This window comes from Mus caroli, unplaced genomic scaffold, assembly GCF_978045245.1.
Source record: "Mus caroli unplaced genomic scaffold, Mus_caroli_1 scaffold_12, whole genome shotgun sequence".
Classification (NCBI taxonomy): Eukaryota; Metazoa; Chordata; class Mammalia; order Rodentia; family Muridae; genus Mus; species Mus caroli.
Genome location: NW_028227267.1, coordinates 26,869,112 through 26,930,059, shown reverse-complemented (window position 1 = coordinate 26,930,059; position 60,948 = coordinate 26,869,112). Strand labels below are relative to the sequence as shown.

At 49.1% G+C, this 60,948-nt stretch overlaps 3 protein-coding genes across 3 annotated transcripts; all 3 read right to left on the bottom strand.

Annotated features, from left to right (window-relative positions):
* Positions 1–4,746: 4,746 nt before the first annotated feature.
* Positions 4,747–13,219, bottom strand: Rbp3 (retinol binding protein 3). The gene is made up of 4 exons (XM_021182453.2): positions 10,172–13,219; positions 8,642–8,832; positions 6,630–6,772; positions 4,747–5,166 (listed from the first exon to the last, which is right to left on the bottom strand). Exons 1-4 carry the CDS (start codon positions 13,217–13,219, stop codon positions 4,844–4,846), a joined length of 3,705 nt encoding a protein of 1,234 aa, XP_021038112.1. The 3' UTR covers positions 4,747–4,843.
* A 4,176-nt stretch (positions 13,220–17,395) lies between these two features.
* On the bottom strand, positions 17,396–25,825 carry Gdf2 (growth differentiation factor 2). The gene is made up of 2 exons (XM_021181962.3): positions 25,321–25,825; positions 17,396–22,099 (listed from the first exon to the last, which is right to left on the bottom strand). Exons 1-2 carry the CDS (start codon positions 25,661–25,663, stop codon positions 21,156–21,158), a joined length of 1,287 nt encoding a protein of 428 aa, XP_021037621.1. The 5' UTR covers positions 25,664–25,825; the 3' UTR covers positions 17,396–21,155.
* Positions 25,826–29,989: 4,164 nt separating this feature from the next.
* On the bottom strand, positions 29,990–43,119 carry Gdf10 (growth differentiation factor 10). Its single transcript, XM_021182526.3, has 3 exons — positions 42,369–43,119; positions 33,764–34,695; positions 29,990–32,185 (listed from the first exon to the last, which is right to left on the bottom strand). The coding sequence occupies exons 1-3, from the start codon at positions 42,673–42,675 to the stop codon at positions 31,994–31,996; spliced, it is 1,431 nt and encodes a 476-aa protein (XP_021038185.1). The 5' UTR covers positions 42,676–43,119; the 3' UTR covers positions 29,990–31,993.
* Positions 43,120–60,948: the final 17,829 nt, after the last annotated feature.

Below are 60,948 nucleotides of genomic sequence, written 5' to 3'. Positions count from 1 at the left end.
ACATACAGAAGATGCTTAGAATTGATGTTGACACAAGTTGCTTTGTAGCCAGATTTATAAGTTCAAAGATGTTTAAGAGCCGGTGACTTAGGACTTGTTAGTGACACAGTCCCTCAGAATAAGCATGCTGGGTTCCCAGGTGTCCTCTGGAAGTCCCACCCCCTCTCCTGTCTTCCTTCTTCATGCCGCTTGCTCCTCCCGGAGAGAATCCACTTTAAACCATGGCTTCCCAACTTAGGTCTTTCATTAAATAAAAAAAATAGTCTGGATATTTTTGTTTTTCAAAATTCATGGGAAAATTCTAAGGTGGGCTGTTATGAGATTGGGACTAACGCTTTATGGATTCTAGAGGGCCAGCTCCCCACTTTCTCTCTGATGACACAGCTAAAAAGAGCAATCTCTGAACTAGAAAATGGCCCTCACGAGAGACATTACATCTGCACACACATGACCCCTTTATGATCCAGAACAATAAATTCCTGTTGTTTATAAGCCACTCAGTCTATGGTATTGTGTTATAGCAGCCTGAACAGGCCAGGCAGCCACCTACACACAACTCAATTATGGCTTCTAAAGGTGTAGAAATAGTTCAGTGGTTAACAGTGCTTGCTGGTCGTCCAGAACACCCAAGCCGGGTTACCAGCACACAGGTCAGGCGGCTACAACCACCTGTAATTCCATCTCCAGCTCCGGGGAGTCTGCTGCCCTCTTGTAGCCTCAGGGGCCTGCACACATGTGGCACAGTCACTCCCACTCACATAAATAAAACCAATTCTTGGGAAAATGAAGGCATCTAAGAAGTCCTCAGGGGCCGGGGGCTATGGCTCAGTAGTAGAGTGTTTGCCAGGCATGCGTGAGAACCAAGGTTCAATCTCCAGAATGATGCAAAAGAAAAAAAAAAAAAAGAATTTGAAAATGAGGCGGAAAGACAACATTCTGAGTTCAGATCAACTTACTGGATGAGGCCTTTGCCAACAACTCCTACCCGAGGACTCTTAGTGCTTAATTCAGACCGTCGTTGAAGTTTTCTATTTAGTGTTGTCCTTATCTTGGAAACAATTAATATCCATCTCAGTGCCAGGTCCTAGTTCTGAACTTGTTACAGATTCCTGGGTCTTTAGGTCAAGGGTCCGAAGTGTAAATGACTGTGTGACTAGACAAACAAATGCAGGTGAAGGAGCCAGGGCACAGACACAGTGGTGGCACACCTTGGCGTCGGGTCTTATCATGAACCTGGGCCCATCACCTGGGGAAAGCTGCCTCAGAGCCAGTCTGGAATGTGGACTGTAAGAAAGGCCAGGAGTCAGTGTAATTGTCAACTAACTCGGCGGTTGTTTAAACACAGGCAGGCAGATAGGTGCCTTCCTGTGGTGGCGCGGAGGAGGAGGAGGGTTTCCTGGAGCAGGACTGGGGGGTTGGTATGACTGGCTTCCGTTTACTGCTTTCTGGCAATGTGAGGGGCGCGCTCAACATGGCATAGACTTGCGGAACCGTGTTAGTGTGGAAGGCGAAGAAACCATCACCCGGTGCCTCTGGCTCTCACAGGTTTCCAGCATTGGGCAGAAGCCAGGCCTGACCCTTATAACCTCACTCATGGCCTTTATCCCCATGGGTCCTGGAAGAGAACTGCTACTCAGGATGAAAGTATGAGAAGCCCAACTCCAGCCGCGGCCTCCTTTCATCCCATTGGGAAGAGATGGCGCCCCCTAGAGGCACCTGTAAGTTATTTATCCAGACAGATTTCACACATCTGCATCGTTTTTCACAAGTTTTGTTTTTTAGGATTTTTTTTTTCTTGTTTGTTTTCATTTTTTTACAAGTCATGGGCTAAGTCTAAAGGCCATATAGTATATGAGATATGAATCTAATAGACCACTCCCCTATTTAAGGAAGTTATTCTGTAACATGATATGACTTAAGATGCCTCTTAGGAGAGAATGTTTGGAAATCAGTTTTGTATGAGGGATAGGAAGGAAAAGGATTTAAATTTAGCTTTACCTCTTTGATCCATCTGTGTTTCCCAGGGCCTCTGTGTGTGTGTGTGTGTGTGTGTGTGTGTGTGTGTGTGTGTGTATTGCTTCCTTTTGTCTTTTATTCTAGTCTTGTCCGTGAGAAGCTCACATGCAGGAAGGCTGGCTTGTTTTGCTATGAAGAGAATATTAATTTCTTTCAAGTTCAGTTTCCCTCCCCAGGCCCAGGTCCATACTAGTCACTGTGCAGTAGAAACACTGGGGTTTTCAGGCAGACAGCTTTGGGTTCAGGTTTCACCTCTCCCCTCACCAGTGGCTCCAGGCTGCCCTATTCTCTTAAAGAAAACAGTATGGCTGATGGCAGCAGGAAGGGGTTTCTGGGAGGAGCCTGGATTGTGCCCAGTCTCAGAAGACCAGCCTGAGGGACCTGACTGGATACTTGGGAGAAAAAAAAAATAAGTGGCTTAGCCAGGACCAGGGCTGAAGTCATACCTGGAGCTCTCTCTCCCGAGGATGCTGCTGTCAATCTGCCACGGCTCACCCTGCATCTGGCAGGATGTTGATGCTTAGACTGCCTGGTCACTTGTTCCAGACTGAGTCTTTACTTAGGGTTTCTCTGACCAACTAAAGTAGAATGTCTCCTCACTACCCGGGAGCTGAGCTTCTAAGACATCAGTTTTGAAGTAGAAAAATAATAACTCATGTTGGCTGGACTTCTGATTAACTGTGATTTTTCATGGATGTAACATCTGCCTCCCCTAATGAGCACTTGGGGAAACTGAGGCCCTGAGAGTGAAGTATATTGCCTGGAATCACACTGGTAAGAAGAGGCTGGACTGGTCTTCTCACTCAGGCAGGCTGACTCTAGAGCTAGAGGCATTGCTTCATAGGAACGAACGCTCTCCCATAGACAGCTCAGTTGGAAGTGAGCACAGATGCTAGGTGGCCTAAAGAAGACCAAGCTGGTTGTGGCCTCAGGCAGGTTTCCAAGCTTCCTGCATCTCAGTGGCCTCCGGGGTGAAGGATGGATGGTGACAGTGGCTTATGTGAGAACACAGAACCTTGAATGTCCTCCCTGCTGAACACCCATGGGATCTCTGCCTTCTTCTGTCCCCAAAGGTCTCGGTCCAAGGCCTTAACCTCAGTTCTCCGTCCACAAATGCCAGAAGTGTCAGACAAGGGAGAAAGGGAAGAACAGAAGAACCACTGATGCTATGATTACACACACAGTTTTGTACTTTAGGACAGTAACTGCTACATCTGAAAATAGTGTGATATGCTTATTATGAGGACCTAGAAAAAGAGCAAAGTATTAAAAAAGAAAGATAGGAATGCCACTTAAAAGTCTATTAGTAAGGATTTAATTTATGTTACATCACACACACACACACACACACACGAGAAAGAAGAAGGAGAGGAGGGGGAAGAGGGAGGTGGGAAGAGCAGGGATTCCTGGAATTTAAGTTCTTAAGCCCTGTAGAGCAGTCACACATTTATCTTATAAAGAGAAATAAGAACCATATTATTCAGGTTACCACCAAATCCCCAACCTGTGTGCTTACTTGAATATAGCAAGACAGGCCCTGCAATGGTATCTTCTCCTGGTCTGCATAGAGTCTAGATAGGGTCAGTTGAAGGGTGCCCCATGGACTCCCTGGAGTCTTGGTGGGTATTCGCGAGAGTCTTTGATGTGGGGCTGTGTTATCTTTGGAGAGCTTTGCCACTTTATTAGGCCCTGAGCAGCAACAACTTAGCCTTTCCAGATGTCAAGGCTAGACAATACAGGTGCATGGTCCTTCTTTAAAAAACATAACATCTTTAAATTAGTTTTATAAGGTAGTGGGAACAAGTTGTATGAATTCTAGGGCACCAGCCAGGGGTCCTGTTCTCACTTTCCTCTCTGGACCCTAGAGATCTTTCCCTCAGATAAGGTGTCTGAGGACTGTGGGTGGAGGGCAATGTAGACTTGTGTCCTATTACTCTGCCATTCACATGTAGCGCCTGCACATTCGAGCTGTGTAGCACATGACAAGGCTTGGCAAGGGAAGCGATGACAACAGGGCTGTGGGGGAGGATGAGATACACACGGAAGGGTTCCTAACCTCAGAAGCCATGAGCTGAAGGTCCCCACTGAGTACCAGAAACACACAGATGTTCAGTAACCCCAGGCTACACACTGAATTTGGAAGACCACGCAGAGGCAGGCTACAGGCCACCATTGTCATCCTGGAATATTCACAAGGGGACTGTGGATATAGAAAGTCAGATACATTAAACAGAGGGACTCTGATGGGAGGTTCATTAGGGAGATTTTTACTCTAGCATAGACTTGTTCAGGTATTACATGCATTTTGACCTAGTAATGCTGTCTACTAAGGGTGAACTTACAGAAAACGCTGTCCCGAGTTAAAGAGGAGCTGTGACATTGGAAAGTGCTACAAGCATTAAGCATTTCTTTCTTTTGCTTTCTGAAAAGGTGACTACTAGAAAAAGCAAACTGTCACGTGTGCCTTACTTTACATCTGTGGTTCAATTCCCTCTCCTGACAGAATTGCTCTTGGAGACAGTATGGGGACAGGAGCCAGGCAGCTAGGAGGTGTGAGTAGAAGAGAGATGGACTTCAGTCTCCCTAGAATAACCACTATGGGGGATGCTTTTGAGATGGCTGAGCTCCCACTTTTTGGAGAGAGACATTTTGGAGTAGTGGGGACCAGCAGATGAGCCCCAGAGGATGTCTGAGCTCAGCAACCCCTCCCTACTGGGGGCTGCCTGGGGTCTCAGACAGGATCCTGTGCTGGAGCCCCAGTAGTGGCCCAGAGAGCCTGCCACCACAGCTCTGGCCGTGGGGATCCTCAGAGCCTTTAGACTCTGCCTTACCCCCTCAGAGCCTGCTGGAGTATCTCCTTGGCTCTGGTAAGGGCCAATTCTGAAGAGACAACTACATTAGGTGCCACGCCCACCCCTTCCCAGGAACTTCCATCTTCGGCGCCCACAGAGCGAGCTGTGGGGATGGTGATGTAGAGGTGGGTGTCATCCACGTGGTAGGTCTGCGGTGGTTGGCAACCTCCACTTGTCACTTCACCGATGACCAGGGCCCGGCCCAGCCTCTTCATGATGTAAGTAAATTCCTCGGCGGCACCGGCTGTCACACCACTGGTCAGGATGGCTACACTCTTCTTGGAGCCATATCGTTCACCTGGAGGACAGAGGCCATTCAGCACGGGGTCAAATCAGCCCCCGCCACCTACACTGACGGATGCCACGAGGAGGGCCCCAGGTTTAGTCTTGTGCATCTGTGTCAATACGTGGGGCACCAGCTTCCGTCTACCTCCGTGAAACAGGGACAGCCATTCATATGCCCGAGCACCGCCATGTGCTGTATGTGGTCATATGGAGGAAGGCCTGGCTTTTCCTGAGGACAGGGCAGGCAACCTTGTCCTGAACAAAGGAACCTCCCACTCTGACCTGTGAGTCTTTGCTTTGGGCTCCCAGAAGGACATTTATTACTTTATGAATTCATTGTCATTTGAAATTTTTGAGTAACTACATTAATAAGTATAAAAGAAAACAGATGAAATTAACTTTAATCATGCTTTGATTAAATCATATGTCAAAGAAACACTTAATAAAATGAGATTATTACACTGAAGCAAGAGGCCCATCTCCCTGCTTTCCCCTCCCACCCTTCCCTTCCTGCCTTTCATTTCCACAGTAGGCTTTCTGGAGCTGGTGTGGAGTTTACAGTGATAACGTAACTCAGTAAGAACCACTCACATTTAAGGTCTTGGTGATGGAAGGCAGCTGGTGGATCCCATATTGGAGGCCAATCAAAGTTATAGAATCTCTAAATCTGAGACTATTGTAACCTGGTTTTAAATAGCTATTTGAATTTGGAATTCATCTGATTTTTTTCCCTTTTACAACCTTCCATGTTATTGAATAAATCCTGGAAGCCACAGTAGTGAAATGCTTATATAATGAGTAAATGTATAAATGAAAGTGGCTAGATGCCTCTCTGGTCAGAGGCACCCTGTTGGCCTCTCCAATGGCCTCCCTTGCATGGGAACACAAGGTCCACCAGAGTCCTTGGTTCTCTGTGCTGGGCAGAGGGAGGGAGGTGATTCAACAAGAAATAAGGCTCCGAGAGTCAGGAGTCTACGGGGCTGAGGTTGCCTCTGCTGCTTTGGGTGTCCTCCAGCCCAGGCAAGTACAGGAGGGCCTGTTGGCATCTGGACATTTCTTCAGGCAATTGTGATGACCTGGGGCCAAGAGTTCAAACAAGATGAGCTCTAAGAGCACCTATTTGATTAGCAAGGTGAGGGGGGCATCCTGGATCTATATTTGTTGGATAGGCTGCTAGCTATACTGTTAAGATGGGAGGGGGCATGCAGCTATTAGGCAAAGCCACCTTTAAATCTTGGATCTTTCCCTGATTGGCTGAGTGACCTCAGACAAGACTGTCAAGCCATCCGACTGCCACTTTTCTTCTCTAGACATGTCCTTTCATATACTGAAGGTTGTTCCAGGACTGTGTCCAGTGGACCAAAACAGGAACCTTATTCTGTCATTGTTATTTTTATATACACTCAAGCTGTTTTTCTCTGATTTACTCAAAAGTTTTTTTTGGAAAGAGAACAGGGAGAAGAAGGCTTCAGGTACCTGTGAGTTGAGTGTGTGTCCAAAGTTCGCTGACCGAGTCATTGGGCCGGTTGTAGATCTTGTCCAGCAGAATGGGAGGTGCCTCGTCAAAGAAGTAAGAGCACAAGGCTGAGATGGAGGAGGTGGGGCCACCAAGGTTGAACCTAAGGGAAGCAGAGCCAATGTCTCTGAGGGCGTCTGAGCTCACAGGGAGGCACTCAGTGAGCCCCCTTCCCTGAACTTGGCTCTTTGTCCTGTGAAGAAGGGTTCTAATTTCAGGGTACCTCAGTGCTGCGCACCCTTCAAGACTCCACAGGAGACATGATCCAGAGGATCCCGTAGAGTCCTAGTCTCCTGAGACTAAATGTGTCAGCAGTCTAATGCTTCCAGAAAATACTGGCCGGGTGTGGTGGCTCCTTTAATCTCAGCACTGGAGAGGCAGAGGATGATGGGTTTCTGAGAGTTCAAGGCCAGCCTGGTCTACAGAGTCATCTGGGGACTACGAAGTGAGACTCTGTCTCAAAACAGCAGCAACCACAGCATCAAAAGAAAGAATTAAAAAATGAAAAGAGGAGAAAATAAAATAACCTGCGTCCTGTGTCCTGATCTTATATACTAATGTATTAAAGGCTCCAACGAATCCCGCAACTGGGAATTTATTGGTATTGCTTTCCCACGTAGCAGCCATGGACTGCTCCTCTGTGCTCATTCTGCCTATGCATAGAATACAGACCCCATCAAGTGCAGTAACACAAGTTACCAGTGACACTTGGTGTGATAGCAAACTCAAGATGGTGGAGGTACACGGGGAGGGAGAAGCCTACACACAAGCTTGTATTGCCCTTGCCTCTCCATCTAGTGCTGGCAAGTATCAAGAGATTCTTATAGCTGATTGATGTCCATGACCTCAGCATCTGACCCCCAACCCCAGGGACAGAGGAATCTAAACCAAGTGTGCCTCTAGTTGGGGCTTCCCTTTTAAAAATGTGAATGATACATTCAATCAAAAGGATGCGTGGGCGGGTGGTGTCTCTTGTGTTTGTTAAGGTGTCTAAGGAACAAAATGATCACCTAAGGTTTTGGGCAACTATAAAACCTGGCATGGGAAATAATCTCCCAGAGAGGGATACCCACCTCACCATGATTTGGCGCCACCTAGTGACTGTTAAGAGTCGTGCAAGAGCTGCAATTACAGCCGGCCTGGGTGCTTAGATGCTGCAAGAGCCTTCCTCTTGCAGCAGAGATGTGGAAAAGGTTCCCAATGGAAAGATACAGCCTGACCTTTCTCATACTCGTGGATGGTGCTCGGGACACACCCACCGATAGACCTGGGATCGGAGGGAGGCCTGAGTCTGGCCACTGCCTGAGGACTCTTCTGCGTGGGGGAGCAGAGGTGGTGAAGGGGGGGTCTATGATGGAGACTCACCACAAATACAGTGTTTATTTGTTTGTTTTAAGCAGAGGGAGGAAAATGGGCAAAGATATCCAATAACCATTTTGTTATGTAAAGCTTTCTCATTTTGATAGCATCTCTTCATTTCTAGATTATCCCTGGGGCCCTGGCTTTGTGATGCCCAGAGAATGGCTGTCTTGAGAGGGTGATTTTGCAGAAGTACAACCACACTGGAGGGCTGACCACCAGGATTATAGACTGTCCAATCTCTCTTGGAGCTACTGACATAGGGCTGGCCTGGAGCCAAGGATCAGCGGGCTTATCTTTTCTGTCCCCGCCCCCCACTCCCATTTGATTTCTTTTGTTTTGTCAGGCAACTGATGTAGGATAACTCTTCTCCTCAAATACACATTGGGGTCACCAGGGGTGGGGCTTAAAAAGCTATCAGTGCTGAGGTCCCACTGGCCAATAAGATTTGAACCTCTGGGCTAGCTGGCCAGATCCCTGGCAGGTAGGTTGTCTGGTTCCTTTAAGTTCCTTGGTTGTTTCCTGGGATCTTTCCTTCTGTTTTGGTCTATAGCTCTGACTGTCCTCAGCCAGTGCCGTGCCTCAATCTGGGATCGCTGTCCAGCCCACTGACCTCATGTCGATGATCAGGGCATCAGTGTGTACAATCTTCTTCCAGATGTGTTCTACCAGCAGCTCGGAGACCTGGGTAAGCAGCTCGCAGTCCCCGAACATGTCGAATCTCAAGTAGCCAATGTTGTCCTCAAGTACATTTGTGTGGAAGGAAAACTTGATCAGGTCTTCAAAGACTTCTGGGGAGGGAATCTGCAAGAGTGGGAAGCCTGGCCTCAGTATCAGGACAGCAGCAGATGGCCGTGCCCAGGAGCGGGCGGTACCATAGGCTACTAAGGAAATGGGAAGGAGTGAGTGGTGTCTGGGAGGGTAGCATGTGGGTGATAGGGCTGGGGTGGGAACCATGTGTTGTGTCTGAGTCAGCTGATCAGAGACATCCTTGCAGCAAATGCTCAGGTCTGCCAACCCCTCATTTGGTGTCTGGAGATGAAAAGCCCAGGTACGGTGCCTTTCTGATGCTTCCAACACCTCCAGACACTTCTCAGTGTCCCTGGACCCATCTTCTCTTCTGCTGGGATAGGGAGGGGACTGGCCCTGGGATAAGCACTTTGAAGCTACCCTGTATAGAAGACACTGTTATTCTCCTCTTTCCAGAACAATCTGGAAGCACAGACAAAGAGGCTAACTTCTCTGAGGCCCTCACAGACAGGAACAGACAAAAGCCAGACCATGAATCCATTTTAAACTCAGTCCCACTCTTTTACTCCACGGCCCTTGCTATTCTGGAAAAATTAGACACGACAGAGTTGCAAATTGGGGTCCTAGAAGCCCAGTACAACTCCCCTCATAGGACTCTACTTCTTCTCTCCCTAGTGCAGCTAAGGTAGACTGGGCCTCCATGAATCCTGTCCACTTTGCCCGATCCCTTTCCTTCCCACACCCTCTCAGCAGCCGCACAGCTTAATGTACCTGTCAGTGCTCCCTGGCACACTGGTGCTGGCTTTCAAGTATTCTGACTGCAGCCACCTTGCTCCAAATTTCCTATCAAGCCAAGCCTTGGATTAGATACTCATGACCTCAGCTCAGCCAGAATCATGCTGTGCATTGTTTGAAATGGAGATATCGAGCTGGCTTCAAACAGAGGTCTTTGGGCTGGGCCTTAGCACTCAGCCACCCCAGGACCTGTGTCCTGTCTCCGGACTTTGCTTCTAAGGACACAGTAGATCCAAGTCATGTAAGCTTCATATTTTCAGGGAAGGAAAATCTCATTTTAGAGCCTCAGAAAACTTGATGACTCCCTTCCCCAGTTTTGGCAGTGGGAACTCATGGGAAATTTTGGCTTCTATCTGGCTGAGATGCAAGACCTTCCACTTCAATTTTCACATTAGATTTGTTGAGTCGTCTATAGAGCTGTCCAGAGACAGTGGAGACAGAGAGTTGAGAGACAGTGAGGCGAAAGTGAAGAAAGGACAGGATATGTGAAAACATAAACCCAGAAGTAAGCCTTGCATGGTACACATATCCACACCTGCCAACATCTGGATGAGTCACTCGCAGGATTGAACCAGGCTAAGTCTCTGTTGTACCTTACCTGCATGGGCACGATTCCAGGAATTCGGTCTTTGGCATCCTCTGGAATGTGTGCTGTCTTCAGGTGTGGGTCCCCAGAGAGTATTTGCAGGTCTGCCCCCAGCATCTCAGCCAAGGCCCCTTCTGAGGTCACCCTTGCATATCGGCTCTGCAGACCACTTAGCTTGGCAGCCATCTTGGCCCCCAATTCAGGGGATGCATAGTTATCAGCCACTAGTTTCCCAGCTGTCTGCAGAACGGTGGGCACCTTAGCACGCAGGGCCACTATGTCCTGGGCTGTGGAAAGGGCCTCGCTCATGGGCACAGTGATGTCAGGTTCCACACCAGCCAAGTCCCAGGCCTCACCGGTGGTGGCACTCAGGGCCATCTGAGTAGGCATGGAGGCATATAAGGGGCTGTTGCCCACCTGGTAGATGCCCACGGAGAGTGCCCCTCCAGCTGTGGGCTCTCCTATAATGGTGGCCCGCTGTAGGTCCTGCATAGTGTGAGCAAAGGCCTCGGCTGCAGAGCCACTAGTGTGGCTCATGAGGATGTATAGGTCCTTATGGGATCCATAGCGTTGCCCAGCAACCAGGGGCAGGGTCCATATTTCTGTGACCCTAGATGTCGCCCTGTCAAAAACAGAGTAGAGGTGCTGGCGGGGCTTCGCCTCAAAAAAATAGGAGCAGAGTAGAGGAACGGCAGAAGAGTAGCTGCCAGGGTTGTAGCGCAGGTCAACAATCAGCGCGGCTGTGTCCACCAGCCTCTGCCACACCAGCTGTACTAGCTGAGGCCCAATGGCCTTTACTGTCTCTAGCTCAGCCATGGCGTCAAAACGCAAGTAGCCGAGCTGGCCGGGTAGCACATCCGTTTTGAACAGAGCCTCTATGAGATAGGAGAGTTCCTCTGGGGAGGGAACGGCAGGGGGCGGTAGAGGGACCTCCTCTGCCACCAGCTCCCCAGGGCTATGGAACACCAGCAGGCGGTGGTCCTCAGATACTTCCTGAAGGTCAGCAGTGAGCTGTGAGGCCAGTGACTCCAAGTCCACAGCTGTGCGGTAGGCTCCTTGGGCCAGCTTAGATTGCAGGAGAGCTCTGGCCCGCTGTGCGATCTCTGGCCGGGCATAGTGAGCCTCCAGCAGGCGACCGGTGCCCTCTACCAAGGCGCCCAGACTGCGATGGAAGTCCAGCACCTCCTGAGCTCTCTCTAAGGCCTCCTCAGCCAGCACGATGGCATCAGGCACCACCCCACCCCCCAGCCAGGCCTCACCGTGGTTGTCAATAAAAGTGAGTACCGGTACTGTGAGCGCCAGGCCACCCTGGGGCGAGTCCAGCAGCGGCACCGTGCAGGTGTGGAGCAGGCTACCCGCGGTGATTTCGCCGACCAGTGTGGCCCAGCCCAGGGACTGCATGAGGAAGGCAAACTCTTCGGCAGCTGTGGCGGTTCTGTGGCTAGTAAGCAGGTACACTCCACGCTGGTTACCATAGCGTTGGCCTAGCAGCTCCCGATGGCTGAAGTGCTCCTGGGTGATGTTGGTGCGGCGATCATAGGTGGTAAAGAGCCGTACAGGTCCGGCCTCAGGTCCCTGGAAGTAGGACAGCACCAGAGGCATCGCCGAGGAAGGACCCCCAGGGTTATGACGCAGGTCCATGATGAGGTGCTCTGTGTCCTGCAAAGGCTCCCATACCTGCTTTAGCACGTAAGGGCCCAGCGTCTCCAGCACAGCGGCGTCTGCAAATCTATCAAAGCGCAGGTAGCCCACATTGCCCGGCAGCACGGACACCTGAAACACAGAGTCCACCAGGGCCCTCCGGGCATCTTCTTCCGTGGGCACCTCAGGGGTGGCTGCTGGGGACTCATTAGGCCCAGTCTCAGGTCTTGAGGAGGAGTCTCTGGGTCCGGTGGCCCTCACCAGGAGCCTGGGATCCTCCGACACAGCCTGCAAGCCAGCATTGAGCTTTGTTACCAGGTCCTCTTCAGAGACCACAGCTGAGTAGTCCATGCTGGCCAGGTGGTGAAGCAGGCCCGGCACTCGGTCCACTAATGTGTAATAGTCCTGGAGGGCTTCCTGAAGTCGGAGGACAACCCCTGGCAGGGCACGACGCAGGGTGAGGATGGCCAGGGCCTTTTCTAGGGCTTGCTCTGCAGGGGTCCCCACACAGGGCAGCACGCCACTGCCTTCCCATGTCTGGCCACCTCCACCTAGAGGTCCCAGGGACCTGGACACAGGCACTGTGAGGAAGAAGTTGGACTGGCCTATTCTCAGCTTCTGGAGGTCCAGAGCCCCACCCTCCGTCCGCTCGCCCACCACGATGGCGCGGCGCATCTGCTTCAGGATGTACGCAATGTCCTCCGCGACTCCCCCAGTGTGTCCGCTGGTGAGGACCACCACATCCTTGTCAGCACTGTATCTCTCCCCGAGGACCTCGGGCAAGGTCCAGATCTCTGTGGTGGTGTTGGAGGGCCGGTCGTAGACGGTGTCCACGTGCATGACCGTGTTCCCAGGGTGCAAGTAAGAGATGACATAAGGGATCCCAGAGACGTGGCCGCCAGTGCAGTGCCGGAGATCTAGCACCAAGGAGGAGGTGCCCATGAGCTGCCTCCACACATGGCTCACTAAGAACTCCCCCAGCTCGCTCAGTACCTCCTGGCCAGGGAGGTCGTCCACGCGTAGATAGCCCACGTTGCCCTCAAGAACCTCATGGCGGATGTTCCTCTGTATCTGGGCCAGCAGTTCTTCTCGGGTGAGGTTGGTGAGCGCTGGTGCTTGCTGGGGAACCTCGAGGGTACTGGGCTCGTAAGAGATGAAGAGTCGTGGGTCACTCAAGGAACTCTGGACTCCAGCTGTCAGCACTTGGGCCAGCGTCTGAGGGTCTGAGATGCCCAGAATCTCGTGACTCTTCATAGCCTGCTCAATGGCTGCTTGCATTCCCATCAGGTTCTCAGGGAAGCAGTAGTTATCCAGGAGGATCTTGGCCATATCCAGTACCAGGCTTGGCTGGAAGAGGTGTGTGGGACCAGCCGGAACCCATAGCAGTGTGGACAAAACCAGGACCCATTCTCTCATCATCGGGATCCCAGAGCCCTGGCTCCTGGGTAAGAGCTCCCTTGATGGTGTGTACAAGGCTGTGGTCCTGCAGCTGCCTCTCTCCCTTGCCCTTCTTAGCAGGCAGACAGAAGGTCTGGGGCTCAACGTGGGAGTTAGATGTGAGGCTTCCAGCTCTGCTAAGCCTTTAATCCTGTCTAATTCAAGCACATGAGCTAGACTCTGAAGAGGAGGCCAGGGTGGTTTGACCCGGAAGGAACATTGCATCTCATCTTGCTGAGCCATGTCTGTGTAGAATAACACAAACAATTGCATTTAGTTTGAGTTCCTGACACATGCTAGGCCCTGTGATATGCTTTCTACACGCACAGTTTTTACTAAGGTCTTGCAAATGAGAATTGTTAATCTACAAATAAATATTTTTTCCCACTGTGGGTCACCCATGACTCTGGAATTAGGCAGACGTTGTTGGAGGTCTGGTTCTGCTACTGTTTATTCATAGGTTGGGGAAAGCATCTGACTTGTTCTATAGACTAAGTTATTGGGTAGATTAAACATGAATGCTTTCACAAAGCATTGCAGTGTCTGGAAGTTACCGATGAAGACTCTATAATGAGTATCATATCTATTTTATCACCAGGGAATTTAGTAGATAGTTCAACCCACCGTTTCAAATGGGGACAGGTGACGGATAGTGAGAAAAGGCTGCATAGGCCACCACCATCTCAGATACTGTGAAGGCTTAGTCTAGGGCCATTGTCAGCCTCAGAAATTGAAACTTGTTCCTATACCCTTATTATGCCTCTAGGTATAATATAGATGCCAGTACCTCACGACTTTCAAGATGAATGAGAGGTCCGGACACCAGTACAGAGTGTGACAGCCGAGAGGGACATGAGATCAATAATTTCAGACCAGATAAGGTTAAGTGACCTGGTGAGCCTCATCCTTTTTGTGAATGGAGCACCCCCCCCATTAGTTAGGGGCTCAGCTTCAGCCCAGGGCTCACCGTGAGAAGTGAGTGGCTCTCTGTGATCCTAAGTCACACAAGAATACCAGTCATTCTCATACCTGCAGGGTCACACCTGGGAGCCAGTCCCAGGGGGCATTTTCTGTATTCTACCCTCTTCTCATGAAAGTGATGTGGACTTCTGCTCATGTCTGACTGGCTCTGGGTATCAAAGAACACTCACCATGGAGCCTGCACTTAGAACGCCTGCTTTGTCCAGGGAGCCTCTTAGTGGACACCTCTCTCTCATTTAGCAGGTATTCTTTAGTTAGCCTGTAGGGGGCGTTGTATAGCTGTGGAATAGCAGCCGGTGTGGCCACTTCCTGTTCCCTGGCTTCTTGAGTTCTAATAGAACAGATGGCTGGGCCCGGTGGACTGCAGGTAGAGTCCCACGGTGACGCAGCAGGCAGCCAGAGAAGGTGGTCTTCGGGTGGGGGTGAGAGAGCTTACTCTGTGAGCTGGAAACCTACAAGTCAGTTTCTGGAAACCATTATCTGACCATGTTTACCAAGTGGTTTATGAAGGCCAAAGAGGTCAATTAGCTAAAACAAACATATTTTTAGCTCATTAGGATTTGTTTAATACCCAAGTGACATATGGTCTCATCACCCCACTGTTTGCAGCCAATGGAAATGAGGCAGACTTACTGTCAGAATCAGCCTGGGGTGGCACACCACAGACCAGAGGCCTCTCTGGGGTGACTGAGCCTTTTTCAACCTCCACCTGGAAGAATTCAACTCCAGGCACACAGTCAGAGTTTCTCTGTGAGCACGTAGCTGTCACTGCTGAAGCCAGGCCAAGCTCTGGACAGGGAGAGGGTGAAGACTACCAGGAAAAATGCTGGTTTTGTATTCGTTTTTGTTTTGCCTGTTTTGGTTTTTTGGCAACACGTGCCACAAAGGTACCCTCTCCCTCTCCCTATGAGAATTAAAGAATTAAAGAATATGAGATAAAAGGTTCTCATGTATACAAATGCATAGAGCTGTCCAGTGTGGGCTGCAAAACTACCTACAACCCTTACCACTGCCTAGGGAACAAGATGCCTTGATTAGGTGACATGTGATCTGGATTATGTTATAAGCAGAGGTACATGCGTTAATACACTTGTCTGTACGCCCGCCATCCCATCTGTCCGTACTTTGATGTTGTGTCCTTCCTGTCAGTTCTGCATGACCGTGTCATAGTGCCTGTCATAGACAAGTTAAAGGAGGAAAGTCTTGTACTAGTTCACAGCTTCAGAGCATCCAGCCGGCTCCATTGCTCTTAGGCCTGGGCTAGAATATGCTAGAGCAAAGCTGCTGGTCCCATAGTGGAGTGAGGGAGGGGAGGGGGAGAGAGAGAGGGAGCAGGATGAGAGAGGGAGAGGAGAGGGGGAGGGGAAGGAATGAGAGGGAGAGGGAGAGGGAGAGGGAGAGGGAGAGGGAGAGGGAGAGGGAGAGGGAGAGGGAGAGGGAGAGGGAGAGGGAGAGGGAGAGGGAGAGGGAGAGGGAGAGGGAGAGGGAGAGGGAGAGGGAGAGGGAGAGGGAGAGGGAGAGAGAACTCACTTTTCAAAGTCACTCCCCAAACCCTTCCTTTGAAGACGAAGAGTCACTTGGAAGTGTAAGATAAGAAGCCTCCTTCCAAGGTTTTTGGTCAGCATTCTGTGAAGCCCTTCCCAGGTCTACTCTTCAGTGCTGCTTTAGGGGCCTCAGATTTTACTTCTTCTTTGGTGGCACGTGAGCCTGCTGTTTCTTGGGCTGGCTCAACTTTGGCATTTTTTTAAAAAATTAATTAATTAATTAAATTAATTAATTTACATCAAATGTTGCCCCCTATCCCAGTCCCCCCTCACAGAGACCCTCCCCCTCCCTTTCTCCTCTGAGAGGGTGGAGCTCCCCCTGGCACGTGGAGACTGAGCTGCTGTCTGCTATATATGTGCTGAGGTCTTTGGTCCAGCCTGTGTATGCTCTTCGGTTGGTGAGTCAGTCTCTGAGAGTCCCCAAGGGTCCAGGTTAGTTGACTCTGTTGGTTGTCCTGTGGAGTTCCTGTCCCCTTCAGAACCTTCAGTCCTTTCCCCCCAGCTCTTCTGTAAGAGACCTCCATTCAATGTTTGGCTGTGGGTGTTTGTGTTGGACCGTGAAAGGCAGTCTGTGTTCTGGTCAAGGGAGGCTTACTCTAGAAACCCAGTAGAAAAATCTACAAGGGACTGAACTGTAAGCTACGCTCCCAGACACAAGCACCTGACACCACATCAACTCCTCAACTCCATAATCCTTTGACTATCAGTCACGTAGACTGTCACCCAAGCTCCTGATATTCTGGCTACAGCCAGGTAAGCTCCGCCCCACAGTTACTTGGCAACAGCAGGAATCCCAGCCCACTAAAAATGGGGCTGCTTGGCCCCTCCTCTCTCTCTCTTAAGCTCTTGCTCTCTCCTTGTCTCTTACCTCTCTTTCTCCTTTTTCCACTTTCCCTTCCCCCCTCTCTCCACGTGGCCATGGCTGCCCTCTACTTCCCTTCCCTTTTTTCTCTCTGCCGTTCTACAATAAATGCCTTCAAATCATGAACCATCTCTACTCATTGAGATACATCACGTTAGAGCAATGGAGCAGGTCTCCCTCTAAGGAGCCCCATGTCTAACCTTCTGCCAGAAGGTCTTTCTGCTCTCCAGCCACAGTTGCCAGCCAACCCAAGCCACCTAAGTTAGCCAGACTCTCTCATCCACACAGTAACCTACTAGAGCTCTCTCCCTACCTTCCCCTCGACCCCCAGGCCAGAGTCCATCTGAGGGCCCGTTCTCAGCTCTTCTGAGACATACAGCAGTCTGGGATGTCTGAGAGTGAGAACCAGTCCTCCAGGGCCACCGTGAGGCCCAAGAATCCCCAAACCTGCTCTACCTCGGTACCCAGTGGTCTGTGGTACCCAAGAGACAGAGTCGAGACTATGCCTTCCCCACCCCCTGGAGTAGGGTTGTGTGGCCTGTGAGGACTGATGCCTGTCCCCAGAGCAAGCAGGCTAGCTAGATTGGGAAACTCCTGAGCTCTGAATTTAAATGAGAGACCCTGCATCAAGATGGAGACTGACAGTCACCTGACATGCACGAGCATTCCTCCCCACATGCATGCACACACATGCGAATACTGATGCACACATGTGCATATCATATAAACAAAAAAATAGGAAGTTAGTGAATGTCCCAAATAATACATGGCTTTTTTGAAATCAGTATTTATTGTCCTTGCTTTATATACACTTTGGCCAGGAAAGTGACATAGACTAGAGAGGCCCCCAACCCACTCAGACCTGCACACCATTCCACATATCAGCTATAGCAAAGCAGTTTCTACAGCCCCCATCTACCACCCTTATGAAGATGTTCCTGTGTTAGGGATCATTAGTATTAAAGGAACCGTTAGGTCAGAACAAACTCTTGCAGGAGACTGACAGGGCTCCTAGTCAGGAAGTTTTGTTTTGTTTTGTTTTGTTTTGTTTTGTTTTGATGAGCTGGGATGTGCACTGGTGAACAGTAGTGGTGAGCAAAGAGCTGTCTGAGTGGTGATCACTTATGGACCACAGATTGCTATGAACAGAGAAAGGGCATCTAAACAGGGTGCTGTCGTCTGACAAACCACCAGGATGTCTGGCTCAGGTATGGCCACCGTCTCCTCCTCGATATCCTGTGGAAGGTGAGACAGACAGTGTGAGGCAGACGGTGGCACGCATCTTGCCTCTTTCCCATGGAGTTGCCTTGTGAATACAACTGGCTGGCCTTTGAGAGATGATACACCGACTGGAGAAACCCTGAAGGCAGGAACAACAGGGTCATCAGGTCCTAGGGCAGCCATTCTGCATTAGAACATGAATTCTGTCTCCTTAGATTTGTAAGGCCTGAGACCACTTCCTGAGATCAGTCCCTATGTTAAAGTGTCCAGCACATTTTATTCAGCTTTCTTCAGTTTTTTTCCCCTTGCTCCTTGCACAGAGAATAGGTCATAAAAGAGGCAGAGGGCAGCTTCTCACTGAACAGCTTAGGACAGGACTCTCCTTCCATGGCTTCAGCATCTTCATGCACATTGCAGAGATCACTTTGCCACAACTGGAAGGTACTTTAGGAGCTGTGTCCAACGTAGCATTGGAGGTGGGTCCATCAGCCGTGAAAGTGGACCGAGGATGGACATACCACATTTCAATGCATAGTCGTGGGTGAGCAAGTTTCAACAAATGCTATGTGAAAATAACCCAGTGCCATGGAAGTCAGAGACCCCCCTTGTGTGTTTTATCCTTGTGCACTGCACAACACCAGTTTGTTCTGAGCCACAGGGCATGTTGGCCCTCCAGAAGTGGCAAAGCAAGTGTCTTGTGGGCATATCTCCGGAAGGCTCATAGTCATGAATGGCACAAGTCAGGAGGATGTCAGCTTTCCCTGCTGGGCCTAGCAACTGTGTAACGGGTGTCTCATGCCCAGGGATGGAGATGCTGACGAGCTGTTGTGCTTCTGGAAGGGGAAGTCCTCTGTGGCAGCTGATGAGACAGGACCTACAGTGCAAGCACATGCATAGGGGCACCTGCCCGGTGTCCATTTTTATTATGACACTGAAGTTGAAATTCATTGTTTTCTGTAAGGAACTCTAACCCCAGCCTTGTCCTCTATGGAGTCCTAGGGTGGGAGATGAACCCCTGAGCCAGGACTGATGGTCTCCAGAGCCAGAAGATCCAGGAGGCTAGAGTGGGTGATGCTAGAGTTTGAGGCCCCCCTCACAGGTCATGGAAGTTGTTGTGCAGCTAGAAATTGGGAGTGGGGCGAGCAGAACCTTGGCCTGGGGATGGAGAACAGGGGTGAGTTTGTGGGCAGGGTTTGGCTGGAGACATGGGTTTCTGAGCATGACAGTGGTGGACAGACACTGGCAGAGACACCCTAAGGTTATCTGTCCCCTCTAGAGAGACATTCTGCTCTGGAGTATGTATGTGGGGAGGGGAGAATGAAGTGAGGCAGCTATCTTCCAGCAAACTTCTGTCCCCATAGTTGCTCATGGCAGCACATGCAAAGCACTTGCATGTACATGTGTGTGTGCGTGCGTGCGTGAGCATGTGTATGAGTACAAACACACACACACACAAACACACAAACATATACACAGACACACAGACACACACACAGACACACACACACACACTCGTGTGTGTCTGTGTGTGTGTGTTCACTGACCCCAATGTGCAGATGCCACACACCTTCACCTTCTGGAAGCTTCATGTCCTTCCCCTCTGCCTACCCCAGGGCAGTTAATGGCACATCTCCTAGGGGCTAATTAAAGCAGATTGGCAGGTCTGAGGCACTGGAGGGCCTTCAGCTCTGACGTTACATTCAGGAAAGGCACATTCCAGGCATTAGACTTTATTTCTAAGTAAAACTTTCCCTCACACACAGACATGTCACTGGGACCTGAAGAAGACGTCACCACCCACCACCATCTGTGGTCAGCACTGCCATGCTATGCTGGCTAGCATGTTTTAGGGATTTATCTTTTCTCCAGCTCTACCGACTAAACACCAGTGCTCCATTGTGTTTTGGGTTAAAGTTGGTCATTGTTCCATGGAAACATTTAATGCAGGTCTTTTTAAAAATTATGTTGGAGCATCAATCAGTGAGAGTTGTCCAGATGTTTTGAAGTCCTTCAGGCTCTGAATGCCAGAGGGCATCAGGCTCTTCCTCACCCCATTCAGTCCTATGAGCCACAGGAGAGTCAGCTTGAGGCACAGGAACAACAATGCTGTTCTCCCTGAGGACACACTTCCAAGGAAGAACAAGGAAGCTGGCAGCTGGTGGGGACGATGAGGAAGCAGAGCTCTCTTAGATGCCAGGAGCTCTCTCACAGGTAAGGCTGGACTTCTAATCACTGGAGTGCAGGTCACCAGGGAAGGAAAATAGTTAAATTTCATAGTTAACCAGAAGCACATTAGATCCCAACAAATTTAGACCCCAGCCTTGTCCTCTGTGGAGTCCGTAGGCAGGAGATGCTTCTGCCTGTGGATTTGGCCAGACAGAGTAGATAATTTCAGAGGCCCAAGCCGTAGGCAGTCTCTCCCAGATGGTCACAGAATTATAATAAAGGATTGCAAGTGGCCTTGCATGACTCCTGAAACTCCCAAGGGTCACAGTGCGCGTCAGAGGGCTGAGGTCCTGAACTGTCTCCCTTCTGTGGTTGTTTGGGGATATTTCTCCAGGGGAGGGGTTTTATCATAAGTCACATGGCCACAGAGTGAGCATGGGCAGGGAGCAAGCAGATCGTGTTGGAGCACAGCAAGCAGCCTATTCATCGTGGTGGGTGTGGACCTGGCTCAGCCCTACCTGGCCTCGAGCTGGGCCTTCAATATATAGTGACTCCATCAATACACACTGATCTGCTAAACCACATGCGACACTTGGGAAGGTCTCAGAATTTGGGGACCAACAGACCTGGGGTAGAATCATCTGCTGAGTCATAGTCATTGGCTTGCTGAGTTTTGGTCTCTACAACTGACAGTCAGAGGTCACGACGTGCATCTCAGTGGAGTGTGGCAGTGACAGGAAGCAGCAGCTGGAGTTCACTCCTTCCTTCACACCTTACGTTGTCAGAATGAGTCTCAGCTTCCTTGACCCTGTGAGTTCCGTGAAACTCTCTGCACATCACCTGTATCTTCTGCTAGTTTCTGCCTGGTTTCCTGCTGTTCCCAGATCATCTACCCACAGCTTCCTTTTTGACATCTTTCTACCCACCAACCCTTCCAGGGTCTCCTGCTCTGCCCACAGGCCCACATACCCCAGTCAGTGTCACTTCAGCAGAGGGACCCACCAGACACAAGAAGGGCAACTACACTCCTTTTCTTCTCAAGGATGGTTTCTGATCAATTTAGGCATACCATGCGCAGGAGGATGCAGGACCGTACCAGGACCTCTTGCATGTCCTGTATCCCCACCCTGGGTGGCTGCAGGGACTACCTGCACCCACACTCAGCCACACTCATCCCCTCATAGTGGTACTTGAGGGTTGGCACCCCCATGTCATCCTTGTAGAGGATGGAGATGGGACTCAGTTTGGTGGGAACGCAGCAGGCTTTGCCCACCTTCGTGGGGAACTTGAGATGCACCAGGGTCTGCACGATGGCATGTTTGGTGGGTGTCACATCATCAGCCAGTGGGAAGAAGCAACCCCCTTTACACTCATAGGCGTCATATTCCTTGGGCGCAATGATCCAGCTGTCCCAGCCGATGTCCTCAAAGTTCACCCTGAGAGAAGTCTTCTGGCAGTGGCTGCTGGCTCCGGTGCTCCTCTTCCTTCTAGCTAAAAGTGGTCCCACAGCTGTGTATCCATCTAGACCCTCCTCCTCTTGGCTCTCACCTGCCCCCTGGTAAGCATTTTTGGATGTCTTCACAAGCACGGTCTCCTGCTCGTGGCCAATCATCTCCTTCAGCTCCAGTCTGGTCTCCTTGGTCCCATTGCTGCGGTCATTGGAGAAGACAACAAAGAAGGGCAGGTTTTTGGAACCTGGAGGGACACTGATGTCCAGTGTGTCACAGCTCTCCCTGTGGCTCTGCACTGTCACCTCGAGCTTATTTTTGTTAGTCGTGGAGTCTGCCCTGACCCACCGCTTCACGGCACTCGAGACTTCTAAGGTCTCCCATCCTTCATCCCGAATGTCCTGGGATACCAAGAAGGTCTTGGTCCCTGTGGCCTGGTCCCAAGTCTCACTGTCCTCCAGAACATCATAAACGACCATGCTTCCTTCCAGCCCATGAGTGGAGTCCACATCATTTTGGCAGGAGACATAGAGTCGGAGCTCAGCCCTGGTGATCTGCTCGTGCCTAGGGATGGAGATGTTGAAGATCAGGATGTGCTTCTGGAAGGGGGAGTCCTCCGTGGCAGCTGTCGATATAGCATCTGAAATGCAAACACATGCAGAGGGCCATCTGCCTGCTGTCCATTTTTTATGATACCGAAGCCAAACTTCATGATTGGCTACAAGGGACGTCTAAAATGATAGATTTTGTCACTATTGCTTCACTCTGTGTCATTTAGAACCTTAATAGAAGGTTCTCTGAGGATTGTTCCAGGAAAAGCAGAGGCAGATACCTTCAGCCCGTATTAACAGTACCTACTGGCTGAATTGAGCATCTACTATATGCTCAGCCTTAGACCATGAGTCTGGGAGCATCTTGTTATTATTCCAACTTTACACATGTGGAGATCTACTGATCCACAGCATTGGATGCATAGCATTGGAGCTGTCAGAGTGCACACAGTTAATTGGCATCCACACTTAAGGCAAGCCAGAAAATACACTGTCAGCTTTCCAGTAAAGATGCTACAGTGCTGGTGGGGGAACAGTGACGTCAAATATTTAATCAAACATCAAAATAAAAATATTTAGATAAAGCAAAACATTGCAGCATTGGAGTATTTAAGTAATTGCAATGGTGTTAATAACTTCTATCAAAAGTGAAAGTGCATTTTTTTTTCTTTTAGAGGGAAAAGTATCTTCATGCCAACAGTTAGGCAAAAAATGGGGGTTTTCTCTTAGACGCATAAGTGTCTGCTTCCCACTTCTCCTGGGCTGCGACTTGACCACAGACATTGCCATTTGTGGGTCCGTGCCAGCACTCAATCACTGCATTATCCTTGGGAGACATGTTCTGATACACCCACGGGATGCCTGGAAGTACAGATAGCTCTAAGTCCTGCACATAGTGTTCCTTCTGCATGCATGCACGCCCATGCTGATGTGCATTGTGTGAAACAGGCTTGGTGAGGTCTTAACTAAGAGTATACCAGAAGTTTAGAAAACTGTACCTGTGGTAAACGTCACTTCCAAGTTAGGAGTTGTTTGTTTCTGGATCACAGTAGAACCTCAGAAACAGGCCTCTGTTCTCTCAGTTTGTGGGAGTAGGGGATGGGGCTCCTTATGTGGGAGGATGAGCAGAGACCCAAGCTACTTTGAAACCTAGCAACTGGTCTGAAGGATGGTCTTGACTGCCCCTCCCTGGAAACTTTGGAGTTTCTCGGTGCCTCAGTTTCCTCTCTTGTATAATGGGGTCCATCTTACCATTTTATCAAGGTGGCCCATGAGACTTACAGGCCGGCCATGAGCCAAGGGCTGATGTTCAAGTAATACTTCTATACCCCTCCCATCCTGTGCAAGCCCAGTGCACGTGACAAAGCATGTAGCCCTTTACTCTGGCTCTCTGTGTTCTCACTGCTCATCATGATGTGCCGATGAAACTTCCGAGTAATCTGGTGAGTGCTGTGGCACATCAGACAGTGAGAACTGTGCATTGCACTCATGGCCAAGAGCACCCTCACTGAGGCTACCTCTGCAGTGGCTGTGGGACTGCTGCCAGACACCAGAAATCACAGGCTGACCGGGATTAGACGAATGCTTCCTAGGTCATGTGTGAGTGTTGTTGGTGTTGCTGCTGCTGAGTGCGTGGAGTAATCGTGCCAATGATGTAGGGGGCTTGGTATCTCTGGCTGGGCTTCACATTCTGGCCAGTGGAATATGATGACGTAGGCCCCAAATAAAAAAACAAAAACAAAAACAAAATCCAGCCTTTCCCCTAGGCAGAGAGCCTAGAGAATCCTGGGGCCTGGTGATCTGCAAATTCTATATTTAAAAAATGAAGCCATATGTGTGTGAGTCTGTGTATAATTTAATTATATATAATATAATATATATATAAATGAAGCCATATATATATACATATATATATACATATATATATACATATATATATACATATATATATATATATACACATATATATATGCTTCAGCCTCCTTTGCGCCACTTCCTGCCTCCTCTAATTCCCTCTCCCTCCTCTCTCCTCCTCTTTCCTCTCCTCCCCTTTTCTTTCCTCTTAACTTCCTCTTCCCTTCCTATGGTCCTCTCTCCTTTCCTGTCTCCTTCTGACTTAGAAATATAAGACTTATTACATAATAAGGCATATATATGTATATATATGTATGTATATATATATGTATGTATATATGTATATAAGTTTCCTTGAAACTTCTGTTGGGCAGTCAGAAAACTCAGCAGCACTGAGCATGTAAGGTGGTCACAAGTGTCCTTAGACACACACGCTCTGCAGGCTGGACATATCTGGCCAGGCTTGCCTGTGACCCTAAACTGGAACCCTTGGGCATTTGCAAATCTCTGAATCAGAAAGAGAGAGGCCCTGGGCTCCTGGTCCTTCAGAGCAAGATGCCAAACCAGAAGAAGGGGAGCTGGTTCTATGCAGCTGGTTCTATGCAGGACGTAGGGCCAGCAACGTGACCTTGCAAAGGGTGCCTGACCCGGGTTCCTCAGCCCTAGCAATCCCAGCTTTCTCTTCAGTAACTCATTCTATGCGGATTCTGGTGTTCTGTGAGTTGTCAGTTACAGACTTCACCTCCGTGTTTATCATCTAATCTTCCTAAATCAAGGACACTTGACACCGAAAACATATTGGACAGACACACTGCCCACTACCTCTTCTAGTCGTACTCTATTGACATTTAAAATCTAGTTCTAAAATACACTGTATAAGAGAAAACCTGGTTTCCTTTTAAAGCTGAAAAATATACAAGTTTATTGCAGGCTAAATGAATGATCTATTTCTAGTCAGAAGAAGGCAGGGAAGGAGAAAGGAAGATAGGAAGGGAAGAGGAAGTCAAGTGGAAAGAAAAGGGAGGAGAGGGAAGAAGAGGAGAGAGAGAGGAGGGAGGGGGGAGTAGGGGAGGCAGGAAGGAGAGCAAAGGAGGCTGAAGCAGAAACAGGAAAATGAGGCAGAGAGGGAGTGAACAGAGGGAAGCAGAAACCTGGTATACTGGGTACCTACGGGGTTAACTGTGGATGTGGCCTGAGGAGGAGCCAGGCTGTGCACCAGATCCTTTAGTGTTGATGGACAGGGCCCATGATTTGCACTGCCCTGTAGGGAAGCCATTAGCCACGCAAATGATGAACAGGGAATTCGTATTTTCTCCCTGTTTCATTGAGAGTCACTTCCACAGAAACCTGAAGGTCTGCCGTGGTCAGTGACCGTCCCACACAGCAGAGCCACTTCACTGTGGGGGGCAGGGTGCAGTACGTCCCACCCCACGGAACCCTGGAGGAAGCAGTATACCTTCCACGCTGAAGCTCCGCACGATGTTGGAGGCAGGCGTAGATGATTTGTCCGTTGTGTATCTGTTGTACAAGTCGATCATGTACTGGGGTGGCTCCGCTCTGGTTTTGTCCTGGGAGGGAATGCCACTGAGATTGAGACTGCGCAGGAAATCCACCTTCATGTTCTCCAGGAACATCTTCAGGTCAAAGACACCCTCCTCTCCAGCTCCAGACAACCCCAGGGAGCTGTGGGCATTTTCCCCAGGGAATGCTTGTTCCCAGTTCTGCAGCGGCTTCTGCTGTGTGAGACAGACCAGCAGGAACAGCGGGAGCAGGGCCACCCGGAAGGCCCCAGGGGACATCTTGGGCCCTGAAGGGGGCCTGTGGGGCTGCTGTGGTCTACCACTTGGTGCAATGAGGAGCCCGGGAGGAACAGGCCCACATTGTCCTGTTGCCTGCTTAGCCAAGAGCTTGGCTGTCTCACGTTCTCCCCAACAATCTGACAGTCCTCCACTCTTCTTATCTGGGTGTGGATGCTATGCTTGGACCTCTTATCTCAGGCAGCTCTCTTTAATGAAGACTGTATAAACATCTGACCAGCACTAGGGGCTGGTGGAAAGGATGCTGACTACTGTAAAGGATCGGCATTTCTCCGGAGGGTCATCCACCCTAATTAGAATTTTTGTTCGTTTCCTTGCTGGCTTCGTTCAGAAGACTCTCCAGGCAGGGGCACACAGACCGTATCCTGGTGGACCACAGAAACAAGGAATTCAGAAAATGAGGCTGGGAAGTTCCCCAGATATAGAAAGCTCACCAAGTACCCAGAAGACGACACAAACTGTGGGGGTCAGGGAGGTGGGGTGAAGGGGGAGATTGCATCAGGGTTAGACGAAGTCTGGTCTTTATGGTATCAGAACCCGGAAGCGTATCTAGGCACTGCCCTCTGAGGAAAGAGCTCCTGAGTACTGAGAATGGAGTGTGCATGGGTCCAGAACATTCAGTGGACTGGTGACGTCCCAGCCAACACAGATGGTACCTCCTGTCCCCACTGTTCTTCCAAGCTGTGGCCTCAGCCCTTTTGAGTCTCCTTTAAGAAGATGTGTTTGCATACATGTAGGCCACTGCCAGCTCCTGACAGTGGGTAGCTATGTTCAACCACCCTCCAGTGCTGATTCTGACCGTGCTGGGGTGGGGGTGGGGTAAAGGGAAGCTCTGTGTTCAGGCTAGCTGCTTATTAGTACCACAAACATATGTATCTGGTGCTCTGAGCTCCAGCCTTGACCCTCGTCTGTGTGGTGCTGGTATATGCAAGTGCACAAGTGTAAGTTTGTGTGTGTGTGTGTGTGTGTGTGTGTATGGGTATTCAGAGGACGACTTGGTTCATGTTGATGGGAAGGTCACCTAGATCATGATTCTCAGCCAGGAGACCCACAGAGAAGTTGGAGCTCACAGGAGCCGTTGGGCAGTTCTGAGACTGACTCTATGTCCAGAGATGGCTTCTCTCCTATGAAGGCTGCTTGAGCTAGCCCAAAGACAGTGTTTAAAAGCTGTATCTCCGTGCTTAGCCTCTGTCTGTCTCGTCACAAGTAGCATTAATCAAAGTGAAGAGAGAAGACAGTTAAAAACACTTGGGATGTGCGGCAGCTTAATCCAAGGAAGATGGGATATGATAGTCTGATGTCAGGGCTCTTGGGGAGAGGAAATAGAGGGCCAAGACATTGTAGGATGGGCCACAGCAGGCTTCCAGAGTGGGAGAGTGAAACCAGGAACTGCCAGGGAGAACTTGTATCCACCCTTTTAGAGACACAATGAGGGGAGAAGGGAAGGGTATGGTGAGGAGCTGCTGAAAGCAGAAGTGTGCTGGGCACCTATTCCTGTCTGAAACAGGACTGGGAAAGATGAATGCAATGCATGCTAAGCCCAGGAGATGGCGCTGAAGCTGCAGAGCCGCGGGCCAGGAGGAGCTGCAGAATGAGGTCTGTAGCCTCATGATGTGCCATAACCTCTAGGATAAACACCCTCCACACTCAAAGAGTCTGAGCATAAGGGCCAAAGCACAGTGTGTTCACTGGTGTCTTATGAAGGCCACAGGAAACTTCAGGTTTGATGCTGAGCGCCGTATGAGTCAAGGCCCACGTGGTCAGCACTACCCATGAATTTCCATCCTGGACCCCCTTCTATGTGTGCAGTAGAGTTGTCACCATGACAGTGAACACATTCACTGAAAAACAAGGTCTAGGGTTCCAGACCTCTACCTAGATATGCATGGGTCCCCGAGGTCATGCAGTTGAACCTGTGTTGGTCTGGAGATAACAGTGTGGTAGTTTGCCATTGGGCTATGTTCTTGAACGTATACAGCCTCTAGAAGGAAGGCACCTTAGAGAGTGGTTCATCAGGCCCAGATCCAGGCTTTGAGACGCTTCAGATTGAGCTCTGCTTTTACAGAGCGCAAGAGCAGAATCTTGATGACACCAAGTGCCTGGTCTGAGGCATTCTAATAAGTGTGTGTATTTATCATTCATAAAATACCGTGAGAGCCACCAGATGCCTAATGTTGCTTCAGTAGTCCAAATGGAGATGGTACTGCTGTGATGGAGACACAGATTTCTGGGTAGAGGTGGGAGGGCCTGAGGACGGGTCTTCAGAGGAGGGAGGAGGCCAACGGTGGACTTGGCTGGAGGAGAACACCGCAGGTGCCACCTGCATTTGAGTACCTGATGTTGGTGCATGGAGGAGGGTAAGAGGTGGTGTGGTTGGGAGACCAGGAGGAAGCCAGCTGGCAAGCTCAGTCAGTGAGCTGTATTCCACAGCTCTGAAATGAGAGCCCAACTTAGTTTATTCTACTTCGCCAACATCTGGGGACACAAGCTTTCACAGATAATGGTGTTTCTTCAGTTTCTGTTCTACTCCCCAAGCTGTGGATGCTCCTTTGAGCTGGCTCCCCTTCCCTGCCTCTTGTACCTGTCAGTCAAGCCTAATCTAGTCCTAGGCTCCCTCCTCTAATCTGACTGCATGAGTTGGGAATGGAAAGGGGTTGAGTAGCTCTATTTACTTATTCAAATATTTAACATTGGTTATGTGTCAAAGGACACACTAAACTATACAGCTGCCTCTCCCCATGTCTACGGATTCCACATCCTTAGATGCTATCACCCTGGGGTTAAAAACAATTGAAAAAGAAAACAAACAACCCTGCATTTGTATTGTGTTTGCAGGAGGTTTTCCTTCCCCTAAACAATACAGTATAACAACTTGGTGTGATTTTATTTTATTTTAAAATGTATTTTGACTTTCAATGGACACATAGAAAATTTGCACATATCTGTAAGATGCAATGTAGCATTTTCATTCATATATACAATATAATGATTTGATCAGAGGAGCAGGCATTTTTTTTCATTTCTGCATTTCTTTGTTGTTGTTTTATGCTTTTTAAAACTTACTTTTATTTATGTGTGTGTGTGTGTGTGTGTGTGATGTAAGCGCTGGTGCCCAGAGGCCAGAGAGGGTGGCAGATACTGTGGAACTGGAGTTAGAGGCAACTGTGGACTGTCTGACATGGGCTATAGCAGCTGAATTTAGCGCCTCGGAAGGAGAAGCAAGCGCTCTTATCTGCTGAGTCATCTCACTTGGCTACTTAATAAAAGAGATTTAACCATCCTCAGATTTGGTGTATGTAGGGGAACCCTGGAACCCATCTCCCACTTTTTCATGTTTCACTTTGTAACCCATACAATTCTCCTCTTCCATCAAAACTTCTCTGCTTAGAGAAAAAGCTTAGCAACACTACCACACACACACACACACACACACACACACACACACACACACACACACACACACATAGAGAGAGAGAGAGAGAGAGAGAGAGAGAGAGAGAGAGAGAGAGAGAGAGCCTGAAAAGCACACGACCACTAGTAAATAAAGGCATATTTCATATACAGGTTTGAACACGTGCATCAGAATGATCTGCTGGGATCACACAGCTTTCTGATCTATTCTGAGCCTCTGTGTTTCCAACCAGCTCTTAGGCGCTTAGTGTGGCTGGTTCGAATATCAACTTTGAGAACTGCAGTTCTAAGCAGTGTGCTGCCTGGGCACTGTCACTGGCCAGGCAAGTGGCTCAGTGTTTATCAAGGGCCAACTGGGAGCAGGTCCTCAGCTCCAGCTCTCCCTGCCTCTGGCTACTCCATGCAGCTCCTACAGGGATGTATTTTTGTTCCTCTGAACAATCGGGCATGGCTTGTCTCTCAAGAACTGCAGGGAAGAGGGAGGTGTCCTTGGTGATGTGTTCTGAGATGCTACATCTGAAAAGGAGCCTGCTTCCTAAGTTAGAGGTGTTCAGCGATGACACCAGCTCCTCCCACCACAGAGTGGGGTTCACCATTCACATTTCTCCCATGAGTACTATGCAGCCTTCATGGGTCTGACCCCCTGCCCATGTCCCTGCCCACGTCTGGATCTCAGTCAGAGCCTCTCACGCTGCCTTGACTCATCCCAGACGTCTAGAGACAAAGACTTGGAGAGGTTGCAGGCCTTTGAGAATCCCAGTGGTCTCCCAGAAATTATAAATGTCAGAAAGAACTAAGTGAAGATATCATAGCTATGAGAAGGGAGAAAGCAGTTCATTGGGGGGGGGGGGGAACAAAACTGAGAGAGGAAGACAAAGCAGAATCTAATATTTGGAAGAAAGGGCGGGATCCTTTCAAGCCCTGGTATTAATTTATTTTGCTAGTCACATAATTATATTCCACCATGTTCCAACCGTGTGTGACACGGCAAGCGAAGCGCCAAGTCTGCAGATCGGCTTGAGGCACCCACACCGTCTGTAACAGCTTGGAAGGACTCATTTAGCTTCCTGTGCATTCCTTCAGGGATAAGGGACTAAGGTGGCGCGTGCTGAATGTCGTAGTCTCTCCTCGCCTGGCTAACGGGCGCGGGTATCTGTGTCTGCAGATGTCCTAGGGCACGTGGAACATCTCAGGGGATGGGATGTGAGGATGTGGACAGACCCCATCAAGTCGCATTTATGTCTCTCCCACTTACCCGTTCTGGATGCTCTTGCAGTTCACCCAGACCACAATGCAGTCGTTACAGCCTTCCTCCGAGGCTGCCCAGGCTTCCCACGCCACTGGGGCCTCCTGAGCGGAGGGCCCAGGAATTGGGAGGTAGCAGTTCACGAAGGCGCAGACTGGAAACACGTTCCACCTCCCTTCCCTAAAGCCGGACTCAGTGAAGGGTTTTGCAAACAGCAGAGCAGCGCCCAGCCCAAATGGATGTGGTGGTTGGGTGAGGGTTGGTGTGCACAGTTCCTTGTTTCCTTCCTAGCCTCACCTACATTTCCTGGAACACTTCCTTAGAGAGCACTGAATTTGGCAGCCCCAACTGCTTGTCAGCTTCCTCCCTCCTTAGCAAGCCTTGGCAGCTATAGGTCTCTGTGGTGAGGTCCCTGGCCAATGTTGTGTCCCTATCCCCGCTGAAGGGATTGTGGTGTGTCTGTCTCAGACTGCACCTATTTTCTCCTTAACAATTGCCCAACCCAGGACTTCTGGGATAATCACTGTAAGGAAAGCCAATATCACACCAATGCTGCTCATAGTAGAGTCATTGGGGTGACCTTTGGGGACAGGGATTCTGGGAGATCATCTGGCCCTTCCTGTTCCTATTGAACTGTGGAGCTCCTGAGATATTTCCTAACTGCATATGTCAAATCTCCTTCTGCTTTTATTACACTGACCTGCTCCTGTCACTTAATACCAAAGGTGACACAGATACCTGCCAGTCAACTAGGTTAGGGATATGAGGAAACTCTAGGACAGTATCTGTGCCATCCTGGAACCATATTCCATTTTAATGCTCGCCCAGGGTAGGGATTTACAGGCTGGATAAGGGAATAATTGATATTGTGGAATGGTGACATTCAGTTTTTCCAGATACCTCTGCACCTTTAATTTATTAGCTTTCCATAAAAACACAGAACACTCACAATCTACAGTATACAAAGTATAATTTACAAAAATATAAAATCTTGGTTACTTTTTTAGTATTCCAACATATTACTGTATGTATTATTTCCATACACATGTTTAAACAACCCACACCTAACTTGCACTATTACCTCTGTTGGGGATGGGGTCGACTCTCTCCATTTTGCTTTGAAATAGAAATACATATATTAAAAGAAGAAATCAATCTTGATTACATGTGCATACTGCATGTATAAAAGCACGTGTAGTGAAACGTAAGAGAAAATACCCACTTGTGCCATGGTTTAGGCCCTGTTTCTAGAATGCAGCCTGAGGGTTTTAAAACAGCATTTAAACTGCCATGGGGGGGTACCCCAAGATTTGCATAGTCTTTCTAGGTTTTGAGAGGACAAATGCCTGGAGTTGACATTTGAGGACACACGTTATTTCTAGGCCTTGAAAAGTGTGAGCAGGGATGATGGGCAAATTGCAGACCACAGTTAATTCCAGATTTCTTCCAGGAACTCAACACGCCTTTACAGAGCTACCACTAGCACGGAAGAACCGAAGAATTGCGATGTGGTGGGCAGATCTTTCTTGGTCCCAGCAGGGCTGCCTGTAAGCTCTGTCTAGCACCTGGAACCTCCCCGAGTCAAGTCCTGGCTCCAAGATTGCCACTCTGCAGGGCAGGGACAAAGCAGGTCTGCCTTCTATCTTGAAGCCATCTTACCGACAGGCACAGGTCTCTACGGACATATTGGGGTACACCTTCAGAACCACATTCCGATTTTCATCCAGGAAAAGGACTCCGAGGGAGTTCATCTTGTCTGGAACACAGCATGGCTCTGGGATGCCAGGGACAATGCCCACAGCTCTGACGATGCTCTGGATGGTGGCATGGTTGGATGGGCGGACAATCTGTAGGATGAGAAAAGACAGTTAGCTCAGAGCATGTGGTTTACCACTGCTTCTCGAAGGAGGCCATGTAAGGGGTGGCCTGGAAGAAAAGGCCTCTGCCCAGAGCTGGCGTGTTTCCTCTGAAACTGTCACAGGCTTCAGTCCTGATGCTCCTGAGTCTGTCCATTTATTCCAGTCTAAATGGGATATTTTTATCTGCTACATGGAACTGGCCACTTGGGGGCGCCTGCTAAGAGCACCTGGAGCTGGAAGGAGACTTTTGCAAGGGAAAGCCTAGAACTATGCCTCACCCAGCCAGCAGACATGCCTCCAGAGTGACCTGGTTAAAACCAAAATGATATGCTTGGTGTGGCACGGGCCCACAGACAAGCATTTCAATATGTGCTTGACTTGGGGTGACAGGGGCAGCATCCAGACATTCCCTTTTTGACATCTTATTAATGCATATTGACAACATGCCCTTCGTTGTACTGACACAGATACCATGGCTTAAAATGGCCAAGAAACATGCCCAAGGTGTCTCACATAGGAAGTGGTCTGGCTTGGAAACTGCGAATCTCTGAAAAGATGAACACAGCCAGCCAGGTCATGGGCTTCGACTCTTGCCTGGCTGATCAGAGCTGTCACTGACAAGAAGCCTTGTGCTGTTGCAGGAGAGGGGAGGCAGCCAGAGAGGGGCAAGAGCACATGTGGGGTTCAGCTGGCATTCTGTAGGTGGGGAGGCAGCAAGTCAGGCTGATAAAGCAGCCGCTGTGAGCCCACATCTGTTCTGGTCCCATGAGAAGCCCCTCAGAGGATTATCTCTCTCTGCCAGCCGCCTCCCTTCCTCTCTCTCGTGCATGCATGGATGAGGGAAAGCCCCTTAATTCCAGACAGATTATATGGCCCACATCTGGGCCTGGGGTTTCCCACTTGGTCTGTTTATTGAGGTTCAAATTGGATTTATGAATTGACTTTCCTTCTTGGAAGACATACCACGGAGGAGTCGGCAGAGTTAACTGAGACGGAAACTGGTTGTGGGTGCTGAGGGTTGACTGGGCCAGCCTACTGCAACACAGGCTGCTGTAGGGGCATGGACAGACGGAGTTAACCCAGACTGGGGAAAGGTGAAAGCTCAGGGCCACTGAATGTGCCAAGCCAGGGACAGCTCACTGGGAGAGCCACTGACACTCAAAGCAATCTGATCACTGGGGTCAGTTCTCCTGGTTCAGGCTAAACAGGAGAGCCCTGGTACAAACGTTGTCCACCAGGGGGCAGCACTGACTCAATCTCTGAGGATGTGTTTCTCTCCCCCCCCCCCCCCCCCAACAAACACCTTCCCTGGGATACATGCAGAGACACTGTCTCAGAAAAGTAAAGTAAAATAAAATAAAATAAAATAAAAATCAACACTTAAAAAAGTACCATGAGACCAAATAAACGGCAACAGATTATGGGGACATCTGTTTCTGCCTCTGCAGACAGGAGATGCATCATCTTCATTTTTTAAATGATAAAACAGGTCAGGCAGGTAGAGGGGCGGCCAATTGGGACAGAGCCAAGTTAGGATGGGACAAGATGAGAACATAGAAGTAGTACCTTGGGCATGGGGAACTCGCAGGCCCCAGCACAGTAGTAGGCGTCAAAGGATTTGGGAGAGATGATCCATTCATTCCACCCGATGTCTGCAAAATCCACCTTCAGGTACCTCCTGGAGCAGACCCGGGGCTCATCCCACTGCCGCCTCCTGGCTTTCTGCATCGTCTTCTCGTCAAAGTCCAGCACCTGAGAGGAGGCTGCAGTGAATGTATCCTGGTCCTTCTTCTTGCGGTCTTTGCGTCCGGTGCGGGGTTTCAGTGCCCGGAAAGGACTGGACCAGAACTCGTGCTTGTGGAAATTCTGGGCATGCAGGGCAGGCGCTGGTCTTTCATCCAGCCCCGGCAGTTCATTGTCTTGCAGGGGTTTTGACACCTGAGCCGCCCTGCGCACGCGGGGATCAGCTGAGCTGTTGGGGGCTGCTCCAGGCTCAAAGTCTCCAGCTGGAAATGGGTCGTATCTCTGTAGCGTCACTGCTACACTGTTGGGCTCCGAGATGGCCAGGTCATTGGCGTAGACAAGGATATAGGGCATGTGGGAACTGGGCCGTGGCACTCCGGGGTCCTTCTCCCCAGTATCCAGCTGAGCAGAGAGAAGCAGCTCTCCATCCCTTCGGGCAGCCTTGATGATTGAGGAGATGTCCTTGGCCTGCCACAGGCCACGTGGTGGAGGTGTCAGGGCCATGGCCCCGCGGAGCAGCCCCTGAGTGGCGGTGTTCTGGGAAAGACTGCGGAAGATTAGGTGCAAGCGTGCAGGCAGACCTGGGGTCAGGAGGCGGCAGGATGCATTCTTAGCTCGGGGCTTGCAGAATACCTCACGAGCCCGGGGCCACTGTGGAGGTTCTGAGTAGAAGTGGAAGGAGGCTGTGAGGATCATTTCTGAGTCTTGCATGGAAGTCAAGTTGAAGAAATACACAGGCTTTTGGTCGATCACTTCTGCAAGGGAAAGACAAACCACAACCTGCTTCACCTTCTTCTAGGGTTTCTGCCTAGAACTGGGGTAGCAAAACAATTCCTACTGACTTCTCTTTCCTCCCGCCCTGCAGTTCTCACACTGGAGGTATGAGGGGACCCCCTTGGTTACCCCCGATGAACTCGCACCACTGAGATCCAAAAGGAGGGGGTTGTCTTCATCCCGTTGAGAGGAATCAAGATGAAATAGAGAGAAATGGAGGGGGAGGAGACACAGAGAGAGAAGAGGGAGGGAGAGAGGGAGCGGGGAGAGACAGAGGGTGATGATCAAGTATATATAAGACACTAAAGTTCCCGCTGTTCCCTGTTTGCCCTTCACTGGCTGTCGAAGAGCAAATGAGTGTCACTGACAACTTCACTAAGAGCTTGGGTTAGTTACAGGACCTGCCTCAGGTATCTGCAAAGCGCCTGAGCCTGAGCTATGCCGATTCTAAAGGCAACTTCTGTTGAGCGTGATCGATCACGCTTCCAAATGAGGTGAAAAATAAGAGATCTTCACCTTTTTCTTGCTGCAGTTTTAGCACCTTTTAAGGTAATATAGGATTAAAAGCAGTCATTTGGTGTTTGTTATGTCCCAGGACCTGTAAATTGCTGCCACTATTATTATTATTATTATTATTATTATTATTATTATTATTATCATTATTATTATTATTCAGTACTTGGGAGGCAGAGGTATGTGGATCTCGATGAATCTGAGGCCAGCCAGGTTTACATAGTGAATTCCAGGACAGCCAGAGCTACATAGTGAGACTCCGTCTTGACAAAAAGCAAACACCCCAAAAAACTTTTTTCAAGGAGATAGCAATATGGGGACAACAGTACGTCATTCCACTCCAAGGCTCACAATGCCCTCTGGAGACGCAAGGTTACGCTGAGGAGGGCCAGGCACACTCAGTGCATCTGCTGTGCTCTCCAGAGGCGGCTGGAAGTCTTCTCCTTCTCTCCTGGCTCCACCAGGTATTCCCCAGAGCCACCTGCATCACCCCAGCCTTGACAGCAAGGTAAACTCTCTGCCATGAGGAAGTCCTCTCTAGATTTCAGACGGGGAGAGAAGGTCTTTTGTTGTTTCCACCTTAGTCACTGAAGACCAGGAGAAGACCAAAGTGGCTGGGTGATTTTCTCCTTCTTCTCCAACCAAAGTTTTACCTGCTTGGTACAGCTGGGAGAGGATCAGAGCTTGTAAGCCCAGAAGGTGTGTACTGAAGAGGTGTTACATTCCTCAAGAGACAGATCTGTCTGTATGACAGCCATTTGCAGAGGATGAGCTGGGATTATTTTTCAAGAACCCCTGACTTAGAGCTGCAGAGGTGTTCCGTGGTTCAGAGCACTTGCTGCTCTTGTAGAGGACCCAGGTTTGGATCCCAGTGCCTACACAATAGCTCATGACTATCTGTAACTTCACTTCCATGGGACTTGATGCCCTCCTCTGGTCTCCTTGAGCACAAGACACGCATGCATATGTATAGAGACTCACACATAAACAGAAAGTAATAATGAAACATTAAAAAATTTGAAAATTTTCCAAAAATCGACTCACTACCTGGATATTTTGTCTTGAGGACTTAAACCTGGCCTCCCAGAACTCTGTGGCTTTGAGTGCCGTGATATGGAGTCCTACCACCTAACAGGCATGTTGGGGGTGGGGGAGCTATGAAGATTGGGGAAGTTGGGGAAGCTCTCATCTCAGAGGAGGACTGTGAATGTGCAGAACGACCTAGCTGGAAACTACAGAGAAGTCTCCCCGATCTTGGCCGTGGCCTGGGGCTCCTGCACGGCACACATGTAGACATCCAGGGGAGAGCCTGTGTCATCTTCTGTTTTCTGGTCACTGATCTATGTGCAGGGAAGCTCACTATGTGTAGCATACACCCCTAAGCTGGAAAACGCCCTAGAAAACAAGCTCCAGGCCCTAGAGGAGAACATCACACTCTGTGCGTTATTCTTTCATTACTCCTCTAGTGAGACTAGATTCCTCAGCTAATTTGACCCTTGAAAGGTTAAAGAAATGGCTCATGCTGTATGCTTAGGATCAAGGATGCCAGAGCAAGGGTTTCCTATATAAACTCAAACATGCTCACTACCACTTGGTCTCTATAACATCTGACTTGGCAGCTTGTGTTTGCCTTCAATCCAGTTCAAGTATTGCTTTGTTAATTATCCTGCTCATTGGTCCAGAGTGGGGAGGATCAGATAGGACAGGTGAGAGGGAAGGATGCTTTTACACTTGGTGAGAGGAAGGATGCTACTACACTTGGCTTGGATGCATTTGGGCAGAGGGAGCTCACCCTCACTGGGCAACTTTCTAAAAAAGACTCTCCCTTGTGGGAAATGCTGAGGTTCAGTTGGGTTATCCCCATCCCCAGAGTAGGGGGTCCACACATGCATATGCCTGCCTGCATGCAAGTCAGGAGCTCCAGGCTGTGGCTGACAGTAGGAACATCTCTAATGTTTCCAGTTAGGTGGAGGCAGAGGGCGCCAAGGAGAAAGCAAGAAGAGAAGCCTTATACACTGTGTGATACTCTGTCTTATACACTGTGCGATAGCCTTGTGGCTCCTGTCTCATAGCCAATGAGAAGACACCCTCCCTCTTTGTTTCCTACATGTATCCACCCCATTTCCCAATAAACATCTGCAAATGGTCTGCAGCGTGGTGCTTGGAGCCTTGACAAAGGCAGTCAAAGCCTCTTGGGAACACAGAATCATAATGAGCATAATTCTTCTCAGGGTCTGGTCACATTAGGGCTTTACAGAGCCCTGTCTGAGCAAGGCACAAGACTATGGGAATATTCAAATTGCATACTTCTCCTGTTCAGGTCCTGCCACCTAATTACTCCATCCTTTACTAAGTCCCCACTTGAGGTCCTTGTCAACCATCCCAACTACCTCCCCACCCCAGGTCCATTCTCCTGGCCTTCCTATGAGTGGCATGTGTCAGGAATGGTACCGTTTTCTTCATGGCTCTCCCATCAGTCAGGCCTCTTCCAGACCTCTGCCCATATGGTATCACCCTTTGGCTCCTGTGGCTGAAGACCCACTCAGCACTGTCCATCCTGACTTTGTCTTCAGGGCATCCCTAACACCCTGATGTGTATTTGTTTGATACCATATATCCTTCCAGAACACATTTCCCAAGAGGACAAGGGCTTTGCCAGATGTACTTCACGGGGTATCTCTAGTTCCCAGCACGAGCCTAAGAGCTGCTGCTCAGAAACAGATGTGAGCCATGGGATTCCTAGTGCAGCCCCTGCACTGTAGGAACACCTGAAGGGGCAGGGGAAGAGTGGTTCCATTGCTATGGCTAACAAAAGGGGGGGGGTTCTTCACTCATCAGAGAGAGCAGGTATGTCCTATAGCTGCTGAGAGGAAAATCAGGTGTGTCCTCAGGTGTCCCTCACCTGAAACGCATGCCTTTGCTCCCCCAATGTGCTCTATCTATTGTCATGATGTACCCAAGAGAGTAGGTCCACCATGCAGAAGATTCGAACTTCTATGCAAGCTGGAAGTAGAGGGCCAGTCCCTTGTCAGCAGAGGAGAAGCAGGTCAGGCCTGTGTCAGGTATCTGTTTGAGGGTCTTTCGAGTAGAAGGCCTTCTAAGCTATCTAATTCTCCAACAGAGGCAGAGAATTCTCTCTCTTCCTTCCTCCCTTCAGACTTCAAAGCAACCCCAGTCACTGTTGTCTTTGTAGGTGCTGCAACCATTTCATCATGGCTTCTCCCCTGGCCTCAAGTGTAACGGTTACCTTATAATTGTCAACTCTCAATGTCATACACATTCGTCAAAAGCATCACCCATGGGAAATAAAGGGTTAATATCCCCACTGTGTAAAGACCCTCAGCAAAACCCATAGGTAGAGGTCATTTCCTGGGAAGAACTGCAGAGACCAAAGGGCACAGCAGATACCTCAATGTCAGTGGTAAATGGAAATACTTGCATGCAGAAAATACAACCTATTAGGAAATGACCACACGCCTGCATGTGTGCATATGTCTCTAAACATATGTCCATTTTCTTTTGTGTATGACTTGAATAATTCTACAAAATACTATTTTAACTCTGCTTCTCTTTGGATATGTCATTAGGAATAACTTATGTTTATTATTGTGCCTTAAAAAAAACCAAAATGGCTTCTCTCTCCCTCTTCTTCTTTTGCCTGCTCCTTCCCTTTCTCTCTGCGCCCTGCCCCCTCAGGAATATCATTCCATTCTCAACAGGCAAAATTCAGGCTCTCTGGGATTGCAGATCCATCCATCTATTGCATTGCCTGCATATCTGCCTCCTCCGTGTCCTCCTAACCAAATATCCAACAGCTCCACTACAAAATGGACAATTTCACCTCTACAGTCCACCCTCCTGTTAGCTTACCGTGCTCTTCTCTAGCTGTGAAAACCTTCCTGTCCTCTCCCTGTCAGTGCTACCGTTGGGGATCCTGCTGGGCACCCTCAGCATGCCATTGCCCTACCATATCTGTCCCATAGCCCTATTCTTTGGGTCCTCATGAGCTAGTTGGGGTGAAACCAATATTCTATGCATCTGTGTGTCCTCCAAATGAAATGCTTAGGAAATGCCCCATGATATGTTTTCGGTTTGGTTTGTCTCCAAAGGCAGGACATTTGGTCTTCAGTGTGGCAGTATTTATGGGTACTGGAATCTTTAGGGGGTAGGATCTAATGGGTAATCATTAGGTCACTGAAGACACTCCTCTCAAGAGACCCTACTTAGTTCCCAAGGGAGGGGCTGTCACACCTGGCTAAAGGCTACCTGTCCTCTCCCCCTCTGCTTTCTGGTTCTCTGTCTTGCCTCCTGATCAGCCCTTCTCACACGTCTTCCAGTCAGGATGCGTCTATTACACTGAGGCATAACCCCAGGGTTTCTCGCCAGAAGCATTATCACCATGTTTGGACACGAGCCAGATAAATCCTGCTCCTCCTGACAAGTTACCCAATGCTTGGTATTTTGCTAAAGTAACAGAACTAGGATTAATGCACTAGTTTGGCTTGGTGGTTTTGACAGCTGCGTATTTTTGGGAGATCAGGAAAACTAGTTTGGTGTGACACTGGTGGGTGTCAAGCTTGGGATTAAACTCGGATCATTCATTGGGAGTGTGGAGGAAAATGGTGGTCTAACCTAAACCCTTAGGGCCAGGCTCAAAGGCTTCCCCTCCACAGATTTGGGCTAATAGGGAACAAAGTGCACTTCAGGGAGGAGAGGAAGAGGGTAAGGAGCGCTGGTGTGATCTAGCTAAAAGCCAATAAATTGCAAATGAGCACATAGCAAGAACTGTTCAAAGTACTCGCCACTTCTGAGTTCCTTTAAAACTGTTATCACTTAGGAGGGGAGTCACAACTTAGAAGTGGAAAGAAACACTTAGAAGTCCTGAGAAGTGCTGTCCCTTGGTGGGGTCTGAGAACTGGGTCAGGGTGCTGCCAACAGACTCACACTCAGAACCTAAGCCTCCTGCAGATGAGGGTGAAACAGCTGTTACAGGTTTTGGGAGTAGGTGCTACCCTGGGGAGACAGCAGAAACCTGCCGGTGTGGAGTCTGCTGGGATTAGGAGGCTCCAGGATCAGGGCCGTGGCAAGGGGTCTGTGTTCTGCTCACAACACCTCAACAGACGGCTCTCCAGATCAAGTGGCAGGGACATCTGAGACTAATTATGAAGCAATGCAGATACGTCTAGGCAAGGTACAAACAACCAAACTCTGACCAATGCCAGACATGAATCTACCTTCTATTCACCACTCACCTCGTCTACATACACACAAGAAAACATGCTCAGAACAGGGAGGAGTCAGGTCCCACAGCACACGGACCGTAACTGTTGAAGTTGGAACTCACTCTTTAGTTTGTATCAGGGATCCAAGCGAAAGGGTACTTTCAACACTTCAGGACTGCACCGGAATTCTGATTTCTTAAACCTGTCTCTTCCAACCTGATTGATGCTCTGCTCCCAGACTTTGAGCTTAGTTCTGATGGAGAGAGGGTGGCAGTGGAAATGGCTGTTGTTGCCTCCTTGATGCAACAACTTTCTCCCCTGATCTGTCTTTCTGTCCTTATCTGTGAAATGGGAGTGCTGGATTTAAGGTCCAGTCCCCAGGCCATTAACATGTTCGCTATTATTTTGTGCTAGGAAGTCTCATCACCTTGGTATGGTGAAAACAGACAGAATGGTACCCCTCCATAACCAGGCTGCAGCAGATGTTTGTGCCCAGTGGGATATGCTCACTTCTTGCGGTGGTGACCCCTGACGACCTTTCTGTTTGCACTTCAAGGTTCCAGGGGCAAGAATTAATGGGCAACACAGGTCAAGTTCAAGCCTATAGGAACACAAAGCACCAATCACAGTACTTTCTGTTCCAAGCATTACAACACTACCCAATCTGGCCAGGGTGCTGGACTTACAACATTACTCCATTTCATCTTTCTTCCACCCCAGAAAGGGAGATGCTGTTGTGTGCTGCCCATTTTATAAAGTACAAACTAGTCCACATAGTTTTAATGATTTAACTCAATCGTGCCAAATGTTCCTTAAGGGGTTTACTTTAATAAAGCTTCTCCAGAAACGAATGCCAGGCATTGACTAAAAGGTCCCAGGGAGGCCAGAGTTGGCCTAGAACCTAGGAACACATCCTGGTACGACGAAGGCTCTGTTCTTTGGTAAAGATGCCCCCTTACCCATGTTCTGTCTGAATCGGAAGCCAAGATGGCGCCCAGTGAGCAGCAGGTGGGAAGCCCTGGAGCTGTACAGGTCAGCCTCGAAGATGGCCGAGGTTTGCTCCTATCGACCTTGGGAAAGAAGAGCGCAGACTGAAGGATTTTTCTCCAGGGGAACGGCCTCCTCCCAGACAGGACTGCAGGAGACCCCTGCCCACATTTTCTGGAAAAGCATTCTGAAACCATGAGCAGTCACCATGACAACCAGGGTCTTCTCACCACCTGCTTCCCAGACTTCACTTCCTCCGCACTCCCGCACTTAGCCCGGGCCTTGCAAGGGCTTCTCAGCCCAAAGTTAGTGGGCAGGGGCTCAGAGCCACCTTCCCTAGGAAGAGGGTGGGGAGAGCCTCTGTCAAGTGGCCTCTGGCAAGTTCAACCCTAGGTATGAAGAGAGTAAAGTGGGGCATGGACCAGGACCTGGGCAAGGTGCTTCTGGACCTTTTCTGAGACCTTTCTTCTGAAGTTTTCCATCCTGAGGTCACAGGCTCTTAGTGCTCTGTGCTTTCTTGCTACCTGAATCAAGCTTCCTATCCGGGCTCCGTGCTTGGCACTTCCACTGGTGCTGCCTTGTGACTCGCTGAGCATGCCCTGTGACCCCCATACAGCAAGTGTCAGCACAACTTATGGCACGGATGGTCCTCAGTCCATGCCCATCTCCATTCTGTGCCTAAAGCCTTGGGTATATGCTGATTGTTGTCCAGCAGTTGTGCAAGCTCCCAGGGACAGGAGGTCTGCCACCAAGTACCACTTGTCCCCACCCACTGCAAGCTCTGGCCTGGTACAGGGAACTGAGTGGATTGTCAGTGGAAAGATGAATTAAAAGTCAGTACAAGAAAGGAAGGGAGAAGAAAGCTGCGAAGGAACAGAGAAGACAGATAAGAGAACTGGTGGATTAGGACTCCTGGAGCATCTTCTACTTACCCAGCCGGGCACGGAAACTTCGGACGGTGTTGCCTCCTCCCGGTGGAGCACCTCTTCGGTTGTACTTCTCATAGAGTCTGAGCATGTGGATAGCGACCATGTCCTGGGCGCCTGAGCCCAGAGCGGCTGCTGCGTCCCCGGGTGACTGCTGGGGGTCCCTGTCCCCCTGCAGACCGGCAGCTGCCGAGGGGTGTGAGGACCATGAAGGGCCCCTGTGGCCGCAGTCTGCGCCCCGCAGCAGCAGGAGCAGCGGCACCATGGGCAGCAGCTGGAACCCCAAGCTGATCCGAGCAGGACCTGGAGCCATGGCTGAGTAACGGTGGTGAAGGGTCTGAGCCCGGGAGTACAGACAAGGAAGGCTCAGTGTTGGCTGTGCACCTCGTCCGCGGCTGGACTGTCCCTGTGGGTCTCGGACAGCCCGGATGACCCCACTCGAGGTATCGAGATTGGCTCTCTGTAGCAGCGCTGTGCGCCGAGCATCCACGCCGCCGGGCCAGCGACCACGGCTATCCTGAGCCGCGTGGAGCTCAGCCGAGCCCGCGCCGGCGCGCTCCCTTGACGGCCTTGCGCTGCAAACTTTGCAGCCCACGGAGAGGCGCCGGGACTGGCGAGTTCGAGGGGCGGGGCGGGGCGAGGTGGCCGATAGCGCCCTCGCGGGCGCGGTGGGCGGGGATCCTGCTGTGTCCCCACTCGCCGCCGCCAAAAGACCTTCTGTGGTCCCGGTGTGTTGTGCGTGCGTCCCGGTGTGCGGGCGTGCGCGCGCCGGGGTGTGCGCTCGCGAGTGTGGGGGCCGTGGGTGTGGGCGGGCGCGCTCCCCGCTCCCCCGCCGAGAGCCGGAGACTAGCCCCGCAGCCGGCTCCGGAGTGTCGCTGCCTGCAGCTGAGCCAGGGCGTCGCGGGGGCTGGGCGGGCTTTGGAGGGGGGCCCGCCTGCGGGGTTGTCCCTGCAATGGCATGCTATGACTATGTGGTTGGAAGATGACAGCTCCCCCATGAGGACCCAGAGGCCATGTGTGCCTAGTTGTCTCTGAGCTAGTGTGTGCTCAAAATGCAAAGGTGCAGTCTTGGGAACAGGAACTCCAGCGATTTAACAACAGAAGGTGTGTGTGTGTGTGTGTGTGTGTGTGTGTGTGTGTGTGTGTGTGTGTGTGTGTTTCCAAAGCTCAGCCAACCTAAATTGGTGGAAGCAAGATCTTGATCAAAACACAAAATTAGAATCATCAGGTTAACTTGACCCTTTCTTTGGCAACGGTGTTTCCACTTGTTGAAGACACACAGGAAAGGTCTGTAGAAAACGTCCGACAGGATTGCTTAAAAAAGAAAAGGACTTGCTTTCAATTTACTTTGTAAAAAGTTTCAAAGCATCAGGGAGGGAGGAGAAAAAGCCCACAGTTTTCTTGAAAAAGAGTTCCGAATGAAGTGCTGGTGTAGGGTGTCGCTGACCCCTGCTAGGGCAGCTTAGTCCTGGGGCAGAAGGGCAGCCCCAAAGGTGCTTCACTCTAGCAAACTTACCTCCCTATTAGATAGAATTCGGGGTCCTGGTGGGGGAAAATCTGGTCATTTTTACCAACTTTAACTGAAACATAGTAATTTCTAATGTTATGTGGACAAGAAAGCAGTCATAGTGGCGAGTGCTGTGGCTTTTCACAGATAGACATTAGTTAGATATTTTCATTGGACAGGGAAGGTGTTCCAGATTTCCCAAAGTAAAATTTTTGCTTAAGCACTATTGAAATTACAACAAGTCTTGGGCCCTGCTAATTAAGGAATTAATGAAATAGAATATTTATTATTGTCATGCTGCAGAGGTGCTTTAAGATATTTTTATATATTAGAGTACTGTTGGTTTTCTCTGTTAACTTGGGAATTCCATTTTGTGCATTTAAAAACATCCTTTAGGGGAGGAGTCCACAGAATTTAGCAAGCTAGAAAGATGTCCAGGGACCTAAATGTGAAGGACTCTTTAGACTCTAGATGCTGGGACCCTTTAATACAGTTCTTTCTGTTTTGGTAAACCCCAACCATAAAATTATTTCTATTGCTACTTCTTAACTGTAATTTCATTGCTGTCTTGAATTGTAACATAAATATCTGTTTTCCATTCACATGGTTTTAGCAGACCCACCTGAAAATTTCATTAGACCCTCAAAATGGTTGCAACTCACAGGTTGAGAACCCCTGCATTAGAGGGACAGGACCCCCTTCAAGCCCACACTCTTCTCTGTGCTGCATGCTAATAATTAGTATATTCGTAAACCCAATGTTTCTCTTATCTGGTGACTCTGGGCTTTGGGAGCCAAAATAGTTACTTTATTTTGGAGGGATCACAGTGCAATAATTGAAATTTTCCTGGAAAAGCCTTCTGTTGCTTTGTAAAATGACTATTTATAGTTTTTTAATTTTGTTTTTTTTTTTTTAAATTGCAGACTATCATATTAGAATCCGTCCTTCCCAGAGCTATGAAACTTTGGCCTGTAATTTTTGGAAGCGCTAAGGGGTGGCGTTTATTATGTATATAAATACGTAGTATTTTGAAAATTAATTCACATTACATTCAACTTCCCATTCGTATACTGTTCCCACTTGTTCTGTGAACTGGCTTTCCCAAAAGGACTGGAGTTGAGAGCCCATCAGGTCCCAGCTCTGGGCCTGAATCTCTCCTCATAAATGGACCAGACCATCCTCCCTTATAAATGTCCTCCCCCATCTCACTTCCCTCCTTCCCCATGTGCCCTCACTTCCCCTTGCCACCCCCTCTTCTTCTCTCCCCAAGAATGCCTCTGACCTGTGCCAGCTGGGGGTAACCTCTGCTCAGGGGTAGTTTTGTCTCTGCTGGGGCCAACACAATCGAGGTCTGTGAAAAGGAGGGGAGTCTGCAGGAGGCAGGCACAAGCTGGGCTATTCGGATCCTTGTCCATTAAAGCCTCCTCGCCCTCCTTAACCCATTCTGGCTCCATTCAAGCCATCTCGAGGGTCAGGCTTTAGCAGGCTCTAAAACCTGTAGGGTACAGATTCTTTGACATTGTTTCGAAAGAATTAAGGCATCAACCAGGGACGGCTAATATTTCTTGCCTCATTTTATTGCTGAACAGCAGGACTGTAAAGTTCTGAACACTGGAGCACTGTGGCCCCCTTTCATGTGGCCGAGATGATGGGATAAAAATGTGTTTGGTGAAAGCAATTCAGATTACCACTGGGTCACATCCTCGCTAGCTCCCAGCACAGCACTCTAAGCAGCAAAGCACAGACAAGAAGCAATCTGTGCGAACGCAGCTCGTGCTGAACAGTGCTTGAGCGTGGAAATGAGGCTAATTGTGGAGCTTGCCAATGAACATGTTTTGTTTTTATTAGCTCAGGCTGTGGCTCAGAATAATAAGAGTGGAGATGGCTGACTATGGATCTAAGTCTTCTAATCCCCTGCTTCCATAGCGTCCCACACAGTTATTCTGCTCTTGGGGCAGGGGGACCATTCTGTTAAAAGCAGGCTCTTGACTTTATGCGTCGGGATGCCGGATTGTCCTCTCTAGAGACAGGATACTAGTTTAGGGGACTTCAGCCTTAGGTCTTCTGTGCCACACATTCTGGGGGGGGGGGAGGGTTGTCTTTAACTCAGAAGATGGTGAGAAAAGGGTGAAGAGTCCTTGTGATTGGAAGGCCCACCCCTCAATATAGCAGGGAATAATCTGATAGCTCTAAATAGCAAGGACCACAGGGTTTCTTAGAAATCACTCCCCAGGGTAGACGGCGAATGAAAAGCTCTTCTTGCCCTCATTTGATAGTCCTACCTAATTCCTCTGTGACTGAGTCAGTTTGTGATTCTAACCAGCTCTGTTGCTCTGGGATAGCACCACAGCCCCTCTAAACCCTGAAAGGTGGTCTCACCCCTAGGACTGTATGCTGTGTCTTGGGCTTCGTGTCAATGCAGCCTTGGAAGTGAGAGCATCCATGTGGCCCTGTGAAGCCATTTGGGGGCTATGTTCATGTCCCATTGCCACTGTTACTCAGCTGTGTGGCCTTAGGCAACTTAATCACATTCTCTGAGCTTCAGTTTCTTCAGCTCTATACATGGACACGAGCAGAACACTGTGAGGTTTATTGGTAATGTTCCAATGAGAGATAGTAGGAAATTGCACTGATAGCATCATTACCGCTCCTGTTGTGGTGGGTTTGAAAGAGGTCCTGGCACATTCACAGTGGACCCAGACACCAGGAGACATGGTTAAAACCTCTGTAGAGGAATCCCTTTTCTTGGTGCACACTGCTAAAAGCTAAATGGGAAGGGATATGTTTCCCTGGCTAGCAAGTGTTAGCCCTCCAGAATGAGCTGTTGTTAGCCCTGCGTCTGTGGCATGATTCACGGCTCTTCATCTAAATTTCCAAAGCTCTTGGCCCTTAAAGGACAAAAGAAACGCCAGCAAGTCCCTGTCCCCATTTGGGGCATGAGCTGTGGGGCGCTAGAGACAAGAATCTCAGGGCCTCTCCTGGCTGCCAGGCCAGAGTGTAATAAATCTGTGAAATAACAAGCACAAAGGACTTTATAATCAATGACAGATTTTATTTTTGCTCTGGCAAAATCCATCCGTGGAGTTCACATTTTATGGGGAAATAACTACCCAGTCTGTGACTCCTCCTCAGCTCAAAATTCTCTTTCTGTAAGTTGGGAAAACTCAGAGGATCAGACTTGGCGACTCTGAGAACCCTGGCCAGGGAAAGCGCAACTTCCCCTGGGCGGGAACCCAGCCTTCCCCTTACTTCCTAGGGTGGCAAGGGCTATTCATTTCTGTTTTGCTAAAATACCCGTGACATGTGAATAAACCAGGATTACAGAACATTGTCTCGGACAGTAGTCTGAGCCTGCACGGCCTCTGGTTTGATGAAATATGGTGCTCTCTGAGCAAACATGGGGATTGGTATTACTTCTCGTTAAAGCTGAACAGCGGGACTATTTAGAACCCATGCATGAATGCAGCCCTGTGGGGAGTGACAATTTGAAGGGAGCCGATTTGGAGAAGGAGGTGGTGTGTGTGTGTGTGTGTGTGTGTGTGTGTGTGTGTGTTTGTGTTTGAGTTGGCTAGAGCCAGCTAAGAGGAGTCTGCTGGAGAGGCGGCCAAATAGACACTTTGGAAATCGTGACTCCTTTGGGATTGTGCAGCCTCCTTACGACCCCCAAATAATCTTCCTCAAAACCTTTGATGGTCTTTTTTGAGTGAGAGAGACAAAGTGGACATCCCCTGGCTGGCATTCAGGCTCTTGCCATCTGTCCTGTTTGTCTTGGTTGAGACTTTTTCAGTCTCTTCCTGTCTGTCCTCTCCAGCCCCAGAATTCAGAGGGACCACATTGCTGCTCTCAGCTCCCTTCCCAGCTGTCATCTTGCTGCTTTCAGGTGACTCCAGTGGATGTTGCCACACACATCTGATGTCCCTCTGGCATCCTAACTCTTAGGCTACTAACTACTAGGAGATTGCTGTCTACTGAGGGCCAGAAGCTGAGCCCCTCCTCAGGAACGGTCAGTGAGCTGACAGAAGCCTCTTGCACAGTTTCTCTCTGTCTTTATTTCTTCCCTCAGGGTCAGCCAAGTACAACGGGCAGATGCAGGTTGGGGAGCCCTGGACAGCTCTGGGTGCTATCATGCTCTGGGAGTCATAACTTTGACAGCTCTATCACATTAGGTTCCTCTTTCTGGCCAATGCTGGGACACTACAGCGCTGGGCAGGTATGTACTACCCCTCCCACAAAGCATGCTCTTACATTCTGTACGTATTCCTTTCTATCTTGGTGCTGGGGCTGACCTGAGGAAGTGGACTCTGAGGGTGTAAGGCCCATGTCACATGCTGGGACCTGTGGAGATAGTGTCTGGAAGGCAGATGGCTATGCCTGCCTTTCAGAGGTCCAGGAATAAGGACTTAATAGAAGACGATGTCAGGCACTGTGGAGGGTCCTGGTCACATTGGAGAGAGATCATGAAAGATGAAGGTGTAGTGGCTTTCCACCAGGCCTACATAGTAGAATCCCCTATGGACAGGGTCCCAGCGACTGTGGCTGTTACACTTAGTGGTTGGCTCTTGGACACTTAGGAAAAGCAATTGCTTTTATAAGAAGCACAGTGTAGGTGAACGTTCAAGGTGGAAGCTTTTATTATTGAACAGGGTCCCTATATAACGAAAGGATCCCTATATAAGAAAGGATCCCTATATAAGAAAGGATCCCTATATAACAAAAGGATCCCTATATAAGAATGGATCCCTATATAACAAAAGGATCCCTATATAAGAAAGGATCCCTATATAATGAAAGGATCCCTATATAACAAAAGGATCCCTATATAAGAATGGATCCCTATATAACAAAAGGATCCCTATATAAGAAAGGATCCCTATATAATGAAAGGATCCCTATATAACAAAAGGATCCCTATATAAGAATGGATCCCTATATAACAAAAGGATCCCTATATAAGAAAGGATCCCTATATAACGAAAGGATCCCTATATAACAAAAGGATCCCTATATAAGAAAGGATCCCTATATAACGAAAGGATTCCAAGGCAGCAGAGTGCTTAGCTGTCCAAGTCAAGCCAGATACATCCACCAGAATAAGAGGCACAGGGGAAGTGCAGCCAGGACCCCTCACTCACACAAAGCTATGGGGATGCTTAATAAAATACAGTCACAAGAGGCCACACAGCTAAAAAGAGGAGTATGGCTCTGCTTATACAATAAAAAATGAGCCAAAAAGAGAACAGTAAAAGGTGAATGAATGAAGCAGGGGGCAGCCACTCTGGTGTCTGATGAGCCAGCTTTTGGTTCCGGAGCACAGTAGGCCAGCTTTCTGTCCTGGAGCACAGTAGGAGGGGATGAGATCAGGTTCCTAGAGACATCAGCAGCCCTTTAGCAGGGGAAGACGAAAATGAACTCTCTCAAAGGGACCTGTGGTCACAGACTCAAGTGGCAACTGAACAGAGAGGAACATCTGAGTACTTTAAGGACAGACAGACATAGAGACCGAGTGAATGAACACTAGAGCTAAGGCACCATTGTCACTATCCCGCTAGAGTGGGGTTTCACATAAATGGATATCTCTTCGCAGTCAGCTTATTGAGCCCCAGGGTCTCCTCCCTAGCCATTTACTCATGCCTCAAATGGGTAATTGGAATAAGAATTCTTGGCAGAGGCCAGACCTTTGTACTGGTGTCTTGGCCTGTAGCGTAGGGGCCTGTGCCACTGGAAGGCAAGCTGAAGCTTGGAGGTGGTGCAACACAATGAGAGTTACTCTGTGAGTGGGGTCCAAGAAGAAGTCTTTGAAACTGTTCTCTCAGCCTGCTTCAGCCAGAGCAGTGAATTAACATCAGTGCTGTACTCCCCAGGGCAACAATGGGTCTGACTACCATCTTTTGGACCATGAAGTATATAGCTGAGATGGTACTGTTGATCTCATCACTTATGCTCCTAGTCCAAGTCTTATAGAAACCCTACAGAGAGTCACAGTCTGCAACCACGAGCAGTGCCCATAGCCCCAGACTAGCTGTGGCATATCGGCTCAGGCAGACTGAGCTCAGGTACATAGCTTTGTGGTCTTTGACTTGCTCACTATATCTGTTTCATCTCATTTTGAAGGACTAAGAAGCAGCAGTCATTCACATTGATCTGGCAGAGGTATAGCTCAATGGTAGAGCATTTGGCTGTACATGGCCTTGATATCACAACAAAATTACTGGTATATGCATTTCATCTTCTAAGGCCACGTTAATTACCATCTCTGGCGTGATGGGCCAAATGGACTTATGATTTGTGAATATTCTACTGAGCATCATACTGGTGCATATGACATCCTGAGTCACCAAGAAGTGGCAAGCACTTTGGAGATTCTGGTAAGGAGACTGATGGCTATTATATTTGTGAAGCTATTAGGTGAGTGGTGTTCTTAACATGCCGAGACATTTCCTCCAATGCAGAGGACTCATTGTTGTGTCTTGCCTTCTTCACTTCCAAGAAGAAGACACAACCCCTGGTAGGTTACAAATTCTACCTTTAGGGATCTTACCCATCCCAGAGAGCCACAGAATGCTGTTGGCTTGGAGTGAAAGCAGAAAAGCCATGTTGCTTGGTGTCCATCAAGTCTTAGACCCCCGGGTTTTTTCATGGAGAAAAATACCATAATTGATACCAGAGGCCAGTGAGAGCAAGTGCTTGCAGCAAGGCTTACCCATCTGTGGCAGAGGACTTTATCTTACTTGAAACACACAGAAGCACAACGGTACTGTCACGGGATATCAGGTGATGGGGCAACTGGAGATGCTTGTTATGAACTGTGGTCTCTCGTTTTCACCACATCACAGGCCTGGGAAAGCCCAGCAGTTCTCAGCAAAGAAGGATGTGACCCAACCAAGGTTGGGCATAGCAGAGTGTCACTAGTCACAATTCCCGGGTATGACATAAAGCTTCACACTAGTGGGTTGCCCACACCTTCACACTACCTCCCAAGGGGCACCCATTCACACCACCTCCCTCTGGGCACCCATTCACACCACCTCCCACTGGGCACCCATGCCTCGCGTCTAGTCCACAGCTGTGGCTGCATGGGGCTCTGTTATGATCAGCTGATGGGGAAGGATAATATGTGTGCTTATCTCATGGGGGGGTAGTTTGTTGTTGCAAACTGAAAGTGGACTTCAGTTGTGCATCCGTCTTTACCAGGGTTGGTAACTGAAAGAACAAGAGGGGGAGCTTATGAGTAGAGTTTGGGGGGGGGTGATCCACATGGGTGTCTACTTTATATGGAAAGAAACCTGAGCTAAGGTAAGTATATAGATGGACTTATAAATAGTGGAAATGGTGAATTGCACAGAAGAGACTGAAATACATAAGGAAAAGAGGCATACTGATAAGCATGGAGGGGTGGAGAGGAAACAAGAAGATCTCTGCTTACATGTCAATGCCTACCGGAGAGAAACTCAATAATTGACAAAATAGAAGGCCTTGACCAGCTGCATTATCTAGCTTCTGTTGTCAGCTATAGTGGATGTGTGTGGGGAGCAGCTGTCTCAGGAGTGAAAGCTACACGCAGAGCAGCACTATACCCAGCAACCTGGACTTCTGTGGTTTTGCCACATCTCAGTTTTCAGCCAGCCAGCAAGGAGACTACCGCAAGCCCCGAATTTGGCCCTGTCTCTGGCTGAACACACGGAGTACTCGGTGGAAAGATGGTTTGGTTAGGTTCCATCTGCCATGGAAGGGCCAGCGATTCATCCCCACTGGAGTCACATATTCTGGGGAGGTCTGGCATCGAGACTTCAGAGCCTTAGCTGTTTGATTCTCCTGCCAGGTACTCATGGCATACCAACGAGAACAGCGGTCATAGCTTGAGCAGCATGTGATGATCCCTAGGGGGGATCCTGGGCTTTCCTTCCAGGTTAATGCCCCTTGGCCAGAGAAAGAACTACCTGAGATAGAGAAGAATCTAAAACAGGCGGTAGGGCAGAGAAGCAATGAGTATATGTAGTCTTGAGGTTATATCTGGGAGATTAAATCCATCTTTCTAACCTTCTGGTACTTTTTCCCAGGGATAGTATAGGGCTGACATGCATAGCAAACTAGCCCAGTCTGAAGAGAAGATGCGCTGCAGTGGCCACTCTGCTCTGCTCGGCTGCTCCCTTAGGTCAGAGGCCCCCATTCTGTCTCATCTCTTTTCCTTAAGGGATCCTGGAGACACTCCCTGCTGAGACAATCATTAGGAATTACCTCATCTTCCTGAAGGGGGCGCCCAGCCCATGGTCATACCTCTTCTTTCCCAGGGCCATCTATGCTGGGTGGCCAGTCAGAGCTGCTCTGCTGCCCTTGAAGGGCCTGGGCTTTCTTGTGTGGATTTGAGACAAATTCAAGGGTCTGCTCTGGCTGCCCATGTCTCAGCAGCCATTCGGATCCCATCATATTCAGTACCCTGCCTGTCCAGCCTGCTTCCCGTTGATAGTGTTCTAAGCACCTGGCCACTGATCTGCCCCATTGAATCCACCTCCTGGCTGGTCCTTGGGCTGTTCGTGAGACGGCAGCCTTCGGGCATCGCTAGTGCCCCTGTGTCCCAACATGACAACTGCTCGGTTCTTAATCCCCTGTCAGCCTTTCTATGAAAAGATGTCATTTCCTTTGGCATTTCCTTAAACATCCTTCTCACGCTTACAGGCTTCTACTTTTAGCAAAGAGCAGTCTGCTACGTCGTAAGAAATTCATGAGCCTGTGTTTCTTTTTATTTATTTTTATGGTTAGCTTCTATTTTTAACAAGGAATGCTGGCTTTCCTTTTTACACTTGAGATGTAAAGGTTCTGTTTAAAATAAGTTTAAGTCAAGCAGGGTGAGCTGGCTTCACAAAAAACACACTAAATAAATGGTAGCTATAGGAGGATCCATGAAGATCATTAGTTTAAAAAACGGTAATGTGCAAACCACAGCAGTTTCTCCTGCCTGGATGGCTCCCTTTGCATCAGCGAATAAACAGTCTATGGGAGCCAGTCCCAAGACTCAGTGCCTTGTGAAACCCCATAACCCTGAAAAGGTGGTTATGTCCTTACATTAAATGTGTCCCACTGCGTGGACTGCTAGATCTCCATGTCTGATTCTGCAACTGTCCAGTGAGGGCTTTAGCACTCATATCTTAATCTTAATTCTGTCTTTCAGCAACACCACCCAGCATGAGCCAAAACACATGGGCAGGATTCTGCAGATCTCCCCACCCCTGAGTCCCATGTCACATCTATGGTAAGCCTCCTTTATATGGCAATGTAATGAAGTCTCCAAAGGACTTGATTTTGAATCAAAATGGAATTTATCTTGGGTGAGCCTGAATTAATTCAGTGACAGCTTTTTAAAGGGAATATGGGCCTTGCATGGAAACAGTCTGCTATTGATAACCTTGAAGAAGACACTGTATGGGAGGAATGAGGATCACATGTCAGGGAACCTCAGGGTCCTGAGAGTGCAACAGCTGATAGCCAGGAGGGTGGCAGGAACCCAAGTCTTGCGATCACAAGGAACATACACTATAAAGGACCTTGGACTCCTGCAGCCCAGCCCTTGCCTTGATGGCATCTGAGTGTTGCTGTTAGAGTTGTGACGGGGCCACCCATCATGACGAGAATGTGGGATGACAGAGAGAGACAGAGAGACAGAGAGAATGAGGAAGAGGCTGGAGTTCTACTATTCCTATCAAGAGATAGTAATGATTTAAAGACTTTCCTCTAGACCTCACCACTATAGGTTCCACCACCTCCCAACAGCTTCATTCTGGGACTCATCCTTTAACACATGGGTTTTGAGGAGACATACAAGATCCAAACAACAGTTAGATGGGCAATTACTCACCCCGAGCCATGATGCCCCACCTCCATCCAACAAGAAGTAAACCACCTACTGCTTGGCTCTGGTGTTTCATCAAAGGGGGGAGGGTAGAAGGGGGCAGGGTAGAAGGGGGGAGGGTAGAAGGGGGGAGGGTAGAAGGGGGGAGGGTAGAAGGGGGGAGGTGAATGTGTGGATCACTGTGGGCTCCTTACATCAGTTCCCACCTCCTGTGGCAGCCATGTTCCTGGTGTCACAGGGAAACTTTCTTTCCTATTAGGACATTAGGATGGCCTAAAAGTGGAAGAAGAAGGAAATGGAAGAAAAAGGAGGAGGAGGAGAGAAGAAGAAGAAGAAGAAGAAGAAGAAGAAGAAGAAGAAGAAGAAGAAGAAGAAGAAGAAGAAGGCCTTCCTCCATCTGTTTATATGATATCCTCTGCACCACTCACCTTTAGAGTTGCTTCTGTGTACACTTGTAAAGGAGCTCCACCCACCACTGTATGATTTCTCCCTCTACACTCTTCCTTCTAGGCTGTTCTATCAGCCTGAAAGGCTATGATACCTGCTCAATATTATGCCATTTTCAAATCCCAAGGCCAAATTTTGTCACACCCAGATGCTCTGCTACATTCTAAATCCCTTTCCCCTGCCCCACTCCCAGGTATAGAACTTCTCCATCATGCAGAGCTCCTGTAGGTACCTTTCTTCTCCATCATGCAGAGCTCCTGTAGGTATCTTTCTTCTCCATCATGCAGAGCTCCTGTAGGTACCTTTCTTCTCCATCATGAAGAACTCCTGTAGGTACCTTTCTTCTCCATCATGCAGAGCCCCTGTAGGTATCTTCCTTCTCCATCATGCATAGCTCCTGTAGGTACCTTCCTTCTCCATCATGCAGAGCACCTGTAGGTACCTTCCTTGTTCAGCACAAGGATGATGCATCCTTGGATCATCCAAGGATGATGTTCTGGAGATAGTTGATGAGCATCTGCTCCATGGAAGATGTTCAGGAGGTAAAGAGTGGGTTCCAGGACAAGAATGGGGACCTCGACTTTACGGGTTCCTTCTTCCCTACCTTCCTCTTCAAAATGGAAAGTTTTAATGCTAAACGTTTCCATAGTTACACCTACTGTAAAAAGGGAAGAAGATGCATAGCTGGCTCTTCTGTAGCCATGTGGTCTGTAACCATGAATTCAACCAATCATAGTTCAAAAGTATTAATCGAATTGTGTCTTACTGAACAAGTACAGTTTTTATAATTCTATAAACAACAAAATGTGACAACTATTTCCACAACTCTTATACTATATTAAACACTTATACATCCAATCTTGGGGTGAATTAACAACATGGGACTATATGTGTAGGTTACATGCAAATAGTTCTATGCCATTCTATAAGTTATTTAAGCATCCTCAGATTCTGATGTCTTGTGACAGGGGGACATTCTGGAACCAGTCTCCTACTGATATCTAGGAATAATTGTGTAAAATAAACCTATCAATATTTGTGTTGCAATCTGACCAGAGACAGCATTTTTCCCCTCTGTAGTGGGTTAGAGAGTAGATATGAAAGGACTTGGGGGCCCTGTTCTCTCAGGGCTGCCTGTAAAAGCAAGAACAGACAAGTCAATAAATGGGTGTGACCACTTGCCGATTAAATTTAATCATACAATTAGACCACTATCTCCCGTGACAGAGTAGAGGAGTCGGGTATCATGGTCCTCCAGCTCTGGGCTCCTTCCGCCATGGGGTATAGCCAAGAAGGAAAGGCATGACCCAGTTGCCCATTTTGAGTGTCAGTCAAGGACTCTGATTGGCAAGGGATGTCGGTGAGAGGAGCTGTCTGGATGCTCACCAGACTGTGTTCCTACTATCTCTTATCCCATCAAGCACTCTGTTCATCCCGTTGCAATATGGAGTTTCATGCTGCATCGCCGGAGTGATGGCTCAGCAAGTTCTAGCTTCATCTGTACACCTTTGGATGGCGGGTGCTGCCTCTCAGAGACATCCTCTATTGACGGTTTTAAGTCAAACGAAACAAGACAAAACGATACAGATGTTAAAAAGGAATAGCCTTTATTGGGCCTTTCTGTGGGACTGTAGTGGGAAGGTTTTAAACTGCTCTGAGCTGGTGGTTGCACGCTTAACGCTGCCTGCCCCAGATGTTCTGGATCCCGGACTGAAAACACATACACACACACACACACACACACACACACACACACACACACACACACACACAGCCTTTATATTTTAATATCCCTTAGCTAGCTCAATGGGTGGGCCACTTCTAAACCTCCCTGTGGCTAACACGCTCTCACCTCCCATATTCTTGAATTATTACTTTCTAAAATCTATAGTTTATCTCTGCTACTGCAGATCCAATCAGTGAAGTGGCCCCTGGGGCCGCTTTTCCCTGATCCTTCCATGGTTGGGTCTCTTTCTGAAGCAGCTCTCATGTTTGTATCCTCTTCCTTCCCTCTGCCCCTGGAGATTTTCCCTCTCCCTGTCCTGTGTTTTCTCTCTGGGAATCCTCAAAATCCTGCCTCTGTCCCTCTGCTGTGGTTTAGTCTTCAGCAGGTATGAATGACATCCTCTCTCCATCCGGATCTACTTTAGACCACCTCAGCCTTTGTAGCTCTGTTTTCTTTCAGTGCAACAACACCCATGTGAGTTTGTTCTTGACACTTAGCTATGTTCGTGGAAATCAGTGGTCTAAACAGCTGGACATGGGGAACACTGGGTGAAACGGAGGCACAGGTTGGCCTGGAGAGAAGAGATACCAGGCATCAGGGTGGAGTTGTCTGTGGACCCAGGAGTTAGGTGGAGAGATGGTGGCAGAGAGGAGCTGCATCAGGAAGTGCTTAGAGGAGAAACAGGGGAGAGTGTGAGCCCAGAATGGAGGTAATGGCTCCTCCCAACGAATGGCAGATAGATAGCATAATTGTACAGCAGTGAAACCCCTGGAGGAATCAATCCATAAGGATAAAGAGTTATTTAGCTCATTTTCTTTTTTTTTTCTGGAAGCCCTTGTCCAAGGTCAGGCAGATTCATAGCTTTGGGCTTCTGGGTAGAGACCTAATGGCAATGGTAAGAGATGTCTGGGAAAGGAAACTGCCCATACCCCTAGCCAGGAGATCAAGAGGATGGACAGATCCCAGCTTTGTTGGAGGAGGCAGGACTGGGTAGGGCAGGGCGGAGTGGGTGCCGGGGTGAGACAAGGTGGGTCGGGGCCAGGGTGGGTGAGGGCGTAGAGTGGGGGACAGGGGCCAGAAGGGGGTGGTGGTGGGTGGATGGCGTGGGTGGGAGTGGGGTGGGGTGGCATGGGTGGAGTAGGTAGTGGTGGGTGGTGGGTGGGAATGGGCAGGTAATCTTGCTAGGCCTCACATCCTAAAGGTCCACAGCACCTCTTAAAAAGGTAACTCTGGGGAATACACTTCTGGCAATATCCTTTGTGGGGAACACTATCTATCCATCCTCTGAGGAAGTGCAAGGAGCTGAGAGTATGGAGGTAAAGAAGGACAAACCTAGCCTTGGTAGACGCTTAAGCAGTCACAGCCACTAGGACCCCTGAGTGAGGACCTTATGGAAGGACAAAGAGGCTGCTGTGTCTGCTGCAGCTGAAACAGGGACCTGGCTTTGCAAAACAGTGGATGACCCACAGTAAGGACGTAGGCCGGACGTCCTAGCTGTGGGTGAAGCAGTGAATGGGGCAACGCATAACGCAAGACAGGTTCTGGTCTTGCCTCCATCTTTCTCGTTAGATGACCATCTCATTGAAGCTGGGGTTCAGGAGGCAATGACCCTCTGATCTCATTGGAGAAGGGTCTGGCCTTCTGCATTCCTGGGGTGGTTCCCTGTAGACTGGTCTATGGAGGAGAGCAGGGAGGCCAAGCAACTGTCACCACATGTCAACAGATAAGGGTAGGGCTCAGCCTGGCCTGCCTGTATGATATTGCATGGAATCTGTGAGCAGAGGGTAGTGTCTGCATGCAGCCCAGGCCTTACAGGTCATAATGTGGTTCTGACACCGTTCTTTATCTCACTGTCAGAGATTCTGGCTGGGCCTTTCCCTCTCAGTGAGAGAGGCCAGCCAGATGGTGTCATTCAAACAGTCTGCCCACAGCTTGCTGTGACTTCTGTCTATGCCGAGTAGTCAGTTGTGAAGCTGCGGTGCCATCGTGTCCCAGACCCTTAACATATTGGGGGCTGATGTGCGCCTCTCTGGAGCCTGCAGAGGCACCTGGCACGCCGGCAGGAGGCTTTTATGTGCCTAGTTAGCTTTTATGGTGGAGCCAGGCGGATCTGTGTCTGATGAGGCATGTGAGTGACTATGGCATCTGTATTTTTGGCTGGGACTGCTCCAGAGCAGAGAGGAGCCTGTGGGGCCACCCTGAGGACATACGCTCTGGTCCAACCACCGAACAGGAGTTTCTCCATCTCTGGCTAAGCATTGACACCCCTGAGATACCTTGTTCATGAAGAGTCAGAGCTGAGCCAAGACAGAGGGTAGAGAAAGTGGAGGGTTTGTGGGGGTGGGGTAGGAGATAGGGTATGTGTGGGTGTGTGTAACTGGCTTGGGATTTCCTCCAACCCCTGCCAGCATCAACTGAAGCCCTGAGAGATCAGGAATGAGCTGTAGGGTTTTGCTTTACTACAGAGCTGGCCTTTTGGTCAGGGCCAAGACAGCACGACTGTATGGAAGATAAAGTAACAAGGTGTTTTTTTTTTTTTTTTTTTTTTTTTTTGCAGTAGATATTCTAGAGAAGGCAGGAGGCTATAACTGAGAACACATGGTCAGGCAGAGTCACCTGCTCTGCAAAGGTAAGTGAAGGATTTGAGAGGCTACAGAAGAGTGTGTGAGCTGTTCTTGTGTAGCTGTGGAGCAGAAGGAGGAGGAAGAGGAGGAAGAAGAGGAGGAGAGGGGGAGGGGGAGAGATGGAGAGGGAGAGGGAGGGAGGGAGAGGGAGAGGGAGAGGGAAAGAGGGAGAGGGAGAGGGAAAGAGGGAGAGGGAGAGAGAGAGAGAGAGAGAGAGAGAGAGAGAGAGAGAGAGAGAGAGAGAGAGAGAGAGAGAGAAAGAGAGAGAGAGAACAAACTCTGGGGCCTTCCTAAGCTTGGTGAGGAGTATGTAATTCACTTTGATGGGTTGGAGCACTCAGGAGGCTGTGTCAGTTACTGAGGTTCATAGACACTTCAACAGGTAGCCACTACAGGAAGGTAGGGAGAAGGAACTGAAAAAGACTCCTGCTTAGACTGGCATGAAAAGGGACATTCCCATTCATACCCATTGACCAGCCATTTTCAGGAACGTCCTGCTTTTCATGATCAAATAAAAGGCCAGCATACTCATGGATGCCTGGAGAGGTAGCAATGCTAAGCTCTGCATCCTGGAGGTGTAGGTAGTCCCAGGAATACAGAAATGGGCAGATAGTCCAGCCTGAGACAGGCAGCAGAGAGGAGAATGATAAATATATGTACATGCCAGGAATTGTGGGATTTTTCTCCAGGGATACTGGTGTGGCTGTGACAAGAGAGGCAAGAAGAAAGGTGGGGACCATGCCTGGAGTTTAACCTAGTGTTGAGAGTATCAAGATTACAAGTTGTGGTCAAGCTTAAGTTCAGAGAAATCTTTGAGGAGCAGCTCCAATATAGGGGGGACTGTCATAGTGTTCCAGGCAGGAAGTTCCCAGAGCCTGCCCTGGAATGACACCATGGGATGGAGAGAATGGTTGGATGTGGGAAGCATGGGGCAGACTCAGGCTGGGTGTTTAGGACAAGAAACACTGGGGATGGCCAAGGTAGAATCTTCATGTGTCTGGGTAGGAGTGATAGTTGGCTGCAGAACCAGAAGAGGTCATGGCACCAAAACTTACCTCCTTGGAAGGAAGAATATGGCAGTAAAAGCTGAGGTCCCCTTCCAGGAGATTCCCAGTGTGAGCTCAGGCTGTTCAAGATGCTCTCAGATGTAGAGATGCAAATGGAATTCATGCAGACTTTCCTGTCTTGCCCAAGACCATTATCAGATGCTGAGGTCTCCACATCTCCCATCTCTTAAGGGGTCCAAGGTGGTGGGAGCTTGTGGCAGAAGCACACAGTAGAGTCCCTGTGTGCTACAGAAAGGGGGAAGCCTGACCAAGCTCCATAAACCTGGAATGAGAGAGGAGCCTCTGAGATTAGGGGTTTCCTGGCCCTGTCAGTAGGGGTCCTGTGTCCAGGTTGCTCATGTAAAGTGATGGGGTGGGAGGTGACAAGTCACAAGGGCCGGGTGACCCAAGGAGGACAAAACTGGCTGGTACCTCTGTGTCCTGCCAAGTCTCCACAGTGAGAGTCATCCTGTGGCCGAGGTAGACCTAGTGGGAAAATGAAGACTCAGGAGATGCTTTTGGCAGCTGTGTTTACTGGGATGCTTGGCAGAATTCCTTTCCTATTTTTCCTCTTAGATTTTTATCCTAGCATGTCCCACTTGAAAGGAGATGCATGAATGCAGGTCTTGCTATAGCCACTGTCTGTATAAATTCTACCAGTGGCCACTGTCTTCAGACCCCGCCCATCACTGTCTTGTGCTCTGTGAGTTTTGTCTGCTTTGTGTTGGTCCCTAAAGCCCCAGTTTGGCACATTTCGTCCCCACAACCCTTTTTCTCACCACTCAGAGGCTGTTGCTCTTTGAAAGCAGCCTGGCTTCCAAACTGCCTGCTGAGAAGTCCAGTGTCCTGTGGATTTTCCTTCCTCGTCTGCGTGTCTTCTCTTTTGCTTTGTTTTGAACTCAGCCAGTGTTTAGAGTCTTCTTTTGCTTCCTGTGTTCCGAGTCTTCATCACTGATATATACTGGATGTGTCTTTTACTCTATCCATTTTGCTGGACCATGGATACACTATTCACTTAGAAGCATCCTTTAGATCCAAGATACTTTTTTTTCTTTTTTCTTTTCTTATCATACCCATGATCCTCCCCTTTTTTTCTGATACATTTCTCTAGAAGAACTCCCTGCCTCCTTTTTAGGTCTTTAGGATTGCCCCTTTAGTTCCTCTTTTCTTTCATATTTTCCATCTCTTATTTCTTATCATTGTACTTCCTTCCTTCCTTCCTTCCTTCCTTCCTTCCTTCCTTCCTTCCTTCTTTCCTCCCTTCCTTTCTTCCTCCCTTTTTTCTTCCTTCCTTCCATCCTTCCTTCCCTCCTTCCCCCATACTTCTTTTTTGTTTAATGTTTGATAAGAATGGAACCCACAACCTCATGCACACAAGCCCAGCATTCTGTC

What these genes read in the sequence shown, in the direction of transcription:
- Rbp3 (XM_021182453.2), bottom strand. Translation starts at nt 13,219, where the DNA reads ATGATGAGAGAATGGGTCCTGGTTTTGTCCACACTGCTATGGGTTCCG. An exon ending in CTGGAATCGTGCCCATGCAG is followed by an intron (nt 8,833 to 10,171) that starts GTAAGGTACAAC and finishes CCACTCTTGCAG; the next exon opens with ATTCCCTCCCCAGAAGTCTT. An exon ending in GCCCTGATCATCGACATGAG is followed by an intron (nt 6,773 to 8,641) that starts GTCAGTGGGCTG and finishes TGCTTCCCTTAG; the next exon opens with GTTCAACCTTGGTGGCCCCA.
- Gdf10 (XM_021182526.3), bottom strand. Translation starts at nt 42,675, where the DNA reads ATGGCTCCAGGTCCTGCTCGGATCAGCTTGGGGTTCCAGCTGCTGCCC. An exon ending in AAGTTTCCGTGCCCGGCTGG is followed by an intron (nt 34,696 to 42,368) that starts GTAAGTAGAAGA and finishes TTTCCCTTGCAG; the next exon opens with AAGTGATCGACCAAAAGCCT. An exon ending in GCGAGTTCCCCATGCCCAAG is followed by an intron (nt 32,186 to 33,763) that starts GTACTACTTCTA and finishes CTCATCCTACAG; the next exon opens with ATTGTCCGCCCATCCAACCA.
- Gdf2 (XM_021181962.3), bottom strand. Translation starts at nt 25,663, where the DNA reads ATGTCCCCTGGGGCCTTCCGGGTGGCCCTGCTCCCGCTGTTCCTGCTG. An exon ending in GCGGAGCTTCAGCGTGGAAG is followed by an intron (nt 22,100 to 25,320) that starts GTATACTGCTTC and finishes TTTGCATTTCAG; the next exon opens with ATGCTATATCGACAGCTGCC.